Raw genomic sequence first — 72,089 nt, forward strand, 5'->3', positions numbered from 1 at the left:
CCTTATGAAGTATGGACAGTTTCATTAAGTAACTAGAATATTCATGTTACAGCCTGAAACTCAGAAGGCTCAGAGAAACTAGGTGGCTTAACCGAAGACACTTGGATATAAGTGATGGAGGTAAGACTCACTCTTCTGCTTTTCAGGATGTAAGCGTTTGATGATGAGTGCCCTGGTGACAATTACCTTACTGCTTCCTGTGGTCTTCCGGCTTCCACTCTAGCCACATCACTACCACCAAAAATGATCCTTTTGCATGTATATCAAATCACTTCACTCACATCTTAAGACATGACAATGGCTTCTCACTGTCCTTCAACTAAAATGCCAAATCCTTACCCTGACCCTCCCGACACCGCAATGGTCTAGCCTTACCCACATCTCTGGCCACATATGGCTTAAGTCTCACCTCGTTTCCTTAGCTCTAGCCTCACTGACATGTCTCATCTGGATTACCACACTTACCCCTATATCTGGAAGGAAGGCTCTGACTGCACCTCGGGAATGGGTAGTGTTCTCAGCATTCTACTGTCTGATCAGAAGTCACTTTTTTCAGAAAGCCCTTCCCTAAGAAGCTCAGCTAAAGGATCCCTTCTTAGCCACACACCATCACCCATAACTTGTGTTATGGACTTCAACTCTCTTATCACTCTCTGAAATTGGCTTATCACCATCGGAAGAGTTTATTTCTAGGTTTACTCCATTACTTCCTCCCCAACCTGACTGTAAGCTTCAGACATGTGGGGACTATTTTTTTGTCTCTATCAGGGGTACAGTGTCTGCCATCTACTACGTACCAAGTAAATACTTGTTGGATAAATGAATGATAAGTTACTTTTCTTGTACTGAAACAGATTTTCTTTCCTCGTTTTGTTAATGGGTTCCCTCCAGCTGATATTAAATAACTTTACTCCCATCTTGAGAGTAATGTTCACCTAAAGATGCTTTTTCAAGCTAAGCCCTTTATAGGCAAAGTTTTATTCCAGGAAGTACTTCTCTCTTGCTGGCTAGTTTCTCTGAAAACTATCTCATCAAAACCTGTTTCTAAGGGCTTGTTTTAGTTAAAGGAGGGGAGTTTCCCAGGTAAACCTGCCTAATTGGCTATTAACTAAAGACTTCTAAGGGTTCTTATCTATTATATTTTCATTAGCCAGGTGCAAATTGTATGGGGGTTGGGAGAAGGGGAGAGTCTTTGAATTGATACTAGAAATGACCAAATTACCTGAAGGATTTTTGAAGAGGAACTCTGAATGAGCAGGCAGTATACTCTCACACCCTTCTGACATCAACTTTTATTTGTTCAGAAACCTCCAGGTGAGTGGTTGTTTAGGACATGCATCCCTATTTAATTAAGGAACCGATTTCTTGGGACTGAATAGGCACCAGATGGGTATCTGATTTTCAGGAAACCCGGTTGAAGTGACTAGAGCGATTGGTAGGCAAGGTCAAAGTGTTTATAAGCAGGGAGTGATGTCTCTGCCTCTGGCTATAGAGAACAACAGAAACTCTGTTATGGTCTATTGAGATTGTTGTTTCTTTTTCCCAGCTTCCCGGCACCCAGAGGTATCATGAACTTGACATAGTCCTTGATAGAAATTCCGAAGAGAAAACTGTGATGTGTGTTACACGTAAAGAAAGGTTTGACCTGTTTCCTTTTGTTCAAGTGGGCAGGGTACACTATGCTATTTAACGGAATTGAACTCTTCCATTAAAACATTTCCTCAAAGAATGAACAAGAATTCCTTTCTGCTTGTAGCCTGCCAACCTCACATAGTCAGAGAAGTAGAATCTACAAATGGGTGATGCGTTTTAGAAGGCAATGTAGGCATACATTTTCGCTGCCTGAACTATGGAGACTATTTTATCAGATTGAGGAGGGGAAAGAGAGTCCAGAAAAAGATGAACAAAGAAATCTGAGGAACATACAAAGAGGCACATTGCAATTCTATACACTTAACGTTTCTTGAGCATTATGTAGCAAGGATTTCAAAAGCCAACATCCCCTTGAAAATGAAGCATGAGGTTATGAGTCCTAAAAGGGGAGGGTAGAATTTTGTTACTATGGATGGAGTTGCTCCCTGCCCCAAATCCAAATGTGGAAATCCTAACCCCTACTGTGACTATATGTGGACACAAGACTTTTAGGAGATTACAGTTAATGAGATCATAAGGCTGCAGTCCTAAATGCAATAGGATTGCTTGCCTTATAAGAAGACGGAGAGAGAGAGATCTCTAAACACACACACAGAAGAGGTCATGAGGTTGTGAGCACATCTGCTTACAAGCCAGAAAGAGACGACTCACCAGAAGTTGGCACCCTAATCTCAGACTTTCAGCCTCTAAAACTGTGAGAAAATAATGTCTGTGGTTTAAGCCATCCAGTCAATGGTATTTTGATATGGCAGCCCCAGCTGACTAAGACATATTTCCACCCTCCCCTTCTCTTGATGGGCTGATAGCAGTTGCTAAGCCCTGAATTATGAATGAGGCAGCTCTCTTTATAGATCTCAGTTTGAAAGACCAGACTTCCCACTTAGAGAACACAGTGCTTCTTCCCGTGTCATGTGCCATGGGTTGCAGGGAGTAGCATTAACTTACTTTAGTAGTAGCATTTGTCAAGGCGCAGTGGGGGCCTGATGTGAAATGCAGATTGACCCTCCATAGTTCACATAATTATACTATTTTTGAATTTTTTGCTATAGGCAGGCATTAAAAAAAATTTTTTTAAACCTACTTAAGCTAATGAAAATACTTTGCAATTTATGCTGTGATTCTTAGCTGAAGAGGGCTTTCTCTTGCATGTGTATGTTTGGACCTACGACCCTGAGAGGTTGGCAGGCTGATGGTGTGAGAATTTCTACTCCACAGAAGCGAAAATGATCACGTCACCATCATGCATAAAGCCCTCCAGTGCGGCCCCCACTATCTTCTCATCACTAGTTAACATACTAATTTTACAGAGGTCTGGTTTAGAATCATCCTGGGTCAGGTACTCCTAACTGTAACTTATTTCTTTCCGTAATTATATGTAATTGCATATTCATTATATAAATATAAACCTTGACAAAGATTGATAATTATATATTTGTGCGATTATTTGATCTATACACTTAACATTTCTTGAGCAGGCTTTTCTTGAAAGGCTTACTGTAGTGGGTGAGTGACAACGCGACAGTCATACTACCATCATGGGGGGAGCCATAACTAGCACCCACTGACCCCCGGTCCCACACTTTCAAGCAGATCCTTAAGCAGTTGGTGACTTACTCAGAAAGTGCTTCGGCTGTACAACCTCGTCTTCCTGTATGTTCTATTGTTTTTTAAAGCGAGTCCACATCCATTTCTGCACATAGTTCACCACATGTCCAAAGTCAAATAGCTTTTGTCTGGAATATTAACACAATCAAAACTGGGTTTTTAATGAAGAAACTGGCAAACATGAATACAATAAGGGAAAAATCAGTAGGCTCGCTACATGGTATTTCTCCTGCCGTCCTTTTGTTCCTCTCCCTATGAAATCAGAAGAAGCTTCATTTGACTAACAGTGTAACAACAAGGGATATGTTCTTGTTCTTCATAAACATAGCCTCAGAACGTGTATTTCCCATTTTCAGGTGAGGGAGCTTAAACGTAGGATGTTCTAGACATTTGATCAATCACATCAGAGCCCACTGTCTCCCAAATGACCTAAATGGATCCCTGTCCTGAATTTCAGGCATTTCCATTATGACGATGATTGTAAATGCCTTTCTGCATCAGGGGTACCGCTACTGTGCTAAAGAGTGAAGTATTCAGGCAACATTTCTTTAAGCCTTTGGAGTGGATGGAATGGGGGCAGGGATGATCAGAAATACGGGCAGTGAACATGTGTTTGACATGGGGTGTGACTCGAAAGAATTCAGGGAAGAGAAGATGAGAAGTATCTGGTGAGATGTCACCTAGAAAGTCAGCATCACACATAGCTGGTGCCCAGAAACATAAAGTTAAATTTATGAGACACTCCATTTAATGTCACTGATGGCCTCTACCAATGAGGGATGTGTCACAGGAAGATGAATGTAGTCTGCAATGTTCGTGTTCAAACGTCCCCCATGGGTTCAGTCATAAGTCCCTGGGTCCATTCCAATTGAAGTTTAAGATGAACTCTCGCTTCAGTGTGTTCAAGGCCTGCTGCCCACAGTGGTGGGTCACATGGGAAGACACAGGGGGGACTGGCCAGATGGCTCCCAGAATATAACAAATGAAATGACCAATAACTCACAGTGTCTGGTTCCTGTCAGTGGGTGATTAATAAACCACCTACAGTCAGGCCCTGAAATACAGGATCAATACACAGTCTAATTTGTGACTCTAGATAAATGGTTTCCCAACTTTTCTGAAGATTACAGCTCATTACACAAACACACACACACACACACACACACACACACACACACACAACCAGCCACCACTAGTATTACTATTAGTATTTGTTGAGTAGTTACAGGGAGCCAGACACTGAGCTAAAAGCTTTAGGAAATACCATAGGAAAATACATGGTTGCTGCCCTTGGGTGTTTATATAATCTAGATTCAACTTGTGCCCACATAAATGTCCCTAAGAGAACCTCAGATAAGAAGAATAATAGCTAGGAGTTAATGGGCACTCACTACGTGGTAGATACTATTTTGAGTACTTTACATGTTTTATATAATTTAATTCTCAAAATAACCTTTCTAATTCATCCTCTGAGGTAGGGATGATTTTTATCCTTAGTATACGGTTAAAGAAACCAAACAAAAATACAAATAGTCAATAAAACTTGCCTGAGGTCACAGAGCTAGGATGTAGTAGATCTGGGGTTCAAATGTATGTGTCTGGCGGCAAAGATCAGTATTTTAGGTACTCCCCCAGAACAATTATAGCTATAATTTAGTGACTATGTCCTATGGGCTAGGAACTATGCTAAGTTACCTTATGTGCTTTACTTTTCTTAATGCTCACAATTAGTGATTAACACCCTTTGACAATGCTGTCATTTGCTCCCTCCCACATTTTTGCAGTATCAGTGTTCTTTTTATCTAACAGATGAGGAAACTGAGACTTAGAGAGACATGAAACTTTTCCAGGGTTAATACTGCAAGAGTCAATCCTTGATCAGTTTCCTCCAAGTTTGACTCCTGCATACGGGCATTATATTGTAGAAGAAAAAGAGGCATCATACTGTACCTGATGAGCTCAGGGGAGGACTGCAGGCCAGGCTTTCCCAACTCAGAGATCGAACGTAACTGCACGGGATGATCTGAACATACAATTTCCTAACTAAAAGCAGGTCATGGGGGTAATTCCGTCCTAGGCCTGTAGCTTCCTTGACAAAGGTCAGTCTTTACCTTGGTGAGCCTGTCTATCGTCTTTTTGCATCTAAGATAATATACCTTAGAAATGTCAGAGTAATCTCCTTTTCCAGACCCCTCAGGGTACAACCACCCACCAGGGCACAAGACCACAGAACCCTCCATTGTTATCTTGTTGCCACATACCATCTGTACAAACTCTAAATGTTAATTATTAACTATCCGGTACCCATCAATGTAAAAGAAGTCTGTGTCTCTGTTTTACTGTTTATCCAATCCCAGAGATTTCCCCATTTTGCTTTCTTCCGCCCCTTTAATCTACCACCAATGGATTTCGCATAACCCTCCTTACATCTCTTCCTTTTATTCTAACGTATAAAATGAGCTGCAAAACTGCCACTCTCTGGAGCAATTTCTCAATCCGCTGAGATTTTGCTTCCCAGCAAGGCAACTGTTGTCAGTCTGGCTCACATAGCCACAGGTTTGGACGTTTCTTACGTCAATAATATTGTGTTTCAAGAAAAATCCCTTCAAATAATATCCTAGACAAACATTATTCTAATAAAAACAATAACACTGCCACTTACATAATGTTTCACCACTAACGTTTGAATTTAGAGTCTCATGAAAGTCTAAGCGTTAATAGGGCAGGTTATACATGTTAAAACTGAAGTCCAAAAGTTATGGGGCAGGTCTGGAGTCATGCACCACTGTAATCTTCACTCACTGACCTTCATTTAGTCCCTCGTTCACTTAAGACATCAGCATGCTGTTACTTTCTGTCATTGGAGATGTACAAATGAATAAGACCCTTTGTCTTTTGTAATTCACGATCACAGCAAAAGAGCTGACATTCTTTTCCTCTATTTTCTACTTGGTCTACGGATCCCCTTGGCACTCCAGATGGAAGCACGTCCCTGTGAAGGGGTAGAAGCCCTGGTCCCTGGGGCCGTACTTGCCCTTCCCTGATGCTCCACATTCCATCCTTAAACTTGGTGAGGAGCAGAAACTGCCCTTTTCACAAGACATGTACCAACACTTGGCCCAAGAGGGCAGTGGCTCTGCAGTGTCATTTCCAGCATCTGCAAGCAGAGAACTAACCTGAGAACTAATTGGTGAATTGCACGACCTTGGAATGGGACTATACTTTAGAAGTCAGTCAGTGGGTCCAAATTTAACACAATCAACTTTTGGGACTGGATGGGGAAGGCAGGACCCCTTTATGAAAGCATCAAATTTCTGTGGTCAGCTTGGGGGCAGTGAAACAACCTTGAAGTTCCGTATGTAGGTCACTAAGGTACCAACAGCCCCCTCTGATATTAAAGTGTTGGTAAACAGAACAGTAGCCAGGGTATGCCACAGTCTGCAAGGGTTTATCTGCCAGAGGCAGGAAGCGTTTTGCTGCTGATTCTCTCTGGCTCTAAGCACCTCAGACAACAAGAAGTGAATGGGGAAAAACCAGACCTAAGTTACAGAAGTTCCCTCTCCACCGTCTATGTATGATAAATGATTGCAAACTCCCGGAACAGTGCTCTGAGATAATGCAGTGCATAAATGAGCAATAAGCCTTCCTTGTCACTGGAATTCTCAGAACTCACAAAGATGGGGTCAGGACAAGAGGGGGATAGAGTGTCTGGGACTCACCCCAGGCTGCGCCGGGATCTTGGCTGAAGGGGTCGCTCTGGGCGGAGGAGCCGGCACAGCGGTTCCCCAGCGGTTTCCAGCCCTCCCTCCGCCGGTCCCGGCTGCCAGGAGGTCAGGCCGCCCGCTGGCGGGAAGGGGCCAGGAAACCTCAGAGCCTCACAGGAGACAGGAGTACCTTGTTCGAAGCCCAAAGGCCTTTTCCCCCTTCCAGGGGCCTGACACCCCCGCCTCCCCACCCCCCCACCCCCCACACTGCCCATCCCTCCCAGCGATTCTTTCCCTCCCGGCTCTGAAAGCGTTAACCCCGGGGCTTTTTTGTATTGTCCACCTCTCCCGCCCAAAGATCCTAAAAAAGGTGCAAACTTTGGTACAGATAGGGAATGGATGATCAAAGCCAAGCCGGTACTTCCTGTTGCCCGGGGGCTATATATAACGTGATGACTGCACAGGCTGCGGAGTCGCCGCCATCCACTGGAGCGCTCGCCCCGCCGCCGCCGCCTCCGAGCGCCTGAGGTTTCCCGGGACCACAATGAACAAGTTGCTGTGCTGCGCGCTCGTGGTAAGTCCCGGGCGAGGGGACACGGGTGCTGGCGCCCCGGACGGCTGGGAGGGCTGCCTGCCGCCTGGCCTCCGGACCTCCCCGCGGATTGATGGGGACGAGAGCTCCACGCGCGCCCTCTCCCAGGAGAGACGTGGGGTCAGGCTGGAACAGGAGAGCTCTTCCAAGCTAAACGTGCGCCTCTCCTGGGGTGTCTGTCCCTTTACTCTGGAAAGTTCCTGTTGGGTTGATGGAGCAGAGAGAGGAGCTCTACACCTTTCGTTGTTGGAATGATTTTTACCCATTTTATTTACTGCCTTTCTACATCTCAGGTTAATCCCCTCATGTAGTTCAGACCATCTTTGCTTAGTTAACTTGGGCATTAGTATTATTAACAATGAAGTGGTCCTTTAGACTCAGAGTAAGATGGGAGGGGATGTCAGACTTTTTGAAACTATTAGAATAAACTTCGTATGCAGTGATACACCATAGAGCATTAGGCTCATTCCCCACTGAAGCAAATGTCCTGGGAAATGTTGAATAATTAGCACAAGAAAAAAGATCTCTCTCTCTCTCTCACACACACACACACACACACTTCCATCACTGTGCAATTTAACATTTTAATAAAAAATTTATTAATAAAATGGCTTCTTCCAGTTCTCAACTTCAGTATAATGCAGAAAATATTGGTGGATTAATGCTGTTCTAAAGTATATTTAAATAATTGAAATTCAGCACTAAATAGGGCTAAAAGTTATTTTTAGCATACTATTTGCAAAAGAAAGTAATCTCTGTGACTAGATTTAGCATTTTTTTTTCAATTTAGATTTTTGACCAATGAAGTTTATAAGATTTGAAGATTATTCTATGACCAGTGACTTATTTCCTTTATGTCACTAAAGTGAGGAATAGATTGAGATATGAATCAGACATTCACAAAAGGATAGAAAAACCCTTATTTAAGCTACCTGTTGTGTTGAAAGCGTTGGAGTAAATGCTTGAATTTCAGCATCCAAAGCACAGTGAATGGAAGGCTTAGAAGTCTTCCAATTAGTTTGTGGGATACACAAACATAAACAAACAGCAAAGTCACCAAAGGAAAGGTAGGTTGGACAGAAGACCACATGTAAGTATGCTAATCTTATCTACCACCATATATATGTGGGAGATATACATGGAGAATTACACAACTCCTAATGCCTAATGCAGTTTTTCACAGTGAACACTCACAAGCTAGCACCCCGATCGAGCACCACTACATTATCAGCTCCCAGAAGCTTCCTGGGCTTCCTCTCCGTCCCTATTATGTTCATGGACAGAGTAACCAATATTCGGACTACTAACACCATAGATGAGTTTTGCTTGTATTTGAACACTATATAAGTGGATTTGAAGCACTTTTTTTGTGTCTGGCTACTTTCCTTTAAAATTCTATTGTGAGGTCATCCCCATCGTTGGGTGTGCAATAATTTGTTTTCATTGCCGTATAGTATTCCAGTGTACAAGCACATCACAATTGATTTAACCACTCCAATTTGGGACTAGTATAAATGATCCTGCTATTAATACGGGGACACTTTTATTTTTCCTAGTCTTTAGCGTTCTGTCAAAGATTTAATTAATGGTATACATATTGTCAGTGACTTTTACATTTCAGAATTTCCACTAAATAGTATATGTACCTAATTAATAAGTTCCTAAATAGTAGGTAGACAAATGGTTTGGTATGTGGTCTGTATGGTAAGCTAGATATGAGGTAAGATAGATAATACCAATTATAGACGACACAGCATTGTCAAAAGGGAAAACTTGGTGTCTTGAACATAGTAAACACTTGGAATAGGAAAAGGTTTCCCTTTCCCTTTCTGCACTTTCTGAGAGTGCTTTTATTTTGTGACTGATTGGAAATGGGCACTCTGTACTCACACAGAAAGAGCCCAAATGCCCTTTTGTATATACTGCAGTTCTAGGTACTGGAAGCATTACAGGTATTTAATACTTTGTACCAGGAATGCCACTGGGCACCAGGGACAGGGTGGAAAGCAAGACGAGTACCATTCCTGCCCCATGGAGAAGGCAGACCTTGGAGGAGGAATTGTACTGAGAACGACAGTAACAAAAGGGGCCGTACTGGGTGACTTGGGACTATAAAGATCCTGCCCCCTAGGAAGCTGCAGTGCCGTGGTTTTCAGTTGGACAAAAATTCAAATGCTAGTAACACCACTTATTTGCTAAATGTCAGTGGGCAAGTTACAGCTCTTTTGAGTTTGAGTGTTTTCTTCTTAAACTGGAGATAATGCTATGGACACATGCTAGATAATCACAGGAAGTTCCTGATTCTTATCCATACCAGCTTCTAGCATTACGTTCACAAATAACTAGGACAATGCAGAAACAAGAGAATTATGTAAACGAAGTGTTGATGATACTCTGAGGAGGGCGAGAGGGCCACGGACTTTTAATTTGAAGGAAGAGTAGAATGTTTCGTTGTTGGAGACAAAACCAAGGTGTCCTGAACCCAAGAAGTGGGAGAAAATGAAATTCTGTGGCAAAGCAGAATTCTAGAGTCTTTTACGAGAGCAAAGATGCTGGTAGGCAAGCAGTGAGGGGGTGTGGTCCCTAAGACTAATGCCAGGGTCCTGGGCTTTCTGGAATGTTCACTGATGGAATTAAGCAGAGACCTGCTCTGCAAGGTACAGGAGTCACATCCCTAAGTTCTCTCTTTCCTGGTTGCCCAGGAGCCACCTGATACACTGGGAACCTCCTGGCCTAGGTCTAGATTTTAACTGGTGGCTGAAACTTTCCGTCATAGAGTGCCAGAACCATCCACTGGCCTTCTCAACACTAAGCTCTGAATTAATGTTATGATGACAGGATTTCCAGCGGGGGTGGAGTGGGGAGGCGGGGCAAGGGGTTCAGGGTAGTAGGTGTTTAATCTCAGGACAATGGCCTGACTGATCGGACTTCCTTTAGGATGATACCTTTCAGGCTTTTGGTTGTTTTGTTGTTGTTTACTTTGGTTTCCTTCCCTTCCCGCAGTGGTTGAGTATTTCTCGAGCCTATTTATTTGTTTATTTAAAGAGAATGATCACTGTGAGTTTCTAGGTGAATCTGACATACACTCAATCCAAAACAGTCCTGCTCCCTGTCCCTAGCAACCTTCCTGGCCTCTGTCACCTAGCAACCCTCAGCACAATTCCTAATTTCAATCTGGCCTTTAATTTTACTTCTTAGGTTTAAACCACCGTTGTCAAATTCCATTGGTTGGGAAGAAGGCATTCTGTGTCAGATGTTTTATTCACTTAGTTCTAGAACGAGAGCTATGGCAATAGCTATCAAAGGGACACTAAGCGCACACTCATACCTTCTTGCTCTCCTATCTACTAACCAGCCTGCTGAGTTTTTCTCTAAGCCACGCTCAGTCCTCCTGTCTGCATGCTTCCTTTTCTGAAAGCTTTCTGAGAAAAGCTTTGTTCTCATCACATTAAGCAATAGCATTTCCTTTAGCTTGAGTTTCTCCTTTGGTGGGGGTGGGGGGAGAGAGAGAGAGAGAGAGAGAGAGAGAGAGAGAGAGAGAGAGAGAGAGAGAGAGAGAGAGAGAGAGAGAGAGAGAACTGGGAAGTAGACTGAAGAGAAACTAATCTTATACAAAAAATTATGTCTGCATTATTCAAGGCTTTAACTGATGATACTTGGCTGCCCCTTAAGTTGCTTCTATAGAATAGGGAAGCCCAAACTATCAGTGTATTTGTATGTTACCCTATAGGGCAGTAATTCTCTACCATATCAGACTTCTCCCATGCACTTTTAAAATAAATCCTTTGTAACAACTCCCTAGCTTTCCTGAAATGTAGAGAGCATATATTTTACCTATATACATAATTTTGAAAAGTCAACATACCAACACAATTATAGTACAAAGGAGAAATAAAGTAATTTATAATAAAATAAGCTTCACTTGAAGACGTAATGAAGTAGTGACATGTTAGGAGCTTCGTGTCCAATGGCCACGAACAGACCATTAGGAATAAAGACCGGAGCACGTGTCACACTGAGGCTCAAAACCATGATCAATGTCAGTATGGTTGCTGTGCTTTTCTGAAATGGTGAACACATCTCACTGAAGTTTTAAGTAAAGTACAACCTTCTACCAAATTTTATGTTGTTGACTTCTTGGAAAATTCAGTATGTATAAAAAGCATGCAAAAGCCACTCTGTGTCCGTAGAAAATGGAATTAGAATCTTGGCTCAGATAATGCTACACAGCTCTTTTCCTCAGATCACTTCTATCCGTTGTCAATGGGACTTATTCTTGTGTGGGCCCTGGGCTTATTCTTGATCATTCAGGACACTTAGCAGCACACAGTCAGCGAGAGTGACGACAGAAATCCCCCACACATTTCCAGAATTTCTAGGGGATAGCACCCCCCTTGTGATAAACAAAGTATGAGCTCTTTGTAAACATAGATTTCCATCTTCACCATATTTGTACTCCCCAAGTCTCGACAGTGCCTGACAGGAACTGTATGTGTGCTGAGTCAAAGGAGCTATGGTGAGATTTGCTAGCATGTTGTGGATTCCACCAGTTTCCATGGATGTTCCAACAGAATTTATTTTACTCGCAGAGATTGAACATTCTAATGTTGGCTTTGATCTCTTTCAAGATATAAATGTAACACTCTACCCACCTGACCAATATTTAAATATTCGTTTGTAGAGTTTTACTGTGAGGCTCATGAAGGCCCATTCTTAAGTGAGCAACAAAGATGAACCGGATTCATACACTGACCTTTGGATGTGCTACCGAAGCTCAGTTGAACCTTGCCTTCTGACCTTCCCATCTGGTTGGTTCGAGCATCAGGTGTTCATTTCTGGTTTGATATATTTTATATGTTTGTAAAATGTGCCAATGGAGATGTCAAGTAGGCATTTAGATTCAAAAAAGTTTGGAGCTCAGGAGAATTCTCGCCTGGGCTAGAGATACAAAATCTGGCTTATCAGCATAGAGCAGGTTTTTAAAGCCTAGGGAAGAATGATTTCACAGAGCAAGAGAGGAGAGAAGGAAGCAGCAGCTCCAGAGCACATTTCTGATACCGATAGTCTGGTAAACAAAATGCAAATATGAACAATAATAGCAGCCATGTTTAGAAAAGAAAACAAAAATCAAAATAAAACTTAGCAACCCACAATAGCAGGAACTAGTGAATCGGAAATCCTAGCAACATCTGTAAACTATCTATGCAAGAAGAAAGAGTGAGGTATGGCCAACTTGAAATAGATACAAGGACGGTATTTTTATGTGACATGTAATTAGTTTTTGGAACTCACTACCACAGAATATTTTGGGGTAACTAGCATAGAAATGTCTAAAAAAAGAATTCTTTTAGACAGTTGTAAGGGATAAGAATAGTGTTACAACACATTAGGTAAGAAGCTGTGTGGTACCCACTCCCTCTCACATTCACCTGGCTTTTCTAAACCAATGTTCCAAAGCCCAGAAGAGTCTACAGACACACTAAAATGGTTTCTCCCAACTACAAGGTGACATAACTTGCCAAGTTTTGGATAGATATATTTTCGCCCCAATTTCGCAGAAGCACCTGAATCCACCTGACCAGGAAGGGACAGAAGATGTAGGAAGAAGTGCAACGTCATTCCTGACGCTCTTCTAAAAAAAGTAACGTGCTCCTAACAGGCTTAATTTATTACTTTCTCATGGTGATTACAAAAAAAAAAAAAAAGTATCTCCCTAAATTATAGTTTTAATACTGTGAAAACATGGTTTAATTTCCTTGAAGCATTTTCTATAACAATGAAACGAATAGCCTGAGGATTTTCACTTCAATTGAGTCTGCACTGTGAAAGTATTTTCTATAAGTGCCTCTTAAATAATCAACTCTAAAATAGGAAAATAGATGTCAAGATGAATTTAGATTTAAAACGAGACAGTAATTTATCTAAGCTTTGTGACTGCCTTTGGTAAATTCAATTTTCTCCTCTGGTCTTTGATCCCAAAACCTCAGTTCTCTTGCCACATAGTAGTAATGTTACTTTCTTGTTCAAAAAAAAAAAAGCTATCTTTTATTCTTAGATGATATGAACAGCAGGACCTTATTCTTTTGAAAGTGCCCCTTACCATGAATTGGCACCAACACCACCAACAACAAAAAGAAATGTAATTTAAGAATTCAATTGTGGGACATAGTAACACTACGACCTCTGCAACAGCAAAGAGATCTAATTTCTCAGTTCTGCCATAGTAGTCAGTGACTGTGGTCTTCCTTTACTCAGCTCTAAAATAGGGGTGTTGGACCAGGTGATATGGTCTGCTGCAGCTTTAAGCTTTAGTCACTGAAAAAATGAATTTAAAAAAAAAAGATTGATTATACGGTATACTATTTAATATCCCAAACGTGCAAAACTCAGACTTATTTAAATAAGTACTTAAATACTTAAATATATATTTAAATTTAACATTAATATTGAAGCTTTCAAATAAGTAGTTAAATCAAACTTACTTATTCCCGAAGGAATGTTTTTGTGTTTTGTTTTTGGTTTTAATCCATTTTGCTGCAGTTATCCAAGTCTCTTCTGCCCAACTGGTTTCATGCATAAGAAATTCTGTTTATATCAATGTGATCACAAAAGAAGCTGCTTAGTACTTTTAAGTGCTAAGATTTGCTTTAGGATCAGAGATTAGTTTTTATAAACCAAAACCTCGTGTCCCATTCTGAAACAAGGACTGTCTTTAGGATGCATAGAAATCATTAATGTGCCTATTTTTTACATTACACCTAGAAGAAGTTCCCAGACATTCCCTCAGGACTTACGGAAGAAGGATGAGCATGGTCACTAGCAATCTCCTTTTTTCATTGAACAGAATTTTCCTTGAATTTGTGTCCACAGGGAAGTATGACAATTGCATACCTCTCTTTGGAATAAATGTCACACCGTGGAGCGGAATAAGCATGATAATGGGTAGGTTGGAGTGGACATTAAACACTACACTTGAATACCTCACCTGGCTGACAGACTGAAACGTCTGCGCCCACACGCTCTGTTTCCTGTCTGTCCTTCTAATACCCTGTAAAAAGAAAGACATCAACTAGATTGTGCTACAAGAAATGTCAACTGAAAACTATGAATGATGTTTAGTGAACGATGACGTAACTGCTAAAGCTGTTTGTAAATTGTGCTCAGCTCTCCTCCCTTCCAGAAACTTGGTAAGATTGTATTCTAGCCTCCTTTCTGGGCAGGGAGGCGGGTGGGATGGTGTGAATAGCTCTGGCCAATAAGGCACTTCCCAATGAGAGCACTTCATAGCCAATATACGACCCCCAACATTTTGTCTCTTTCCTTCCTCCACAACAAGCCAGCCAATTTCCAGACATCAGTTGCTGTATCATCCTAGGTCATGGGCAATGGGCAACGCTAACAGCCCTCAGTGGACCCACTAGGGATGTAGCATGAGTGAGAAATAAACCTTTGTGATTACTGAGCCACTGAGATTGTGAAGTTGGTTGTTGGCACAGCGTAACACGCAGCCACTCCTGACTGATGCAGTAGCCAAACCCCAGTCATAGCTCTGATCACGGAGGGACAATAACTGCAAAGAGCCCTTAAAGATCAAAGGTGATTAAAATCTACAGCTTTTGATGATCAACGTAAACTCCTTTTTCATCAAACGTATTCTAAGAAGGACTCATGAGCAAGGACCTTTTCTGATGGTGAAAATTCAAAATGTATGCAACTGAGAATACTCAAAAGCTTAGCTGGGCTGCAAAATGGGAGGGTGAACAGATACTCAGCAGGGGACTAAATCAAACACCCTATTTTGTGAGAGTACGCAAATAGGGATCTTTTTTTTTTTCATCACTTCCAACTGATCCTTCCTTTGTGGAGGTTCACTCATCTTCATCTTTCATCAGGACAACTTCAACCCATTTAAGCTAAGCCAAAAGGAGGTGATCGTAAAACGCAAAGAAACTATTCTTAGAATTTGTACCCTATATGAAAATCACACAACGTTTCACTTAATTTTCACAAACATCGTATCATGCAGAGATTAGTGTCTATTTTACAGATGAGAAAACTGAGTTTCAGAGAAGTTAAGTAACTTTCCATAAGTTACCTGGCTGAGTTTTTTTCTGCCCTATACAAGCTTAGATCTAGTAACTCAGTCCAGTGAAAAATACTCATGAATCAGAGCTAAGCCTGTGTGGGTGCCTTCGACCCAGTGCTCTCTTCTCTGCTGGGCATAAGAATGCCCCAGGAAGGGATTCAGAAATGCTAAATCCTTGGCAAGGTGATGCCAAAGTGTTTTTCATCCTTTTCCAGCTCCTCCTTCAGCTCCAGGGAGTCACCATGTTTTTGTTGTTGTTTTGATATTAAATGCTTGGGCCTCCTATTAGAGTTGAGTTCTCCGCCCAGATGCCTTAGGGAATAGCGCAGGAGGCAAACACTTGTGTTTTAGTACCTTATTAAACATTGCAATCCTAGGGAAGCAAGAGTGAGCGAAAGAAGAATAAGGCAGAAAAGGAAGGAGAGCCAATTCAAGGGGTGCGTCACTGAGAAGCCACTGCCTCGTGGAAAGTCTAACTCATTGATCAATCTCACAGGACCGTCTTCCAGAGAGGCTGTGTGACCTAACTGCATTTCAGGACAGGAGAAGGAGAAGAATTTATATAGTCAGACAGATAGACAGACAGAGTTAATGAAAGAATGTCTAGCCTACAAAACAGTTTTATAAGAGTTTATTTGAGCCAAAATTTTGAGGACATGCTGGAAGCAAAATCTCAACAGACTGAGTGAGCAAAGTACTCTGGAGAATGGCATTTTGCATTTCCTTTTATGCATTTAGAATCAAAGGAGAAAACTTAGGGAAGGTACATGAAGTCCATTGATGGTTGAGAAAGTAGTTGGGAGAAAACAAAGTTGTGGGGATCTCTAGGACTGGATAAAAAGCAAAATGAAGACACTTTTACATGGGTGAGTACAGGAGAATTAATAATTAACATTTACAGCACATAGAGATGCTATGGGGGGGGGCAAGGTAACAATGAGGGGTTCTGCTCCAACAGTGGTTATGCCCTGAGGAGTCTAGAAAAGAAGATGACTCTGACATTTCAAAGGGATGCTTTCTTAGATGTAAAAAAGACTGTAGACAGGCTCACTTAAGGTCAAGATTGACCTGTACTAAGGAAGCTACCGGCCTGGGATGTGACTACCCAACATGGCCGCCCGATTAGGAATTTATGATCAGACCATCCTGTGTGGTTACTTTTGGTCACTGAGTGTGTCAGGCCTGCCATGTGAGCTTGTCAGGTTTGTTACATAGCCCCTTTTTCATTCACAATAGACAGACAGACAGACAGACAAAAGACAGATCTTACTGAATTTTACATTGTGTTGTAGTTGATCATTTATATGCCTGTCTCCTTCATAAAACTGCAAGTCCCCAGAGGGAAGAGTCAGCTATTAAAGGCTTAGATTCCAACAGGGGGCGATTTGAATCCCAACTTGAATGTGTACCTTTGACCTGTGTACCTGTGACCTTCGACAAGTCACTCAACTTCTCTGAGAATCAGTTTCTTTGTCTATAAATTGAGGATAGTCCTATCTCCTTAGAGGTGGTCAGAGGCGATGGATGATAATAGCATGTGAAGAAAGGGTTTAGTACAGAGCCTACTATATACTAATATTAGGTTGGTGCAACAGTAATTGCGGTTTCTGCAATTATTTTTTACCCTTTAAACAGCAATTACTTTTGCACCAACCTAATATAATATACTAAGCTATTATTCACCACACCACCCAGGGCTGCCGGGATGGTGTTTTCCATGTTTTAGGCACACAATAAATGTCTCCATATTTAAGTCAGACATATGTTTAACATGTTTAACTTTATTCCATTTCTACTCCGAGTTTCTATTCTATCTCCTAACCACCATGGCTTTTCTTTTCTAACTTTCTCTCACCAGCTGTCCTTAATCATATATTGATTGGGCTTCAATCCAGATCATTAGCAACCAAAAGAGATTCCTAAGATGATGTGAGCCATATGTGATCTTCAAAGGAAAGCACTGTAGAAATAACATGGAATTTAAAAATTGATGCTCAAAACTGGCAACATACTAAATGTATTGCCAATTCGGAGCCTAAATGCCAGGGACTACAGACAGAAAATTCTGAAGTAGTGATCCCGCCCTCGGCCTTGTCAAGTGGGCCTGAGTGGACATAATTACAAGGAAAACAGCAACCAGCCCTGCTGTTGAATTGAAGTTTTCAGAATCGATGTCACATCTCAAATCTGGTGACTAACAGAAGCTCAAGAGACGAACTATTAAGATGTGGGAGCCAAATATGGGAGGTTTCTACATACCTTCCTTGGAAAGTTTTAAGTGTTTACCTGCATTACAAAATCTTTTTCTTTTTCTCAGAGATTCCCCCCACTTCTTTTTCTTTTTTTTTTTTTTTTAATTAATCTGTCAAATGTTAACTGTCTGTAACACTCCTTTGAAGTACCCAAAGCATCATAAACAAATACGTCCTGACAATTCTGGTTGATTCCAAACAAACAAGCTACCGCTAATGAATTTAAAAGCCTTCACACAACTAAGGAAAATTCTGAAGGGAACAAAAAAAGAATCACATTTAAAGTTCAGTTTTACTTGGAGACAGTTCTTCAGCCCCAAGGGAAGCAAAATAGTGTAGAATTTTGGCCCAGTGATTCATCTAATAAATCATAATTGCCTGCATTTTCTTTCCCCTGTTTGTCTGGTAAAAGCTGTGGCACCAAATCAAGTCTGTATAGATGAACAGATTTAGTTCGCTTGCTTTTATTCCTACCTAGAGACACAATCCTCAGCTAAACAACTGGCTTGTGAAAATTAGGAAGCAGCGGTAGGCCCTCTGGGGGGAAACTGGCAGCCGCAGATAAACCTCTCAAATGAACAACCTGCTTTTCTCACACGTTCACCTTTAAAATGGAAGCTACATACAAATGGAAGAATGCATGCAAAAGGCCATGCAAAATGAAAGATGCTTTAAAAAAAGAAAATCTTCCTTTAGGCAAATTCTGTCATCACTATCGTTTTACAGATGAGAAAATCGCAGGTTCTGTGCTTGTCCTTGTAAATTGATCCTTTACATGGTGGATATTTATCTGCGTCTTTATAATCATCAATAATTCTAATTGCACATAGTGGATATTCATTATAGCTATTGAATTGGATAAAATTAAATTTGATCTATTGAATTCTTGCTATGTGTAAGACGCCATGCTAAGCATTTACAGATGCTTAGGAGTATGGAGACTAATACTTTTCTATCTGAGACCTCTGAGCAAACCCATGAACTGCCTTGAAGCATTTGATCTAGAGCAAGAAAATAATACCAGTTGGGATGACACTGAAACTGATTTTTAAAAACATGCCAGGGATGCTTTTCCTGGAGACAAGAACAGGGTAGATAATCAATTTACGGCACATTGTAGGTGTGTTGCTTCCTAATGGACTAGAAACTTCAAAATATCTTCAGAAATGAGTTGAATTCAAACTCTCTCCCATTCCCCACATCCTGGGTAATTAGCATATGTAACAATGCCTCATACTTGTCTGGAACCTTATTCTTTTCCAAGTTTGTATCCCTTTACTCATTTGAAATGAACCATTGCAGGGATAAGTAAAATAAGGATTGAGCTCATTTTAGAGGTAAGATAGTGGCCCAGGGTTACTAACCTGGTGGTCTGAGTATAGTCTAAATTCAGGTTCCCAGCTGAAAGTACTCATGTTAATTCACGTTGATCTAATTAATTGCCATGCTGTATACTTTTTAGAACGGATTTTTCATTATTCATTTAGAATTCATCTTGAAACCGTGATATCCCTGTTTTTCAGCCTTCTTTTTATCCCATCTTGTAAATGTTTATTAGTCCCAAAGGTTAACACTTTTGTCCTTTTTTTGTTTGTATACCATATCCTTGGGTAATATCATCTGCCCTGCTTCTAGATCCATTTATGTGCTTATGTCTCTAACAGCTGTGTCCTTATCCGTATTTCTGTCCTGAAGTCCCGGTACATATATCCAATTGTCTACTAGAAACCATCATTTGAGTCTCACGGGTGGAAGATGTTCCAAACTAAATTCATTGTCTTTCTCCATAACTTTCCCCTTCTTCTCTCAGTAATTAATGGCAATGCCACATCACTAATGGGTAGAATTCATGGGCATGTTCTTCAATTATTCTTTTTAGTACCCCTTCCCCATGCAATCAGCCACTATAGCTATCCCTTCCTCTCCTCCATTACCAGTGTCTAACTTCAACCCTTCCTCCTTTTTGATCTGTTTCTCTGTTGACCTGTCCTCATTCTCATTCTCCTCTCTTCTGCCACCAATTATATTACAGTGATTTATGAGTATTTCACATCAGAGTGGGCTTTTAGATGAATGTTCCTATGAAACAGGAACATTAATTTATTCAGCGCCATCACTTAGCAGTATTTCCGGAGCATAGCAATTGTTTCAATAAGCGTTTGTTGAATGAATGAATGAATGAATGAATGAATGATTTAAGGAATGGAAGAAAACGCAAAGGAGCAACTACACTATAAAACTATAGAAAATCAAATAAACTAACTTCCATAAGAAAATAGGTTCTTTTAACAAGATTTATAGTTCGCATTACAAGAGATCTTTAGGAAACTCACCAGGAGATGTATATACTGAATGTTTCCTTTCTTGGCTAAGGTGAACTATAAAATGGCATGATTTCCAAACTGACCACTTTACCTAACTCTGGATAGTCCTCAAATAGTTCTCTGTGGCAAAGATCATGACAAGGGATCACAAAAGGAACTCCCAAACCAAATAGTTATTTCAAGCTTTGTGTGGGCTCCTTTTAATGAATTTTCCATAAACGGAAACCCACTAGGTCACTCATGGTTCTGCATCCCAGAGGGCAAGCGCAGTAGTGTGGGATTGGCTGCGCTGCACAACGCAAAAATAAACTTGCTGGAGGAAGTGTATTCTTTTGCCCTTCAGGAAGAAGCATGCACCAGTAGAATGCTGTAGCCAAGTCACTTATTATCTGAGAAATGTCCATCTCAGTAGCTTTGGACAAGAGCTAGTCTTAGCACAAGGAAAGAAAATTCATCGTCAGTTCATCTGGACTTCGAGAACTCTTTGATTGATCTCCCAACTCTGTGCTCTTGAGTTTGAATGACAAATTAGCACTTCAGAGCTCACCTTTGGACCATTCATGAAGGCTATAACATAAGTGAGAGCATTTGGTAAATGTTAAAGGATTTGCCCCAAAACTAGTATTCTATAGCACATGCTCTGGGTTTGAATTCTGCCTCCACTAATTATTATGATTTGGGATGGTTAATTACTCATTCTAAGACTCATTTTTATAGCTGGCGGAGACTTGATAATGGTAAAACATCCTAAAGTAGGTACAAAAACCAAAATATTATAAAGATTATTTTTTAGTCCACTGCCTGGTACAGAATAGAGATTTAATGTGTATATGTTAGAATGGAATAGACAAAACAGAATTCTATCTATCTTCATATTGCCCACCTTTGCTGCCTGCACATGCAATTACCATATCACTCTACTTTGTAAATATGGGGAATTTTCATTAGAGATTTCGTGTGTTAGGGATTAAGAATTAGATGACTAATTGAAAAATCAATGAAAACTTTTAATAATACAAATTATATATATATATATATATGTGTGTATATATAATTTTTATTAAAATAAAATAATAAGATTATTATATTAAAATAATAAAATTATTTTTAATATTATTAAAGAAATATTATATATATATAATATTTTATTTTGACTTAAAACATTGAAATAAACATTTATTCACCTGTATTTTGAGATTTGACCTGGGCCTTTCTTGGAATCTGTGTTTGCTATCTGGAGTTCCATGCTGCCTTTCTTTCACAACACTTAATCTATAATTTATTGCTCATTCATTTCAGTTTTGGAACTGAAAAACATTTATGAAATAAATTGATTCTATAATTCTTGGAGATGTTTTCCCCATTTTGTTTTTACGATTGACTCAGGTACCCCAAATTTATGATAGGTTATTTGTGTGTGTGTGTGTGGCTTATCTTGATCAACTCACTTCCAGAGCATTCCATTTACTTTTTATACAAAAATAATTCTTTTGTTTTTCACACCCATGTTTATTGGTTTACATAGTAGTTAACTGAATTACCTAATGGTGTTACAACTATAGCATATATAGATACATATATAAAACAAGCAGAAGCGGACTCAGCATCAAACACACAGCTGACTCTTGGTAAGCATGCAACTCCGCTGGTAAGAGCAGATGGGAGATTGCATGCCAGAGGAGAAGGCAGAGCTGAGAATTCAGGCTGCTGGTACATCAGCTGATTTTATAGAAGAAATGGAAGGCATGCGTGAATCTGGAAAGTGGAGATTGGTCAAGAAAGTTCTGCAATAAAAAGGGGTTGCACTAATAAAGCAGTGGATCTAGGAAGAGGAAGGGGGTCAGAGCAAGACATCTGTTTCCAGTTCACTGGCTAATTAAGCTCTGTCAAACCAATGCATACGACAATGGTGGAGCTAGAAAAGGCTTTAGAAAATAACTGATTCAGCCCACCCACCTCCTTCACCCACTACCATCATCTACTAACAGTTGAGAGATGAGGAAAGATGGCTGGATTTGAAACAGAAAGTTCTTTAACACTGTCCAACATTACAAATGGAAGGTGAGGAGAAGAACAAAGCTATTAGAGATGAGGCCTGTCAAGAAAAGAGGCATGGGGGCTTCAGGAAGACTTCCTGGACTGGTGGGAAGCACTAGCTTGGAGGACTTTTGGTTTCCCTTCAAGCACAAGTGTTCTACACCAAAGGATGGACAGATAGGAAATGGGATGAGGGAGAAAGAAAAAATGGAGAGAAAATTCCATTGAATTTTTCTTTAAAAGTCAAGCATCAAATACCGAATGCAGAGTGGCCTCTTCTTCAAACAGCACTTTATGCTTCGGCAGACACCCCTATGCTCATGTCCTACCTTTTGCAGATGTTCATCAGTGGTTACGCATTATACACAGAAAATAATTTTTGAACTCTTATGAGATTTTCAATATGATCAGCTGCCAAAGGAGATAGAGCCAATGTTAAAATGATCTGTCTTCCTGTGGCATCTTTTTCATTGCTTTTCCCGGAAATGCAAAAGAAAGTAAGTGAGAGGACTGATGAAGCGTTCTATTAATCTTGCCCATCTTCTGTACAGTAACTAGTTCAAGAAATTCTATGTGGGAATTGGGGCTAACCAGAGATTGAGATCTAAACGTCCAATTTTGGCCACACCACGTTCTGTCTTTTACCAAAATGGAAATTTTTCAAATCAAACACAGAAGCCCAATGGAACTTGCTGAAAACAAGTCTGCAGTTCCTCAAGGATTTCTGATTTTTTAATATATATATATATATATATATATATATATATATATATATATATATGATAACTCCATGCAGTGGCCGTGGAGAAATTACCTTCACTAATACAATTGCTCTCTCATCCTTAGGTTAACCTTATTTAATTTTTTTCTCTGTGGGTTCCTTTCACCTCAACTTCCCTGTATTTTGAAGAAATGGCAACTAATTTCCATAGCATAGTTTCAGGAAAGCAACAGGGTCGTGTCCAATTGCCTAGAAAAATCCAAATTGATTCAGCCTTCTTGGTCTGATCTTGGATTTGTGTGGCTCCTTCTAGTGAGGAATAGAGGTGCCATCTTGAGGTTTTCCCAGCCCATCTCCACCACTTCTCGGTGAGGGAGAAGACAGTCGGCCGGCACTGGTGAACAAGTACACGCTGCCGACCACACTGAAATGGGGAAGGGGGAATGATGGGAAGCTGGGCTGGAGGAGGCCTCACTGCTAGTCCTACCAGGATGGGTAGCATGCAAGACAAAGGCGTCCCTCTGCACCTCTGGACCAGGCCTCCTGAAAGCAACAGAACCCTCAAAAGTAAACGGCAAGAGAAAAAAAGCATTTCTCGTGGCTTTTCTTATCTTTGCAAGTTGCACCAGGAAAACTCAATTTCCTAGCATTGATGATTTTAGAAATATTTGTGCCAAATCCACACGGGGGGCCTTGGAAGATGCAGCATCATATATTCAAATGACCAAGAAGCAACAAAGTCATTGGATCTTGCTTTGTTTCCTTCAAAACACTGATCGTTATTTATAATTACTTATTTCTTCACTTCTCTGCTGTCTGCCCCCTCACTACACTGTGTGCTCCTTGAAAGAAGGACCATCTTTGTTTTGTGCACTGCCATATGTTAGGTTTCTCCTACAATGCTTGGTATACAGTGGGTACTCAATAAGTGTGTGCTGAGTGAATGAATTGATTCCATCTAGTTCTGAAAGATCCAGAGCTAACCAGAACTTTCACCAAATACTGGTCCATTTCTTTCTCCTAATGCTGACGCACTCCAACTGAGACAATAAGGAACCCCAGGGATATTCAAGTACATCTTCCCCAGAAACCCTCAGGTCTTTATGAAAAGACCAACCGATTTTGCACTGCATTCTATGTTTTGTTGATTAGGAGTCCCTTACATTGCAACACTTTGAAAAACTGCTCTCAGTTAAAAGGTCCATTGCCCTGAGATATTTTGTTCTTTTTTCTGGTTTATCAGCTCATAGCAGGTCCAGTCAGCCCTGACGCTTGTTGTATTCCCATCAGAAGAGAATGAAATTACTTAGATTAAAATGCCCAAATGCTTATGAAAAAGGTCATTCTTTACCTTTGTCACTCCTAATTCCAAAGGGAGTACTGTTTCCCTAGCTTGGCATGCTTTTCCCAGGTCAAGGGGTTTCTGTGAAATTTCCTGAGTTCGGCAAAGAAAGGAGTTTAGAAAAATTTATTGTGCTTGGCCAGCCACCTCCCCAAAGCCTGAAAATAGTCCCTCTACCAAAAACAAATAATACAAACCAAACAAACCGCCTCTACACACATAGGACACTGTTTCTTCTGAGCATGTGTCTCCTGTAATTCGTGTGAAACACTACCTCAAGACCCTTTGAGATTTAGAATACAAGAAGGAATGCCCCATCGGATCTGTCCTCCCAAGCAGGACCCCTGCCCGCAAAATCCTCTATCTCTTGCTGTATAGCAGTTTTCCTGCAGTATGTAGGGAAACTTCTGAAACCCTGCCTGCTCCCTGAAGTTTTTCCCAGTTAACATGAAAAGAGGTGGTCGTTTAATTTTCTAGATATCATTGACATAGGAGTGTCAAGCCTGGGCCCTGTGATGTGTCGGAGGAAACATCAGTCTTAAAATTCTAGGAATCTTTCTGGTGGGTTGCAAGCTCCACGGGGACAGGGAGCGTGTCTTACTCACGAGCATGTTCCGGGTATATCCTGTCTGCATTCAACGCGTATCTGTGGGATGAATGAAGGAGTGATAAGGATGATTGTTATGGAATCATGCAACCTTCCCACATTGCCAACTCTGTTCTTCACTCTATGTTTGGAATCATATACTCTGAGAATGGGTCACCTAAAAAGGAGAGAGCTAGTCCTAAACATGGCTGTTGTGACCGCCCCATTTAAATACTGTAATCTCCCCACCTTCACCTCCATGAGTCCAATCTCTTTTGCTTATTTTTTAAAAAAAATTTTTTACAACACTTTCCTTCTAACATGTAATTTATCTGTAGTTTGCTATTTATTTTTTTACTCCCCCAATTGGACTGTGAACTCCACAAGATCAGGTTTCCTGCCTGTTTCATTCCCTGCTGTCTCCCGATGGCCCAGGACAGAGCTTGGCACATATTAAGGACTCAATAACTATTCGTCAAGTGAATGAACAAAAGGATAATTATTGCTTGTGGACTCTATACATCAGGGTCACTGCAGGAGTTTTCCTTAAATCCCTAACCCCAATTCCATCTCTAGTGAATCAGAATGTTTAAGGCTGTGGATCCGGGAATCTACATTTTTACCAAGGCATCTGGTGTAGCTGTTCTGAAAACCACTAGTTCATCCAACTCAATCACCTAGAGATAATCCCGAAGTCCCAGGAGATAAAGTGTCTCTGAGGCCACGTGGCTTACTTAGTGGTACATCTAACTGCAGTCATCTCTATTCTGATGAGCTTTCTACTCCATTCATTTATGAGCTGGATTTACTTAATAAGTGTGCTGCCATCGCCATCTTGGTCTTTGAGATTGAGCTCACAGAGGCAAGAATTACGACCTCTAAACTTACTCTGTGTGCAGCCCGGTAGGCAGGAAGGTCATGAGGCTTCAGATCATAAACGTCCTGGAGTCTAAAGATGCCTGTGCACAGCACCACCCTATTCCAAGGCTAACATGCCACTCTTTCCCTTTCTTCTTCTAGTTCCTGGACGTTTCCATTAAATGGACCACCCAGGAAACATTTCCTCCCAAGTACCTTCATTATGACCCAGAAACCTCTCGTCAGCTTATGTGTGACAAATGTCCTCCTGGCACCTACCTAAAGCAACACTGTACAGCGAGGTGGAAGACCGTGTGTGCCCCCTGTCCTGACAACTACTACACAGACACTTGGCACACCAGTGACGAGTGTCTGTACTGCAACTCCGTGTGCAAGGAGCTGCAGTATGTCAAGCAGAACTGCAATCGCACCCAGAACCTCGTGTGCGAGTGCGAAGAGGGGCGTTACCTCGAGGTCGAGTTCTGCCTGAAGCACCGGAGCTGTCCCCCTGGATTTGGAGTGCTACAAGCTGGTACGTATCAGCTTTCAACATGCGCCCCAAAGAATTAGAATCTTACCAAGTCTAGTAGGGAATGTTTAAGGGAACACTTTTGTCTGATGACATTACAGGATAGCAAATTGCAAAAGTAATGGAAGCTGCTAGGGACGTGCAATGTGTCTGGACCACTGCCAAAGGACCATTTCTCAGGGGAAGACTCTGTGACTACAGGGCAATTTCATGACAAATCTCAAATGCAGCAAATTGCTCTCTAATGAGATGCATGATGGATTGCTTTTTTTTAAAGGGACACACTCTGAGTTGCACTGTTTATAGTTGACCTGTACATCTATGTTTCACTTCAGCATGGCCAGCTTCAAACTGCAGTGCTTTCTGACAAACATCAGAAATCTTAATTGATACCAAGAGAGTAATTACGCTGATAATAATGAGGCTCTGGAGTGCTAACAATGAGCAGTTATAATTAATTATGCAAAAAATGAGAATGGGTAAAGGAAAGGCATTTCATTATAAAAAATGAAGCTAGTTCTTCCTTTGGCATGGGAGCTCAGTGTCTGGGAGGATAAAAGCTGTAGCAATATCTCGTCAGTGAGCTTATTTTTATCTTTGACAAAACAGATTGTCAAGCCACGTGTCAGTATTTGTCTACGCATCAAGCACTTTTTCGTTTTGCATTTTGAAGAGCATCGGTTAAGGCCAGTGTGCCTTGAACCTTTTAAAAGCTGCAACCCACATTTTTTTTTTTTTTTCTACCACATTGACAAAGGCTCGGTGTCATCTGTATCATCTCATAGCTTGGGAACATAAAGAGTAATTCGCTTACTTTTCTGGAGGAAGTAGTAATCAGTATAGATGCTGGTTAGTCACTTTGAAGCGGTGTTTCTCAACCTCTGCACTATTGAAACTTGGGGCTGGACAATTCTTTTTGTGGGCAGCTGTCCTGTGCGTTGTCAAGTATTTAGCAGCATCTTCGGTCTCATCTAGCAGCCACTAGGTGCTAACACCACCCCTCCCCCAGCTGTGACAACCAAAATTGTCTCCAGACATGACCAATTGTCCCCTAATGGCAAAGCCACCCCTGGCTAACAACCACTGGTTTAGCAGATGCTAAGTATTTGTAACTATTTTAAAACTTGCAGAAGTTGTGATATACAAAGTCTAAATTATTCGATGACAAATACTTTAAGCTTACAGGCATAAAAGGAAATGTTCAAAATTTGAAATCTATTGTTTCCTAAGCTGTGAATCTTGTCATATTAATCACAGATGGTGCAAATTGCACGAGAGTGCCTTAAAATGCCTCTAGTATGAATATTTGAGGGAGCAATTCATGATACTTCCGTGTTTTTGTTGGATGATACTCGGGGACTCAAAAGCTAAGCCAAGTTGTAGGGGGGAAAGCCCATCCAACAAAAACAAATCCATTTAATTCAATTTAGTAAGTTGTATATGTAAAAAAAATAACTAAGGGACTATGCAGCTTGGAAACTAAAGTTTTGAAAAAGTATGGAAATAGCAAGGATTTTTCTCACATAAGCATGGAAATCTGTTTGTAGAGTGAAGTAAGCTGGCAGCCAGAGGACTAAGGACAAAGATACTCATTTTATTTTGTGGCACCACAGTGGAATTTATTTACCTCTCCCTCCTTAAAAGCCCACAGAGAAGTTCCTCATGGAAAAGAAGAGGGTTCCAGCCCAAACAGAAGGAAGACTATGCACTGTTGTTCTAAAAAGTATTTAATAACCATCCCTTTTGGTTGTTGTTTTGAAGTCAGATTGTCTCCCCCTCATGTTTTATTGACTCCATCGTATCTGTTAGTCCTGTAATTACTATGTAATTACTTGGGGCTTGCATGGTGACATTCTCAACTACAAAACAGAACTCTCATCATTATGATATTTTCTATTTTGCCTGCCAGATTATACTTTTTATGGTTTCACTGATATTAACAAGGCAAAAATCATTTACCTAGATGCACACATTTTTCTTTTAAAAAGTTCTATCGATTCTCAAGGAGGGAGGTCCCACTCAGCAAGGTCATTATAGAAAACCTCCAACTACATATATTAAGAAACTTCTATCATTCTTAGATTTCTTTTGTTAAAGGACTTTACAGGCTCAACTACCTGAAAGAATATTTCATACTCATGAATCTCTCATTGGGATGCGCGATAGGACCCAAGCTGTCGACATGTATCTAAGGATGACAAGAGTATTCTTTGTGCAGTCAGCCTTCCAGAACATGTGGCAGTTGGCAAAGGGAGACTTGGACCCAGATGTCCAGGTTCACTTATTTCCAGAATATGAGCAATGAAAGACCATGGAATTCCTGCCCAAACACCTTCACTTATGGTGTTGTAGAAGTTGGTGTAGAGTTGGAAATAAAGAAAGTTCTTTTTTTAAAAAATAAAAATAGACCTCTTTTTAAGTTGGTTCCTAAGATGCTGTCACTGCAACTCTGGAAATGGCTTTTAATATATGAAGGTTTCCTCCTGTGGTTTGCCACCTCCTCTTTCTTTTCTGCCAGCCCTTCATCAGTTTTACTGGTCAATGCGTCATTAATCCCGTTAGAAGAAGCAAGAGATGAAACTGGAACTAAACTATCTTGCTCTTTTTTTGGGGGGTTTGATACAATGAGGTGGGAGGCTCGAATTTTTAATAAATGAAGGTCATTAACTTCCTGTAGCTTTCATTTGTCCCATTTGTCTTGCATAAGCCAGAATTGTCCTATAAAAGCTACATTTGAATACTGAAGTCGAAATCTGTTCAACTAGCTTACACTAGATGGAGGTATTTTCATATGCAAATACACTGTAATGTATGATTTATCCATGAATAAGAGAGTCAAGGGTTTAAAGGTATGTGTTTTTAATAGCATCTTTAGTTGTTGACTGGTTCAAGTTTGCCTACCAATGATTTCTCCAAATTTGTCAAGTATCTTTCCACCGTGAAATAAAATGCCCTTGCAGTCCCCCTTCCCTGAAATTTTAACAACCATACTCTTTTAAATCTCAACGGTTTAAGCAAACGGCATGTCATCGTCCATGTACTGGGTAGTTTAACTGCAGGCTTACGCTTTGAGCCAACAGCCAACTTTATTGCCGTCTTCCAAAGTTTATTATAAGGTTGTAAATTTTTACTTCTCAAGGTTAGCATTCTTATGAGTTGCTTCACAATTAGGATTCAGGAAAGCAAGAACTTTGATAGGAACCGATTGGAATTTAATGACGCGGCATTCGATGGGTACTGATTTCGGAGAATGATATTAGAGCAGTTACACAACAGTTATCTTCATGATTTTCCAGGATAAACGTGTGAAGAATATGGTGGACGACAAGACTTTACTGACACTTCAGCACAGGCGGGACTGATGAACACCCTTCTCCGTGCCTCTCACATTTCACAAGTGTTTTGTAGGCAATAGCAAAACAAACTTGTGTTTGTATTACAATGACAAGGAGGGGAGACCGCCTAAGGGGCTGAGTTTTGTTCTCTCTGTCTAATGAAGTGAAAAATGAGAATGCCTTGATGTGATGTTTTTACATTAATAGTAAAAACATAGCAGTAAAAACCAAGTGTAAAGTCTTTCTGAAACTGTGTGAAAAGAGTTATCTGCTGTGAAAGTATGTGAGAAGAAGGTGCTAAATTGGTATTTTTTTGTAGGAACCCCAGAGCGAAATACAGTTTGCAAAAGATGTCCAGATGGGTTCTTCTCGAATGAGACGTCATCTAAAGCACCCTGTAGAAAACACACCAACTGCAGTGCCTTCGGTCTCCTTCTGACTCAGAAAGGAAATGCAACGCATGACAATGTATGTTCTGGAAACAGTGAACCGACTCACAAATGCGGAATAGGTAATTATAAAATGAAATATCAGCCTTTGTAGCACCTGAGTTGAATACAAGACCCCCTGGCCACCTCCTTTGTCAAACTCATATTTTCCCTTTCTTGAATTTTAACCAGCTAAGACTATAAGGTCTGTGCACCGTCACTAAAGCCACAACTCAAAGTCCTTCAAAGTCCTCAGCTTCTCACAGATCATGCTCCAAATCCTGACTTTCTTCCTTTCACACTGGAATCAACTCTTACCCATGGGGAAAAGGGTGGTGTACAGATTATGTCTGGCGCCAAATTATCAGAGTCCAAATTGCAGACTTTTTTGTTACGTATTTTCGTCACTTTTAATATCCATATCATTAGCCAAAGTATAAACTGGCAACTAAGAAGCAGTGACATAAACTGATGGCAAGTTAGAAACGTGAAATTGACTTTTCTGTGGTATTGCTGCATCGATTACACAGAAGTTCCAAGTTCGTCCTGCTGGCTTAAACTCTACACAGGAAGGGTCACCACCTCCAAGCTGAAGTTATCTGAATGCATTCCATGTGGGTGATGACACTAATCAGATTGGTGTCCTCACACTGCCACTCCTACCACTATGCTAATCTCACACCTTCTACCAAGGACTCATTACACCGAGGATAATCTGCCTTTTAGCATTTAGCCAGAAAACATCACGGACCAGCTGGACTCTCACTAAACATCTATTTGCACAACACAGAAGCAGATGAAGCATAGGAATGTGGATTGGAAGATTTAAGGTTTCAACCCAGTTCTTACATGTTTTTCACCGTGTAATCGAAATCTTAGCCAAGTCATTTAGCCCTTCTGCTTTCTTACCTAAAAAGTGGAATAAGACAAGGCGTGGTAAGGGTAGTGACTTCTAATTGTGATATCCTCTTTATTTAATTCGCTTTTCATTTTACTTTGATCATTCACTGAGCACTTACTCTGTGCCAGGTACTTTGCTAGGGGGTGAATGGCAGAGCCAGGAATTAAACTCAGGCCTGACGAATCCAAAGACAGACTTACTCCCTGGGATATAGTGACCCTACCTAGATACTGAGGATATTGTACCTCTTTTCTAAGTGACATGTTTTTTGTGTGTGGTTTTCTCATTTAATATATGCTCATGGGTCTATATGCATTTTTATTCCCAAACGTAAATGATGTGTTTGTGTATGTGCAGAAAATAATACACTATTCCAGATTACTTTCAAACTCCTTTAAAGGCAAGGATCATGTTTATTTGGACACAGACCTTGAATTACCCGGTGGGCCCTAGGCAAACCTCAACAGAATGTTAATATTTACATTAAGTCATGGAACTCTTCCCGCAATTTATAGTAATGTTACATTCTTATTAAATATTTATTAAAGTTTCTCTCCCAAAATGCCCTAAAAGAACATTAGAAAGGACATAAGTCCAGTTGGATTGGCAACCTCCCACTAAGACCAGCCAACAGAAGGGTGATTTTATTCAAACTATGCATTTTCGCGTATTCTATCTTGGACAACTCAATTGTGTATTTTTTCGTTTATTTGTTTTTAATTTTGATTTTGTCTAATAAGCCTCCAAGAATCCAATTGTTGAGTAAATCGCCTTGGTTTTCCCACCTTCCTTTAGACGTCACCCTGTGTGAGGAGGCGTTCTTCCGGTTTGCTGTTCCTACCAAGTTTACCCCTAACTGGCTCAGTGTCCTGGTGGACAACCTGCCTGGCACCAAAGTAAATGCAGAGAGTCTGGAGAGGATAAAGCGGAGACACAACTCACAAGAACAGACTTTCCAGCTGCTGAAGTTGTGGAAACATCAAAACAAAGACCAAGATATGGTCAAGAAGATAATCCAAGGTATGGTAACCACGTCAACCAGCAAGCAAAGACACCCCTTAATCGTAAAACAGGAAGAAGACTGTATTCCTGTTCTGTTTTGTGCATAACATCCCTCTTTTGGAATTATTGTGAAAGTTTTCACTAAGGGACAATGTAAATGCTGTTCTCAAAGCCGTCCTGCAGGGTTTTAGTCTCACCTCCTTCACATCTCTCCTCTTCTTTTGAAAATGTGCAAAGAAGACACAATGCATGTCAATACCAGGCTAGACCTCAGGAAATCTGAAGCTACATCCCTTTGCACTTTTATGAGCATCCTCTCTGACCTTCCCAGAAGTTTTTTAACCACTTTGAATCTTACCTTGCATTTCTACCCAGAAGCGATGTTGTATTTATTTGGTAGTACTCTCTAGAGAACCCGTAAGTGTCTTAGAGATATCCTCTCATTAATCCTCACAACATAACCTATCTAGAAATTACCATTTTAATAGCATATGTTGTAAGGATTAATGAGATAAGGGCTGTAAAGTGTTTGAGCTTCTTAGAGAAAAGGGCTAGTTAAAACCAAGCATGCTCATGTTTTATCAGAATTTTATAAAGAATCTCCTTTAGAAACAGTGACTGAGTGTGAATGTGTGTGTGTGTGTGTATGTGTGTGTGTGTGTGTAAAGAGAAAAGTAAATTTCATACAGTGTGGACTGTAAACAGTGGAAAGAGTCTTCAATTAACAATCGGAGGATGTGTCAGAAAAAAAAAATGGGGGAAGCTTTTCATAATGCAGACACTGTCACTGAGAAAGCCAATCTCCTCTTCCCCATAGTGAAGTGACTGAAGGGTCCTATACTACCCAAAAGTACCGACACCTGAAACTGAGGCAACATATTTTAGGAGACTGACATCTTTGACAGCTGAATGCTTTCACTTGTGCAAAGAGTAAACTTCTGGTTGTTTTGTTGTTATTATTGTTGTTGTTGTTTTTTGTTTTTGTTGTTTTTGCCAAACAAAATGTATTCTTTGTAAATACAGTTAGCCCTGAGGCAAAAAGAAAGGGAAGTAGAGAATCAGAGACTGTTAGAATGGGAAAGGACCAAATCCCTATTTTATAAATGAGGACATTTCAGCCCAGAAAGATGAACTGACTTGCTTTAGGGCTCACAGATACTAAATGACTCATGTCGTTAATAGAAACATTAGTTACTCCCACTTATGTTTCTATCTTAGCTCATTACTGAAATATTCTCTAGGCTGTGTGTATCATCCTGTTCCTCAGCCTCATATTATTGGGTTTTTGAGCTTCTCCTCTGTTGTTGTGAGCCTCTGGTGCTATTTATTAAAAACCATTTGAAGCAACAAACTTTTCAAATATCACATATGACAGATATCAACTAATGAAAATTTGTATTACAAAATAACTAACTTGAATACTTTGTTTATCTGAAATGTTATAGCTTTAATTTCTCAAACATTTTTTGTATTATAGTTTCAGGTGTACAAAACAATGTAATAGTTAGGCATTTACACCCCTCACAAAGTGATAACCCCCCTTCCCCAATCTACTACCCCTCTGACATCGTATTCTGAAACATTTTTTTTCAGAAAACTGAGAATGATTTGTCTGTAATTTGCTACTGGTAATTTTCAAAATGAAGCCTTTTCACAAAGCTTTGTCAGAATATATATAGCATATGATCTTATTATAACACAAAGTAATATTTATCTCAGTTCTTAGAAATAACTAGCATCACTTAAGCCCTCCCCCCGAAATAAAGGAAAACGGTATCCTCAAAGTTATGGAACTTGGCGAACCATTGCCTCAGTGTAGTTTGCTGGTGTCATTAGAAGAATATACATGATGTGAACGTGTCTTTGTGCTTTTGGTCTATGCAGATATCGACCTCTGTGAAAACAGTGTGCAGAAACACATCGGGCACACAAATCTCACCTTCGAACAGCTCTGCAGCTTGATGGAAAGCTTGCCAGGGAAGAAAGTCATGACAGAAGACATTGAAAAAACAATGAAGGCATGCAAATCAAATGAGCAGTTACTGAAGCTGCTCAGCCTGTGGAGAATAAAAAATGGCGACCAAGACACTCTAAAGGGCCTAATGCACGCACTAAAGCACTTGAAAACATACCACTTTCCCAAAACTGTCACTCAGAGTCTGAAGAAGACCATCAGGTTCCTTCACAGCTTTACGATGTACAAATTGTATCAGAAGCTATTTTTAGAAATGATAGGGAACCAGGTCCAATCAGTAAAAGTAAGCTGCTTATAACCGGAAATGGTCATTGGGCTGTTTCCTCACAATGGACCAGATCCGATGGATGAGTAAACTGTTTCTCAGGCACTTGAGGGGGGTAAAATGATTTCTTTCTCATCACCAAGGACAAGCTTTGGCCCCAGGGCATGGGAAGAAACTATGGTGTGGAGAAAGAACTAACGTCTCCCCCAAAAGTTCAATAAACCCCAAATAGTTTATCCAACTGACAGATCTGGTCCAGTATCTACTGACTTTATTTTCCCTTATTGCTGTTGCAGTAATTCAACTGGAAATAAGAAACTAGACTCTATTGTGCCTTACTAAATATGGGAATGTCTAACTTAAATAGCTTTGAGATTTCAGCTGTCTATAGGCTTTTACTAGAAAGCCATATTTTTTTTTCTGTAAAAGTACTAATATATCTACAACACTATTATAGTATTTGCTATTTATATTCTTTCAGATATAAGGTTTGTACATATTATCATCCTAAAGGGAAACTGTGTAAGACTTAATTTTAGAAAGAAAAAAAAACATATATTCTGTTTATTATTATGACAAATGAAAGAGATAAAATATATTTTTAATGGTAAGTTTGTAGCATTTCCTAATAGGTATTGCCATTCTTGCTGTGTGGAGTGTTTTGGTAATACAATTTTACCTATATAAGCTATAATATCATTTTATAGAAAGTACATTATTTAGTCAATTGTTTAATGTTGGAAACTGTATGAAATATAAATTATCTGAATATTAGATGCGCTGAGAAATTGAATGTACCTTATTTAAAAGATTTTATGTTTTTATTATGTAAACAACATCATTAAAGTTTTCTAATTATTTTTCATTGCTTTCCCTCCTGCTTTTCTTTGAATGGGACATTAATGGGTGCGAGTTTTTACAATTTTCTCTGTTCTTTTATCACCAGGACCATCTGGGAATTGTTAAAAATGCAGACTTCTGGGCCAATTTATTGACAGACTCTGGGGAGGACAGAAACCTGCATTTTTTAACAAGTCCAACGTAATTCATATTACACTAAAACTGGAGAAATTCTGAAGTCAAGTTTAGCATGCAGACGGTGCAAACCACTTATAATTGCTGACACTAGCATCGAGAGACCAAACTATGTGAGTTATTTTGGTAGCAAATTATAGAAACTGGCACTATTTAGTTCAAGCAAAACTTAATTGGAAGGGTGGTATATTGGGTTGAATGACACCCCTTCCCCAAATAGGTTCACATTATAATCCCCAGAACCTGTGAATGTGACCTTATTTAGAAAACGGGTCTTTGTAGATGTAATTAAGTTAAGGATCTTGAGATGATGAAGGCATCCTGGATTATCTAGGTGGGCCCTGAATCCAATGACAGGTGTCTGTATAAGAGACACACAGAGGGCACAGACAGAAGATAATGTGATGACAGAGGCTGAGATGGAAGTGATATAGCCGTAAGCCAAGGGAGCCAGGAGAGGCAAGGAAAAGAGTCTCTCCTAGTGCCTCCTTAGGGAGCAGAGTCTTGCTGGCATCTTGATTTTGGACTTATGGGCTCCAGAACTATGAGAGAATTCATTTCTGTTGTTTTAAGACAGATTGTGGTCATTTGCTACAACAGCCACAGGAAGCTAATTCAGGTTGTACCCAAGCCTTGGGAATGGCAGATTTGAGATAGCTCTGGGCCTGTTGGGGCAGAAGTTCCTATACGTTCTCCTAGTCCTACATTTCTGCATCTTTTAGTTCAAAATTCCAAATTCCTGGGAAAGAGACTCTGGTTGCCCTATATGGGCGTAAAGACACAGCCTGTGAGGGTCTGTGTCAGTCACACTTGCCAAGAAGGGGCTATCACCGTGAGCAGGATCCACTGTATCCCATCCTTTCCCAGTCTGGTTCCTCTTTTCTTTCACTTTACCGTCACTTACAGCATAATGTTGGCACAGACCCACCCTATCTCTGTGAAATCAGATCAGCTATGACCACTCTGACAGAAGGGCAGATCCAGGAAAACATTACACAAAGTCACAAAATGGGGGAAATAAAAAGCAGAGGGGGAGTCAAGAGGCTCAAACCTGGAGAACCAGACAGAGTCCCAATGTTGCAGTCCTTGAAGAAGAAACACTTGTGGGAATTATGTGTTGCAGGTATAATAAGCAAGCAGGAGGGTAGGAGGTAACAAATAGCCTGCATTTTCCCTTCAGAAGCCCCAGTTCTTCCACCAAAGTGCTTATTTACTGATAATGAAATGGCCTATTCCCATCAGCTAAGTTTAAGAAAAGTTTGCAAGTTAACGGCATCAAGTATCAATTATTCCAAGGCTAATTGGATTGGCTTCCCTGGCTGCTCCTTGGGGTCAGGTCTGCCTCAAGCTTCTCCTCCAAGGCAGAGATGATACATAAATTCATGTCAGTGTCTCCTTTTTCAAACTTTGAATTTTGAAATAATTTTAGCTGTACAGAGTCATTGAAAAGATAGTAGAAAGTACCCGTAGGGAGCTGTTTGGTAAAATATGCCTGAATTTCCATTTGTCTGATGCTTTCTCATGAATAGATTGATTATGGATTTGGGGGAGAATATCACATAGGTGATGGCCCTTCTCACATCCTATCAGGGGCATCTGATACCAGTATTGACTAATCACTGCTGATATTAACCTTGACGACTGAGTTCATTTTTATATAAGATGTGAGATACATATTGAAGTCTTTTTTTTGTTTGTTTGTTTGTTTTTGTTTTGTTTTGTTTTTTGTTAACTTAGGATCATCCAGTTGTTCCAAGATGATTTGGTGAAAAGACTAGGATTTCTCCATTTAATTGCCTTTGCATCTTTGTCAAAAATCAGTTGATTATATTTGTGAAGTTATACTTCAAGACTCTCTATTCTGTTCCATTTATTTATACATTTATCCTTTCACCTATACCACACTCTTTAATTATAGTAAACCTTAAAATTATCTCTGATGATTACTCTATCACTTAGGAGCATGCTGTTTTATTCTTTGTTTTGTTTGTTTGTTTGTTTGTATGCCTCCTAATTTTTTGTTAAAAGACAAATTATGGTGTAGGCCTGTAGCAATGGAGGCATGTGGTTTTTTTATACCTGGATGTGGATAGGCCTTTCCTTCTGCTAGAATTGTAACGGAAGGCTTTGCATTAACCCAGTTAGTAATTGAACTCACTTTTTTGGTTGTTGTTGCTGTTGTTTTTGCTATGGTTCTACTCAGTGAATCACAGATTTCCAACTCCTATAGAGAGCTGGTTTCCAGGGTGGTGCACGTGTATTAGATCCATGTCTGTTTGACTCTGAGTTTGTGGTCTTCCCTTTGAGCCGTGCCTCAAAGAGATCCTCTTTGCACTTTCTCATTCTTCTCCCATCCCTCTTCCAGCAGTATTTTGCTGTCACGTGTCATTTGAAGTTTCCTAGCTTCACGGAGTACGGGGAGGGAGATGCGGTCTGTTGTTCTGGTTAAGGCTCTTAGGCCCGCTTGTGTCCCTGGGGTGTGGGGACCTCTCAGTTCTCTTGCCCTTTCTCTAGCTGCAGTTGTGGGGTCCGTATTCAATCCTGTCCCTTGTCCCAAGAACAGACTCTCCTCCCTCTTGTTCCCTTCCCTCAGCTCCAATGAGTATTTACCAATATCTTAAAGCCAGCAGTTTTACACCCCCACCCCCAGATTAGTGATTCTGTTCTTCTAGGTGAGGTGTCTTGCCCTCCCTACAGGGCTACTGCTCCTCCCTCCAATAGCTTATGGTTCCTTTTGATCTATTCAGTGAGTGCTCAGTGGGGTTCATGGAGAGAGAGGCTGCAAAAGTGTTAAAGGAGGTCATCAAGAGGATGTGACCACTGGTGGACACTCAAGCTGGACACAAGCAATCAAGCTCCCACCCCCTCCCCTGTCCTTCAAATGTATGTTATGCCCACCGTTCCCACAGTGGGAGCCATTTAACAGACATTGAGAGAGTAAGGTGTTGTTGAGATCCTATGGACTCTATACGTGACGAAACCCCCTTAAGGCCTCTATGTAAACTTTTTTTTCGTTGTTGCTGTTATCTATTTATTTATTTTTGACCTACAAAAGCTGTACATAACTTGGTGAGTTTGGAGATAAGTATAACCTGTGAAACCATCACCACAGTCTATGCCATAAACATATCCATTCCCTCCCAAAGTTACCTCCTGACCTTTTTTTTAAATTAGTGTCAGGTGCACAAAACAATGTAATAGTTAAACATTTATCATTTATGTCCCTCACACAGTGATAACCCCCCTCCCCCCATCTACTACCCCTCTGACATCACACACAGCCATTACATTTCCACTGTCTCTATTCCTAATGGTGAACTCCACTTCTTGTGTGTATATATATATATATATATATATATATATATATATATATATATATATATATATATAAAATTATAGTTGACATTCATTATTATTCAACTTCAGCTTCAGGTATACAGTGCAGTGGTCAGGCATCTGCATCATCCCTGAGGTGGTCTCCCTAATAAGACAAGTGTCCATCGGATACCCTACAAAATCTTTACAACATTCTTGATTATATTCCCCGACCTGACTTTCGTATTCCCATGGCCATTTTGTGGTTACCGATTGTGCTTTCTAATCCCCTCACTTTCTCCCTCATCCCCACCCCTCCCATCTAGCAATCCTTAGTTTTTCCTCTATATCTCTCAGGCTGTTTGTGATTAGTTCATTCATTTATTCTTTTCTTTTCCTCTATATCTCTCAGGCTGTTTGTGATTAGTTCATTCATTTATTCTTTTCTTTAGAGTCCACATATAAGTAAGGTCATATGGTATTTGTCTTTCTCTGTCTAACTTATTTCACTTAGCATAATGTTCTCTAGATCCATCCATATCGTTGCAAATGGTAAGGTTTCATTCTTCTTTATGGCTGCATAAAAAATGAAGCTGGACTACCTCCTTATACCATACACCAGAACAAATTCAAAATGGATTAAAGACTTCAATGTAAGATCTGAAACCATAAAACTCCAAGAAGAAAATATAGGAAGAAACTTTACAGACATTACTCGGAGTAAGATTTTTACTGATATATCCCCTCGGGCAAGGGAAGGGAGAGAAAAAATAACCATATGGGATTACGTCAAACTAAAAAGTTTTTTCACAGCAAAGGAAACCATCAAAAAAAACAAAAAGGGATCCTACTGAATTGGAGAAGATATTTGTCAATGGTATATCCAATAATGGGTTAATATCAAAAATTTATTTAAAAACTCAACTCCAAAAAACCAAACAACTCAATTAAAAAATGGGCAGAGGACATGAAGAGACATTTTTCTAAAGAGGACATACAGATGGCAAACAGACATATGAAAAAATGCTCAACCTCATTAATCATTAAATAAATGCAAATAAAAACCACAATGAGAAGATACCACCTCACCCCAGTCAAAATGGCATCATCAATAAATCAACAAACAACAAGTGCTGGCGAGGAAGTGGAGAAAAGGGAACCCTAGTGCACTGTTGGTGGGATTGCAGATTGGTGCAGCCACTATGGAAATCAGCATGGAGGTATCTCAAAACACTGAAAATGGAACTACCTTATGATGCAGCAATTTCACTCCTAGGTATCTATCCAGAGAAATCCAAAACTCTAATTCAAAAAAAATTATGCACCCTTACGTTTATTGCAGCACTATACACAATAGCCAAGACATGGAAACAACCGAAGTGCCCATCAGTAGACAACTAGATTAAGAAACTGTGGTACATTTATACAATGGAGTATTATATAAACTTTTAAGATGCGGGCAGGTGCAGAAAACGTGTCTTCTAGCAGCCATGACAAGCCTTGTATGTAAGCGCCCTTGCTTATTAAAACTGCCACCTACCAGTCTGGAGTGGTCTCCCTCTGTTTGGGGTCTCTCCTTGCCCTCGTGTTTGAGGGCCAGTTTCAGATTTTATCTGGGAAGCTCCCAAGGTTGCCAATCAACAGAAAGGGTACAAACTCCCCCAATTTCTGCAGCTCCCAGGAGCTTTGCACAGTTCCACCAGGCTACGCAGAGCCTTCATCAATTTTTCAACTCTCCTAACTGAGCTCGTCTTACAAGGGTCCAGCTGTACCCACCCGAGATCAGCACACGTTTGTATGGTCTCTCTCCCAGGCATCACTATCTCTTCTTAGATTTTTAGGTCACCTCAGGTCACCAATGAGTGTTTGCGTGTTTGTGTGTTTTAAATTAAGACTATTTTTTAAGAGCAGTTTTAGGTTCACAGAACAATTCAGAGGAAGGTACAGAGCTTTCCCATATACCCCTGCCCTCACGCACACACAGCTTCCCTCATTGTCAGTATCTCCTACCAGTGGCACATTTGTTACAACTGACGAACCTACATCAACACACCATAACCACCCAAAGTCCATAGTTTACATTTAAATTTAGGTTTTTTGTCACAAGTTTGAGAACATCGCTAATTTCAGCTCTGTATATCCTCCAGGTTTACACATTCCTTCCAGGAAGACGCCAGAACTCAGTCAATTTTGCTGTTTAAAGATTTGATGTGAAAGATTGATGGGAGTTAAAACTATCCTCCTGAGTCCAGATCTCCTGTTTCCTCTTTTCTATGCCTAAACCTACACATGTTGTAAAGTATTTTTGATGAATTAGTATTTGAGGCTAAAGAATTCAGACTAAACCAATTTTGAGCTGTCATGAAAAATATTCTATGACGTTTTTGTTTATATAACCATGCTTTTGTACTTCACCTATTTTGTTAAGCATCTTATTCAATAGACTATTTTCAATATTTTCTTTATATGTGGAAAATCGAATTTGTTCATTGAAAAACTACTTCTGAGTGCCCCCATCAGAGTCCTCAATTCAAAACACTTCACACCCAGCTCTAAGCAAGAGATACAGCGGCAAACCTTGCTCTCCTCAGGAGCATAATCTCAAGTTGCTTTAATTTGTTCTTTATGAAACCATCCCTGCCAAACACAAAGGTGTATATGTTCAGATGCAGAGATGAAAGAGACAGCTCCAAAGAAGAGCATTCTCTTCTCTTCTTCCCAACGCGAACATCAATAGCCCTGGAAGTAGCTCCTCTCCAAAGACTTAGCATCTTGGAGCTGTTCCCTAAGCTGATGCCCAAACTCAACCTGAGGAAGAAACGTTTACTACTCTCTTCCCTTGATGAAAGTTCATCACTGTAATTAGTTGACATGGAATACAACTATATTCTACTTCCTTGACTTTCTTGCTATTGTTGTGAAAATGTCTCTCTCCTCAAGTCTAGGAAATGATAAAATAGGAATGTAACAGTAACACTGTGTTTCCCCGAAAATAAGACCGGGTCTTATATTAAGGTTTGCTCCAAAAGACGCATGTGGGCTTATGTTCAGGGGATGTCATCCTGAAAAATCATGCTAGGGCTTATTTTCCAGTTAGGTCTTGTTTTCAGGGAAACACGGTAACAGCCTGCAACAATTATCTCTGTAACTGAGTGTAAATACATCTATTCTGAAGATGGTTATAATCTAGTTGGAGAGACAGGATACACACATGAAACAGTAATTGTTAATACAAAACAGTATACACTTAGCACCAACTAAATTGTATAAACATGGCACAATCATCAAATGTCATCTCTGAAGCCCAGAGCAGATCAGGAAGCAGCAACTTTAGCTGGGTCTCATAAAAACAACGAGGCAGAGAGAAACAGGTGGGATATTTTAGACATAAGGAATCACATTGGATAAGCTGTAGAGGCTAAAATGTACATAACATGTTGAGAACAGTGTCTGCACTCATGTAGTTTATATAACAATTCAAAGGGCAGTACCAAATCAGCTTGTAGAAATGCATTACTGACACATTTTGGGTTGTAACAGAAAATAGTTCTACCGAGAACTCATCAGTTTAGTCTGAGACGCTCCTCCTTCATTTAGGGAAGGTGCTTTCTCCCATCTCACCAGCAACTCAACCAGGTTGAGGCTGGTAATGACAGTCTCTCTTTCTGTGTCCTCCAACCCTTCTCCACCACTATCCCAAGGCATCCAGTGAGAGGCCTCCCTGAGGATCTATGCATTTGGAATTACTTGGGATTATTTTCTGTCCAATCAAAACCTATAAAAGCTGCCAGAGGCCACAGCGAAAGCAAGCGACGAATAGTAGAGACAACTAGGAAGAAGAGACAGGCGAAGAATCCTGACGAAGTGCAAGCCCCTGGTTCCAGCCACATCTTTTCCTCCGTGACTCTGTTTTGTGAACCACTGACTCTCCCTTCCCACCCAAGCCCGTCTGTCATTCATAAACAAGGGCCCTGGCTACCATGTGGAGTAAACAGGAGGCTCCTGAATGCCAGACAAAGATGTTTCGATTTGAGGAGCCAACTAACTAACTGTCACGACTGTGAGGTCCTTCCTACCAGAGAATCTTTAATTTTATAATATTTACCTAACACAATGGGAGCCATTGAGGTTTTAAGGAAGGGGTTGATGTTTGTGAAGCAATATTTCAAGAAGAGGATTCTGGCAGGAGCAAACAGAATGGAATGGAGCAGAAATAGGCTGGAGATAATTAAACAGAAGAGTTGACTATTAAACCAGGGCAGCCATGAGGTAAGTTGACAACTCAGACTGGAGGTGGGAGCTTCGAGTGGAAAGAAAAGATCACACTAAATAACCATTAATCTTTCCAGAAGAGGCATCAAAGTCAGAGTGCCATCACTGGGCATTTGGTTATGACTAATGGCTGAAGATTCCTGTCTTTTTCCAAGTATTTAATACAAAATAAATCTCTCATTTCCTTGGGTTTTCTTGAGTCTTTTCCCAGGGAAATCCGCTTCATCTTTTGAGACACAAAAGCTTAAGTCATATTTCCAAAAAAATCATACTAACTAAAACAAAGACGTCTTCCAAATTGACATTTCTATAGCAATTTGGGTTTTTCATGACTCACTGACTTCAGACAAGAGGAGGCACACAGGGAGATCATGCATAAAACCTGTGTCATTCCTAAATCATCCTGGAAGACTGATGACCTCAGATTTAAGCATTAAAAAAAAAATCTTATTGCCATAGTAATTTACACACACACACACACACACACACACACACACACACACACACGGCCAATAGAACCCGATTCCAGGACTTAATAGCTCTCACATTGAAATTGACACCAGGCAAAAATAGTTTTTTGAATAGAAACTCCCACTTTCTCGGGATTGTAGAGCAGGTGGGCCTCTATACATTGCTCTAATCCAGTGTTTATCAAACTGACCGAATCATAGGTGTCAATTGGGATGTTTGTTCCAAGTGCACATTCCTAGCACGCTTTCAGGATGATTCTGATCCTACGGGTCAGGAGCAGGTGGTAAAATTCTTACTGGGCCATTTTGGGAAATATTGTAGCTAATCCTTGGGGATCCAAGTGAGGCTGTGAGAAACTATACTGCACAGCTGGTGGAAGAACCCCGAGCTCCTCCGTCATTGTAAGACTCGCTTAACTGTGTGCTTCTCTGAATGAAGATTGGGGACAACTAGCTGACCCCCTTTGGGTGATTCAATCACACGGTGCGCAGATCTATTACTGCACATATCACGCGACTGTTTAGCCGTCAATCTTGGTGCTAATAGTAAGAACAGCAACGGCAATAAGAATTATCATCACTGTCACTGATTAAATGCTTTACTGTTAGCCCCAGATTCTGGGTCCGCTTAGGTTCCTAGAAACAATGTTCCATAAAGCCAAAAGCCAGTGCTTCTACACCGATCCTTGTACTCAGAGCAAATGCCCTTTGCTGAGAGCCCGCTGGGAGCACAGCCTTACACTTTGAGACCTTCAGGGACATCATCTCATCAAATCCCAAAACCCAGTTACCTGGCTCTCCTGCCCAACTCATTATATCATCGTCATTTTACTAAATCCTAACAGCCTCTGCTGTTTACTTCCCCTGACATCCATCATTCTTTTGTTGGGATCGCTATTATTATCTCCTGCTTGGACTGGGCGCAGTGTTTGCCCGATCCAGTCACAGATATCCCAACTCTTATACATCCTACAGTGAACTATCCTGATGACACCTGTGGATTTAAGCTTATGCCAAATATCACTCCTGAAATAGGATGCCAGCAAGAGTCGAGAGAAAAAGTCCAATTCTGAAAAACAGAAATCCACTAGCCAAGAATCCAAGAGTAATGGTTCTGTATGGAAAATTCCATCTGCTTTTTTGTTGGCTCTGGATGAGATTTTTCCCTCCAGCCAGGAAACTACGCCACTCTAAAGGATCTGCCTTGGATGGTGACAAGATGTGCTCTGCCATTAAGCACTCGTGGCAAGGAAAGCATCCAGGATACACTTACTGAAAAGAGATGGCAAAAGAAGCAAGCTTTGCTAAAGCCTCCAGAATAAATTTCTGCTTACACTCAAACCATGAAGTTGAGAATGGGTATTTTAAAAAATTAAAGCCAGCAGACTTGTACTGGGGTATAACTGGCACTATATATATTTTCCTAATTATTTGAAAATTGGCTCTGTTGACTAAGCCACATTTAAAGAATTAGGAATGTCACAATAAAGTTTCTAGAAAAAAAAAACAAAATTTGATGGGCTCTGGGAATAAAAAGAAAATAAGAGCAGATTCCACCTAGAAATAAGTAGCTGTCATCTCAGACGCAGGCTCACGTAGGCTAATAAAGTTTTAGTAAAGGATAAAGGGCTTTGGAATGAGACACACCTGATTTTCAATCCTGTCTCTTCTCCTACATAGTGTGATGGCTTTGGGGCTCAGACTCCCTGTCTGCATAATCAATAGAATAAAACCAGAAGCTTATTTGGACATCCCATGTTTCTATCCCAGTACTTGGCATCGTAAACAAGTGTTGTGTTTTGAACTTATTCCTTCATGAGAGAGAAATTTACACAAGGGATGGTGCCTAGCCATTTTGTGTGATGATTTTGAGGGAAACGATAAGGGGGAATTCCTCTAGAAAACTATGCTGGTAATTTGGTTCAGCGCTGCAACCACTTCACCGCAAAATGGAAGAGAGGCAAGTCAGGAGAAGGCAATTAAAGAAACAAGGAGGTATCCTCAGGCCTGGCTTTCATTCTGGGTCCCTGGGCCAGTCACGGAAGCTTATGGTGTGCCTGTGACAGTGACGCAATGCAGAGTCTAGACACAGGACACCTACAGCTCAGATTGTTTGTGACAAATGTGGCACCAGGCATTGCAGGGATGTTGTCCCTTCACAAGCATAGCAGAGACTGTGAATTTTCAATTATGGTAAGATCCTCAAGACAAAATTTAACAGCCACTGTCATTTGAAAGGTTGAGCCAGCATGTCCCCCAAAAGTCAGACAGTTCAGGGAGTATTCAGTGCAGCCACATCAATCACTTTGCTTCCTGTTGATGAGTCTGGATAAAAGAAAATCTCTCAGAAAGAACCATTCCAATTGGAAATAATCTTAGAGGACAGAAGATAACTTTCCCTCAGCATCGGTCATGTGCCAAGATCTTACTTTTTTAATGTTCATTCTCTTTAACAGCTTTATAAATTGGGCCCTAATATTCCCATTTTGAAGATAAGTATGATAATGGCCCCAAAACAATAAGTGACATGCCTACTGTTTCATAGCAAGCAGATAACAGACACAGGATTTGAACTCCATTTTGTCTTTAAAACTCCTGATATTTCCTTCTGTCCATTGGCTCAGAGACACTGGGGAAGGCAAGGAGCGGTCAATTAAGAATCAGGAAGTGGGCATTTAAAAGTTGTATTTCATGTTCTCTGCATTTTTTTTTTCCCTACTGTTGAGGGGGAAACTGGTTTCACACACTTTTGAATTTTTCCCACAGATACTTAGGTCCTGTTAGCGTCCACATATTCTGATTCCACCCCAAGTTGGTGAACAGAAATTCAACTTTGACACTAATTAGTCAGTTAGCACAGACCTCTTAGCTTATGGGCGAAGTCCTCCCAAGAGGTCAGCCACCAGTCATCGTCTTAGGGGTCCCCAAGCCATCAACACTGACAGACTGGCTACAAAAACGGGGTTCACCCGACTCCTTCAGGTTTGGTACTTTGCTAGAACGATTCTCAGAACTCAGAAAAGTGCTATACTTAGCATTACTGCTTATTATAAAGGATACTCCTAGGGCTAAGATGTGGGAGGGTCCTGGATTGGGAGCTTCCATATCCTTTCCCCATGGAATCAGATGTATCTCCCTCCCAGCACATCAGTAATGTGTTTACCAACCAGGAAGCGCCACTGTCCAGAGTTTTCACTGGGGTTTCATCACATGATCATGACGGACTGAACTCAATTTCCAGCCCTGTTCCACATCCCAGAAGTCAAGACAACTCAAACTCCCAACTGTGACCACCATGGTTGGTCTTTCTTATGACAAGCCCCATGCTAAATTATCTAGGGGCCTACCACGTGTCATTTCATGAGCTCAACAAAAGATATTACCACTTGGGACAGTCCAAGGATTTAGAGTCTTCCTCTCAGGAACAAAGACCAATCAAATTCTTTATTATACGCCACCAATCTATCCCATACCACTCCCCAAACTTGTTCCCCTTTTCTAGCACCCTCAATTCTGTCAGGGGCACCACCAACCACCCCTAAGTCTATGTCATGCAGGGCCTCAGTTCCCGCTCTCCACACAAGAACACAGGATGTGGTGAGGCCAAAAAGAAACAACCACGGAGCCATAGGTAGGGGAGTCATAGCACTGTATTCTCGCTGTGGTGGGCGAGACACAGGAAGTAGGATCAACACGATCCTTCGCACTTGCCGGCGGCAATCGGCTCTTGCAAACCATGCTTGCTACCCGTGTCACCCGCAATCTGGTTCTCTGCCAACCAACCAACCCTCCAGCATAGCCACGGCAGTTATATTAGTGGCTAATGGCTAACCAGTAACAGCTGATGGCCACCTGATTACAGCTGATGGCCATCTAATAACCAAGCCACCACCTTTCCCCATGAGGCTGAGAGCCTGGAAACTGCTCTCTGGGGCTCTGTCCCCACAGTCTGCCATACCTGAAAACCTGGAGTATTTGACTCTGCCTTTCCTTTGCCCTTCTCAAGTAGGATCATTTCCTCCGGGTTGATTTTCTTCTCCAAGTTTCCTGGGTTCATCCTCTCCTCTCCATTTTCACTCCCACCATGATCACTTCCCTTTAAAACTCAAACCCTCAGGAGCCTAAGTTGTTGGTCCAGCTTCTTAACTGATCCGCCTGCCCCAGCTTCATTTACTTCCATCCATCTTGCTTGCAACTATCAGATCAATCTTCTTTAACCAGCTAAGTAATTAGCTGTAATTTGTTCCTCCAAGCAGTTCGTACGAGAATCCTTTTTCTCTGCATAAGATCCCCCATGACATCATGTTTCCTTGCTGTCTGCTCAAGGGAGAACAGGAAAACCTCGAACAGTCGCGAGGAAAATCACGCAGTATGGTCACTGGAATGAGCACTGATTCTAGAGTCCCGAAGAACTGGGTTTGAATCCTGGCTCACCTTCAAGCCACTGACACCTGTATGGAGGCAGTGCATCGGGCAGAGATGTAAGGCACTCAGCACATAGATAATCACACACAGAAAATCTAATTTGCAGTTTAAAGGGGTATTTCTCACTTGTAGCATACATTTCTCTAAACCCTTCCTTTTTATGGCCCGGTATTAATTTCCTATTGCTGCTGAAACCAACTATCATAAACAGTGCTTTAAAGAACACATATTTATTTCCTTACAGTTCTGGAGCCCAGGAGTCTCACGGGGCTAAAATCTAGGTGTGGGCAGGGCTGTGTTCACTCTGGATGCTCTGGGGTAGAACTCGTTTCCTTGTCTTTCCCGTTTCCCAGAGGCCCCTGCACTCCTGGAGTCCATTCTCCAGCGTCAGAGCCAGCACTATTGGGCTGAGTCGTTCGCATGCTACCACCTTTCTGTGGCTCCTTCTTCTGCCTCCTTTTCCACTGTTAAGAACCCATGTGATTACATTGGGTCCACCTGGAAATCCAAGCTAATTCCCCATTTTAATGTCAGCGGATTAACAGTCTGAATTCCATCTGCACCCTTACTTCCAACTTCTCATCGAAGGCAACGTATTCAGGGGGCCAGAGATTAGGATATGGACATTTCAGGAGGGCAGAGGACATTATTCTATCTCATGCCAAGTTCAGGTAACACATTACGTATAAAGCTTTCCTTGATAATCTCAGCTGTATTGTTCTCTTTCTTCTCGTCCAGGAGTTTTCAATCTTGTCTGTACATTGGAATTCCTATGGCACTTTAAAAACTATTGATGTCTGAGCTCCATTCTTGAGAGATGTGGATTAAAGTGATCTAAGGTGCAACCTGAGCAAAGAACTTTTTACAAAGCCACTCGCCCCCCCGCCCCGCCCGACAATGATTCTAGTATATAGCTAGGATTGAGCAACACTGCTCCAGTAAATATTTGTATTTTCATCTTCTCTGTCGACGGAGAGAGGAGATGTCATCTGATGTTTAAAAGGAAGACTGCAATCCAACCACCTGTATTCAGATCTTGGCCACCCTTCTACCTAGTGGTCAGGTCTTGAGCTATTTAAGCCATCACGCGGTGCCTCTTTCTCTTCATTTGTAAACTGGGAAGAATAATAACACCTCAGAGAGCTGCTGAGAAGACTGAACGCTCTAATGTACATAGAGGTCTTTGGCTCAGAGTACGCGCCCAAACAACAGTGTTCCGTGGTCATTCACCTTTCTTTGAAGCTCACCTACAAGCTTTGCCTACATATCACCAATCCCTCTTTCTGTGGTTCTTAAAAAATGCTTGTTATTTGATGGGTAGAAAACAAGCAAGTGTGGCCAAACCACACAATTGCAGCTCAATGAGCCATAAATCTTATTTATTTTATTTTTGGAAGAGTTTTGTCATATCTTCACTCCCCAAGTATTTTCAACTAGTGTACCCTGGATGCACTTTAGTATCATTTTGGAAACTTTTAAAAAACATCACGTCCAAGGCCTACCATGCCCAGAGATATTAACTCAGCCGGGGCCCAGGCATCAGTATCCTTTAGCTCTCCAGGTAATTACAATGCACAGCAAGGGGTGAGACTCTCGCACCTGGACTACATGTCAACACCTGCTGCTTTCTGAGGACTTCAGAGGAAGTGAATGGCTTATGCGTGGGGATGGCATGGCAGGTCTACTTATTGGGAGAGAGTATAGTGAGGTCAGGAAAAAGAAGGGGTGGGGAAAAAAAGGAGAAACCAGAAACAGAGAAAGACAGTGTCGTACACCTAAAAGGTATCTCTCGACCACTTGTGGGCACTCACTCTCTGTATTCTGTCTCAACTAGGTCTTTGAGGAGACGTGCGGATCCTTGAACACAATCCGATGAGAGGAGTGGAGATTCTGCACCCTTCCCAGAGTATCTGCTCAAAATACCTCTCAGCAAACCTGAATGCAGCAGCAGCACAGATTTGTTCTGTGGCTCCCCAGGTAGATAGTATGGGACGAGGTGTAAAAAAAGACTAAGCTGAAAGTCTGGGGCTGTTCCTTAACTTCAGAGAGGAAATTCCTTGCTCATCCTGGGTGGTACACAGGTCATGATGGGGACCGCAAGGGACATGAGTCAGAGGAGACAATTACTCAAGACAGTTGCCTAATCTCCTGACATCCGGTGGTGGAAAGCGGCTCTAAGTAACCTCAAGGTGACTCCCAGGCACCAAACAGCCGCCAGTCAACAGCGTTAGACAGGACCCAGAACTTTGCCACGTGCTGCGGAAGGACCGGCAGCAAAAATCATGTCAGAACTTGCATTTACATCTCTTTTATAATTTATAAAAACCCTTTCTCATTTATGATCTTATCTGATGGTGTTTTTTTCCAGGGGAAAAATAAAATCTTTATAAGATACATAGGTCCAATATCATCCCCATGCCTGAGAGTCAAGTCTTAGGCAGTGAGTGACTGAGTGATGGAGAAAAAGGCTTCTGATCTTATCCATTTTCTGAATCACTCCTCCCTTAAGAAAAGTAGAATGAATCATGGAATAGATGATTCCAAACTAAACTAGGTATTTATTTTATGAATAAGTATTTTAAAATGACAAAGTGTAAAAGTGATAAAAAATCAGCATCTGTAGGGTACCAGTAAGGCTCCAGCTAAGAAAACTTCCTAGGAAAGGTGAGCTTGGAGAGGGATTTTGATACTGAATCATGGCAAGTTCCACTAGGAAATAGAAATTGAATAGAAACAGTAGCTTTTATAAGAAAAAGGATACACACACACACACACACACACACACACACACACACATATATATATATATATGGAGGGTGCCAAAAAATACATATTTTAAGAAAGGAAATAACTATTAAAATCATAATACTCAATATATACCATTAACAAAAGATGAATACAAGTCCCACTTGACTTCTGCAATTACAAGAGGTGCTCAAAGTGGTTACCATCAGTATAATTTTAATACAGTTTTTTCCTTTCTTAAAATGTGTATACATTTTTTTGGCACCCTCTGTATATATGGACATACCACTACACATATACTGTGTTTCCCCAAAAATAAGACCTAGCCGGACCATCAGCTCTAATGCACTTTTTGGAGTAAAACTTAATATAAGACCCGGTCTTATTTTAATATAACATAAGACCTGGTCTCATATAATATAAGACCGGGTCTGTATTACATAAGACACGGTCTTATATTAATTTTTGCTCTAAAAGATACATTAGAGCTGATGGTCCGGCTAGGTCTTATTTTCTGGGAAACACGGTACTATTTCTGGAGTGAAAATGAAATCTCATTTGCTAAATGTTAGTGGAATAAAAGTCAGACACTGTATTAATACTAGCTACTGATTATTAAATAGCTGGATAGCAGAACAATGCAGGATTCTTGCCATACATTAACAATCTAATCCTAACAACCACCCTATGATATAGGTAAATACTACAAGGTGATTCTTGGTTCACGGACAAGGAGCCTGAGGTCCCCCAGGCCGTGCCCCACAGCTGGTGGAGGGCAGAGCCATGATTCAGACCCAGGCCTCTCTGACTCCGAGCTCAGGCTTTTTCCGCTGCTTTATGCCATCTCCTCAAAGCCCATAATTAAGCAAAATAATATACTCTTCACAAATGAAAAGATCTCATGCATGAAAGTGACGAGACGACTTTCAGTTGATGGGCTTCCAAGTATGCGACGGATCCTTTTTCTGGAAACCGCATTTGGCACACGGGGCCTCAAGTCCAGACAGTGTTGATGACAGAACTCAAGGGCTCCGTGGATGTTGGCCTTGAGTCTGAAATAGCTCTGAGCCCTCCCCTCCTGGCATTCTCCTGCGCCCCCTTCAGCCAAGCTCAGACGGCCCACAGGACTTGCAAGTGGGTGAGGTGACAACGCTTGTGGGGTTGGAAACAAGGTACATTGTGATCTGCTTCTCCATCCCAAGAACTATTTCCACTGCTCTCACTCTCCCTGGAGCTTATTCTCGGCTCTGTAAAACTTCACGCTTGTTTGTTTTGCTTTTAGCTTTAAAAAGGACTCCTAGCAGTTGTTCGAGTCTTTTATGCAATTATTCGTCACCACTTGGAATCGTCCAAAGGGCTGCTGGGAAGTAGTGACTCTCTGCAAGGTGGTGCCTGAGACCAGATTTTAGGTAGATCTGTCTTTTCTCCCTCCCCATCCCTATTCCAACCCACATTGTTTTAGACAAGGAGCATCTTCCTCAAGTCTAACAGCCAGTCAACACTACGCCCTGGGTTCTCATCACACCCAACGGGTTTACCTGGGAGTCCTGGGGGTCGTGCAGCTGTGGTTTGTTTCTCTGTGTGTCACCATCTCCCCTCAGTTTTCCTTTGCCCATGTCTCATCTTCCTTGAGATCTTATCCTTTTCCTACCAGGGTTTAGCTTCTGTCAAAAGGAAGCAACGCAAAGTAGAGAAAGGGGGTGTTGGAATTAAAGTCCAAAGAACTCAGTCTGAGTTTACTTCCCTCTTCTCTTACTCAGCTGATGGGGTGACTACGGACTGGTCACCTGGCTGTCAGACCGTCCTTTTCTCATATATAAATTGGAGATCATATAATACTTGCCCTATTTATCTCAAAGACCTAGAGGAAGGATCAGGGGGAAAAAAATAAAGTAGGTGAAAAAGAACTCAGAAAAATGCAAGGTACATATTAGTTCATTCATGGGCCACTATGGGACTAAAGACTGAGCTCTCACCCAGATCCCTGTCAAAGGGGGGAGGCAGAAGTGGACGCAAATAGTTCATTGTGTTGCAATGCGATGGAGAAATGTGCACAGAGTCATGGGAGCCTGGCTGACGTCTGGTGATATGGTTCTAGAAAGAATCCACAGAGGAAGTCAGATTTGAGCTAGACCATAAAGGTGGAATGGGCATTTCTAAGAAAACAAAGGAGAGAGAGAGGGAATCGTAGGAAGAAAGACCAGCACCTATAAAGAGCCTCCTATAAAGAGCCTCTTGTGCTAATAAAAATTTTGTCTCCAAAGTGCTTGGGGTGGGGAGCAGCAATTGCTTTAAGCAGGGAGTGAAATAAGAAGAAGTATATTTTAGAAAGATCACTTTAGAGATAGTGAGGCAAAGAAAACAAGAGAAAAAATATTTATTGTTGTTGTTGTTATTGTTATGAGAGGTTATCACTCATGTGAGCCTAAGTAGAGACTGAGTATGAACTGAGACAAGAGTTCAGGTATCCTCTGCACAAAGGAAAGCGAGGGAATCCTGGAGCAAGACTGGGAAGGAGACAGAGATATGGGCTTACATTCCAAGGGAAGGTGACACCCCGAGTAGGATAAAGGCTCTTTGAAGGGAGTGGAGATTCCTACCATCAACAACCCTATGAAGGAGTTGATACTGGAAAACAAAATGGAACCCATGATAACAAAACGTATCTCTGAGTCTGGACTCAAAGGCGTCAAGATAAGTTCAAGAACATTCCTGTGATGCATGGGGAAAATGTCTTCTGACACAGAAAGTCCTGTAGACATGCACCTCAGGAGAATACCCTTGGGCCAATTATGGCTGAGAGTCCCCACATTGAATAGGAGTTTGAATTCCCTTCTCTTATCCCTGAGTCATCAGCCATGTCCTGGAAACCTTATTAACTAACTGGTCTCTGATGTGCTGCAGTGAAATAAAAATGAAGCTTGCCCAGGCTAGGACCATCACAATAGAGAAAAGCAGTGAGAACAATGGTTAACATTTATTGAGCATTTTTTTGGGCCAGGAATGAAGTGTTAGGAGTTTAAGTGGTTATCTCATTTTCTCAACAATTTGGAGACTACCGAAGTTTCCTTAACCTCACATAGGTAAGGAATCTAAGGTATAGGGTATTTAAGGGACTTGCCCAATTCACACGGCTAATAGGTGGCATTCTCTCTCCAGAGGTAATTCTCTTAGCTGCTCCCTGGACTAGCTCCTCGCTTAGGCTCTCAAGGAGGGGGCAGCTTTGGCTGCAGTGGTCACACCCGTGCAGGAGTGGATGCCAAGGAGACTGGCAGTGTCCTGGGGAGCTGTCTGAGATGAAGTCATTGTGGGATCCATTGCTGAACGGTGGAAGAAATGAGAACAAAAACCCCACACAAACATTGGGAATGATGGGAGATGTGGCCTGCGCTCCTCTGAGGGCCACTAGAGAAGTCAGGGGACCTCAGAAGGAAGACCAAGCTCCTGCTCGCAGTCATAAGTGGCATCATGTCAGCGGACTTTAGTCGGACCCACGTGTCTGTCTTTATGCCTGCAAGGGGGGCCCTAGGGACATCCAGATTGCCATCATATGACAACGAGTATGTGAAAGGGAACAGAGAGAATGAAGAAAATATCAAGACGTTACAAACTGGCCCATCATCAAATTTCAAACTTGAAACTTTCTGAGAAAAGACTCCATTCTATGTAGGCCTAAACTAATTACAGGCTGCTAGCATGCTGTCTTTAGAGCCCTCAGACTTTTATTTCTTTGTTGTTCTATTATCCACTCCACTGTTACTAATGGATTTTCTTGTGGAATTCAGTCCTTGGCAGCACAGGGGAGCACCTGGCAGCAGCATCAGAAATTCCCTTAAAGTCAAATTACATCAATGTCCACTCAAGGGGCCTCAAAGATCTGCCTTTAAAACCAGCACCAAAGGAGCGACATTGCGTCTCAACCAAGAGATAGCAGTCTCTCATGGTGAGGCCTCTACGTTCCCTACATCCCTGCAGAAAGTCCTACAGTTCATGGATGCTTTCATCACCACCAGAACTTTTCCAAATAAGACAAACAATTGTTAAGATCCTGGCCCACGCAAAATGTATCATCGTGAACAGCAGCAGCAGCGTCTGGATGCTCGTGAGAAATGCAGAATCTCAGGCCCCACTCAGGACGTGATGAATCAGAATCTCCATGTAATAAGCCCCCTCGGGTGATCTGAGTGCCTGTTAAAATGATGAAGCCCAGCTGACGAGTGCTTGAGATCTCTGAGCTCAGGCATTGCATACGTTTAGTAGCCATATTGCAACGTTACCTCGAGGATGGTTTGTGCCTCTCAGTTAATTAATGAATCCATTAACAGCTGACCTCGCAACATGTGTGCTTTACTCTGCTAAACATTACTGGTGATATATTTTTAAAAGGTCAAGATATGATCCCCATTGGCAGCATGCTTACAATTCTGTTGGAGAAAGAGAATATACATATGCTCAGAATGACCTTTCAGAAAAGTAAATCAGACACCCTCACTGCCCAGCATAAAATGACCAGCGCTCCCCAATGATGGCTGGGTAAAGTCTAGGCTTCCGCAGAGCAGATGGAGCCTTTCAGCAGCTTGGCACACACCTGCCTTCCAGCCTTACCCACAGCCACCCTTTCTCCCACAATGCTTTGCTCCCACCACACTGAATTGGAAGGTCCTTGACGGTGCAGAGCTTGCGGTCATCTCCATGCCTTGTACTTGAAGAACTACTGCCCCTTTCTGCCCTTCTCCCTTTGTATGATAACTCCATTTAATTCTTCAGACTTAACCTCAGCATCACCTTTCTCAGGCAGCTTTTCTTTGGCTTCAAATGCGAGAGAATTATTGTCTTTCTAGTGTTTTCCCATTGCAAGTTCTGTTTATCACTATCTCCCAGGGACAAAGAAACACAGTAAATGGTTAAAAGAAATAAAAATGGTGTATGAAGCAGCTATTAATCAGTGATGCAATCAATGAGTGTCACAGTCTCCATGTCACACACACCTAAGAGCTCTGCCCCGGAATAGAAATGCCCTGATCTTTCTCACTCAGGCTTTTCTCACAGACCATCTGAGATGCCTGCTAAGCCCTGTGCCATCTGGAGGCTCAGTCCTATGCTTGGGAGGTCCTCTCGCACCCCCTTCATTTAGGAGACTCCTGTGCATCCTTCAGATTTCATCTCAAATGCAACAGCCTCTAAAAAGCTTCCTTCCCTCTCCAAGAGTGAGTCGGACATTCCCGTTCTGTGTTCCAAGGTCACTTTGTCCTTTCTCTATCAAAGATCTTATCTGAGTCATTGTGTCTCTTTGCTGGACTGTCTATCCCACCTGACTGACTCTCAGCGTTACCAGGACAGAGACCTGTCTTCTAAGGCAGGGTTAGAGCTGCTTCTGTTTTATTCATGTCTGTCTCAGTGTTCTGCAAATGTCTGGCACAAAACAGACAAGCGCTTCCCAACTCCTGGCTAATTAACCATCAGAACCAATCACATGTCACTTAAAAATCCATATGCCTGTGCATCATCCCAAAACATCCTGTTTCTCTAAGTCTAGGGTAGAGTCCAAGTATTTGTCATTTGCAGATGCTGCCCAGATCTTGCTGATGAGCAACCAAGACTCAGAAATGCTGCACAGGTCCTTAGTAAAGTATGTTAGTGATGGAAATATCCATCTTCTACCCCTGCACACGACCCACTGCTTTCTGAGATAAACCTCAGGTACCCCCTTGACCTATTGTGTTTGACTGGATTGTGTTGGTCCTTTTGGGCTCGATGCACCTTCTACCTACCTACCTCCTGACGTCACTGCAATGATAGGAAGCAGTATATACACTTATGGGCTCAACTGTGTGCGCAACCATCTCCATAGACGTAATATAATAGGAGGCAGAGAGGAGCATGATGGATGTGTGATTGGGGTAGAATAATGGCAGCGATTTTTCAGGCAGACCTAGTCTCCCCTTGCTCACTGTTCCCACGATATCATGCCCATACCTCTACCACATTAATTACCCCCTAACTTTCTTGGAGTGAGCATATCTGTGCTCTAACTTGACAGTGCCCCCGGCTAGACTCTGTGAAGGCAGGGCCATGCTGTAATCTCAAATCCTATCCCAGTGCCAGCCACATAATATGTGCTCAATAAGTGTGTACAATCAAATGATTCCATTCAGTCAGACGGAATGAATAAATGAGTGAATGAGGGGATGTAGATAGGTGAAAAGGAGGAAGAAATCTATTCCTACAGGTGTAGTGATTAGGAATTAAGGTGTTCACAGGTCTAGAGAAGGGAATAAGCCTGGTACATGCACAACATAAGAGAAGGATGTGAGGATATTTGCTCCATTTGGGAGAAAGTTGGAGGCCCACAGTCTTTTCTCATGGAATTTCTAAGAATGGGTTGACGCAGGAGGAAGCTGTCTTGGAAATCAAGGTAGCGTGATTCCTAACTGGGCCACAGAATTACTATATTACTGTTAATAAAGGGAAGAAGGAAAGTGACAGGGAATATTCATTTAGTACCAATTTTGTGCCTGGTGTCTATATACACTATCTCTCTGAATCACGACGGCCGCTTCTTGTATTATTACTGCCTGTCATGCAGGGTGGCATGCAGGGTCTCAGCTCTGGCTCCCCACATAAGAACGCAGGATGTGGTGAGACCAAAAAGGAACACCCACGGAGCCATAGATAGGGGAGCCATACCACTATGCTCTCGCTGGCGACTGGGTTGGAGAAACAGGAAGCAGGATCCACATGACCTGCAACCTGCTGTCCACTTCTCTGCCAGCCCACCTTACTTGCTAACTGCAATCCGCTGTGCTAACTGTAATCCGCGCTTGCAGGCTCAGCCACCATCTTCTTGCTAGCCCCCATTTTCTGCTAGCGTAGCCACGGCAGTTACATTAGTGGCCAATGGCTCACTGGTTACAGCTGACGGCCAACTAGCTATAGCTGATGGCCATCCAGTCACAGTTGATGGCCATTTACTACCTGAGCCAGCACTTTCCATGTGAGGCTGAGAACCTGGAAACTGCACTCCTGGCTCTGTCCCCACACTCCCACTTTTCAGATGATGGAAATTAAAGTAGGAGAGTTTAAATGACTCTTACCACTTGCGCTTTTCCCTGCATGCTTTGCTGCTTTCATTCACTGGAACTCTCTGGGCCTCCGTTTCTGTACTTGAAAATGAATGGATAGTGCTCAATTATGTTTTAGGCCTGTTTGGTTCTAAAATCAATGGGTTTATCTTGGTAGTGGGGTTTCTCAACCTTGAGGCAATTTCCCTTGAAGCCTATCTGTTATTACTTAGTACAGTACTATGCACAGTTCAATAATTGCTTACTGAATGTAAGAATTGAGTTTAATTGTCTGGGAAGCTCTGGGAGATGAAGACAATAGAACATTTTGTGTTCGTTAAAAAGGTTTGCTCGCAGGTCCTGAACACACTTGGCATATTCCTGTTTCATGAGTGAAAAGCACTTTCGCCTGTGATGTGCTCTCCACTTATCAAAATTCCACTCTGTGTTCAAAGCCCAGCTCCATCCTTCTCCTCCATTCAGGCCTCTCTGGCTGCCAACGGCAATGAGAAGGGGATTTTTCCAGGTGATTTAGAGGGAAGAGTGCAATGGATGATGGGAGGTAACCTCTGTGTACGATATATTTCCTCATGGAGATTTAAAGAAAGAACAGTCCCAAATTGCTCTTCCCTAGAATCTCTAGGACTCAAAGGACCCCATTATTGCCTTAGAAATAAAACGAATAAATCTATAGTACCTCGAGCTTTTATGATTCTTCACAGATTTTTTTGTAACCAGCTTCTGCTCTGCTGTCACATACCATTAAACCTTCATACACCCAGTTAGGAATCACTCTACCTTGATTCCCAAGAGAGCTCCCTCCTAAATGGCATGGCAACCCGTTGTTAGACATCCCATGAGAAGAGACCCCCACGGACTCCCTCACAGACAATGCCCCTCTGCCTGGGACGGCAGTGGAAGATTACTGGAGAGTGACCTTCTTCATGACACCTTTGCCTGAGGAGACTCTGAAGAGGGCCGGTCACCATCCATGCAAGCAGAGCCAACTGCCTTATGTAAACATTTCTTCTTTTTAATGAACCTTTGTTCGTTCTTAGCAAAACAAGATGGACTTAGCATTAGGTAGCCAAAACCACAAAATTAAAGGGCTTACTTCCGTGTATACACACATATTGTGATCTCTCACACGCAACGCAGATGACTGAGGAATAAGTTATACATACCCGATCGCTGTGCTATCTGAATTATAGTGAACTACTGCTCCCTGGGGGGGTTGGGGAGGGGTTAAATTCATACAATAAGTTGTACCCTTTGATGGTTATCATTAAACAGTTGCTCACTTTTGTATCCCTGACACCTGGCCCAGTGACCAAACGAGTCATTCAGTAAATATTGGTTGACGGAATCCAACAATCAATCAATTCATCTCTATTTTTTCCTTTCTTTCTCCCCAAATATGTCTTTGAAAATGTGTCACTGATAGAATAAACACATTAATTTAACGCTGGAAAATCTGAGTCATCAAATGGAAGAAACCTGTGTCCCCTGTGCGTGGCTAATGTTTCTGCAGTTACATTTGCAATTCATTTGTTTTTACATGCCTCTCTCCTTCCCTGCACATGTGTTTTCTAAGGGAGGTGACTGTCTTACTCATCTTGTATCACCAACATTTATTATCGTGCCCAGTACATCGTAAGTGTAGCAGATGTTTATTAAATAATGGCTGTGCCTACGCTGGCTTCCTGATTCCTCCTCATCCCTAGTCTATTTGCTGTTGAATTTTTAGCTACTTCTCTGTTCTATTCAGACAGGTAGTTTGTGGGGAAATTAAAAGTAGATCCCTCTTGCAAAAAGTAGAGACTCCTGAAAGAAATCATCGTTTAAAAAAAAAAATGCTTTTAACATCACAAAATTGTAATGCGTAGAGGAACCTCACAGATAGTATTTCAAACATAAATAATATATTGAGAAGCCTGCCTGGCAATAATATGAAATTGGTATATCGTTTTTAGAAATAATATAAATGCTATATTAAGAAAAGGAAGACAGAAAAAATCCAGGAACACTAATTACACAGGAGAAATTAGAACACAAGGAACCCACAGACAGAAAAATGTTCACACAAGTATTGGTAGAGATTATGGGAGTGTAAGTGCTGTCACGCTCTGTCAAAAAGACTGTAAAACTGGTGACACCATTCTGAAGAGCCATCTGGCATATACTTGGTAAATACATTTACCCAAGTATATTCACTGCTGCCCTATTTGTAAGAGCAAAAGACTGTAAACAATATTGTTTCCAATTCTCCATTGAAAGTTTTCTCTTCCTTTATTGCCTTGGGCCTTTTCAAGTTGGTCTCTGAACACCTCTTTTCTATTGTTTCTATTCATTTTTCTTCAGGTTGTCACGCCTCCTTATGTGTCTGTTGTTTGGTTGGTTTGGGTAGTTAGGACTTAGGTTCCTAAACATGATGTGAAGACGAGTGTGTTGTTGTCTTTTCCAAAGAAGATTTATTTTTGCTTCCACCAAGAGCTATTAGCAATCTTGGGTCATCTCAACGCAATTTCAGAAATTAAGAGAATGTGACCTATCTCTTTGGAGAGCTCATCATGTGGGATTCCTTTGTACTCCTAGGATTCAGACCTTTGGAGTTTCAGCCCAAAGTTGAGGGGGTCCCCAGGGCTTCCCTTCCTTGAAGGGTCCATGATTCCTCTTAACTCCCTGAGGCTGTCACAAAGTCCTTCTCAGCCTTTTCACTACCCAGGTAGAAAGTAGCCTTAAATTCTGGGCTCATAGTCCTGGGTTTCCACTCCCCTCCCCTCCTGGCCAAGTAATTCCTAACTCTTTTTAGCTCTCTATCTTAGGGCAGGCATTTTTTTAAAATTGGGGAACAGTGTGTTTCTCCAGGGCCCATCAGTTCCAAGTCATTGTCTTTCAATCTAGTTGTGGAGGGTGCAGCTCAGCTGCAAGGCCAGTAGCCATTTTCAAACTTTAGTTTCAGAGGGTGCAGCCCAACATCCCACGTGGGAATTGAACCAGCAACCTTGTTGTTAAGAGCTCGCGCTCTAACCAACTGAGCCATCTGGCCGCCCCCAGGCAGCCACTTTTTTAAAAAAAACATTCATCTAGCTTGTCTGGTTGTCTAATGGGAATTTGTTCCACACTGTCTTGTCCATTACGACCGGGTACAAAATTCTAAAAAACCCTCCATGCCATCAATCCATAAATCATGGTGCATTTATACAATAGAACATTATTCAGCCATAGAGATATTTTTTAAGTGCTAATGTAGAACAATCTTTAAGATACATTGTTTAGTGAAAAAGCAAGACACAGAGCAGTGGACATGCTGTCATTTAGGCATAAGATATCTCTAGAAGGATTCAAAATGATTCTGACTGTTTGGGGCTTGGGAAAGTGTATAGCCAAAGCGTAGACGTGAGAAGAAAATGCTCCACCATTCATCATTTTGTACATTCGGATTTTGAACCACGTAGTCTATTATTTGTTCAATATAAAAACAAAGGAGCAATAAATTACTTTTAAAAATGAAACAAACAACAAATTACTTTTGAAAATGGGTAAAGCTGTGAGCATGACCATGGTCATCACTGCAGTATTTATAATAGCATATCATTGAAAGCAACATAAATGTTCAACTGACAGGAAATGGTTAATTAAGTCAGCTGCACACGATGGCATAGCCTGTGATGACGTTACACATAAAAATGAATGTTATGTAGAAACATGGATTCACGACTTTCCCATGGCTGTATAATAAATTACCACAAACTTAGCAGGTTAAAACATCATTATCCCCACATAGTTCTTTAGATCAGAAGTCCCACATGGTGTACCTGGGTTCCCCGCTCAAGCTCTCACAAGGCTGAAATAAAGTTGTCAGCTGGGCTGAATTCTCAGCATAGAATTCTGCCTCAGTGAAAAATGTGCATATTAAAGAAAGAAAATAACAATGAACCTGAAACATATGCAGAGATATTCAATCTTACTACCAACAGAAATTACACTAAGGTAACTTTTTCCTTATTAGACAGAAAAAAGTTTTAAAAATTTGGTAATATCCTGGATTGTCAAGGTGTATAGAGATAGACTCTTACATTATTCAAACGTACATGAAAGTATCACGTATAGCAATTTGTATACACTGTGATAACAACCACGCAAAAGTATGTGTACCTAAAAGATTAGAAGGGAAAGTACAAAAATCTTAACAGTAACATAAAAGAATTTTTATGTCACTTAATTTTTCCTTAATTTTGAGATTTTTAAGTAAGGTTACTATTTTCTTGCATCGTTAAAATTATGTTTATTAAAAGAGGAAGAAAAGCCACTTTTTCTACCTCTTTTCTTGTATCATCACACAAAGAAATGGGTAGATTTATTGCCATGCCCCAAATCATTGCTATGTGCTGGTATTGCTAAAATCAGGACACAGGTCCCCGAGTCCCAGGTCCTTTGTGTACTGTGCTGTGCAGCCTCTTGTTGGGAAACTCCAGGCATGTGAGAGCATGACAGCTATGTAATACCTGTTACCTTCTCCGTACTTGCTAAGTACGTTTAATGTGTCTTAATCCTCACAACAGTCCTATAGGATAAGCATTGTTTCCCAGTCTCCCTGGGTTTTTAGTCCCAGCTCTGCTTCAGACAAACTGAGAGACGCGACAAGGAAGCCACAACTCCTTGCTCAGTTCCTTCCCTTGTAAAATGGAACAAGAGCTGCACCTAAGACATGGCAGACACCACTGATATCCTGCCTAGATCCTGTCGGCACTTAACCACATCCTGGCATGTGCAGCCCAACTTCCAACTACCAGCACCTTTGACTTAACCGCCTGAGGTTTTCCTCTGAGCAGGAAACCCCTTCTGTCCATCTGTGGGAAAGACTGGAAGTTCTGGGGAAAGGAATGCCCCCAAGGCTTCCTCCATCCGCCCTCAATCAGTGAGTAACTGGGGAATGCGAGCATAATCGCTGAGCTCCTGATCCCCTGGACGAAATAACAAAGGTGTGTTTCTCTACAGTCTCCAGTTGTTCCCTAGCAGGATTAAGTTCCATTTCCCCTTGACATATAAGTATCCTTTTTTTTTTTTTTTTTAAATAGAAACATTTAACATGAGCTCTATCCCTTTCACAAATTTTGAAATGTACAAGACAGCACTGTTAACTGTAGGCACAGTGTTATACAACAGAGCTTGAGAACTTACTCATCTTGTGTAGCTGAAGCTTTGCACCCATTGATCAACTCAACTCCCCGTTTCTTCCTCCCTTCAACCCTGATGATCATCATTCTCTCTGTGCTTCTATGAGCTCGGCTATTGCAGATACCCCATATCAGTAGAATCCTAAAGTATTTGTCCTCTGTGTGGGGCTTATTGCACTTAGCATAAAGTCCTCTAGGTTCTCCCATGTTGTCACGTGTTGCAGAATTCTCTTCCTTTTTAAGGCTCGATGATGTTTCATTTTATAAATATTCTTTATGCACTCATCTGTCAGTGAATATTTAGCTGGCTTCCACATCTTGACAATTGTGACTAGTGCTGAACATGGGAGTGCAAATATGTCTTCAAGATGTTGCTTACAATTCCTTTGGATAAAGAACTGGAAGTGGGATTGTTGTATCAGATGGTAGCTGTATTTCTGACTTTTTGAGGAACCTCCATAGTTGCTGTACCAAATGACATTTCCACCAACAGTGCATTAGGATTCCCTTTCCTCCACATCCTCTCCAACACTGTTATCACTTGTCTTTTTGATAAAAGTCATTCTAACAGGTGTGAGGTGATCTTATTGTGGCTTTGATTTGCATTTCCCTTATGATTGGTGATATTGAGCATTTTTCACATACTTGTTGGCCATTTGTATGTCTTCTCTGAAAAAAAAAAATGTCTATTCAGGTCCGCTGCTCATTTTTTTGGATTTTTGTTATTGACTTGTATGAGTTCCTTTTATATTTTGGATGTTGATTCATATATATATATATATATATATATATATATATATATACATATATACATATATATACATATATATATGTATAATTTGCAAATATTTTTCCCCATTCTGTAGGTTGGCTTTTCATTTTGTTGTTTCTTTTGCCATGCAGAATCTTTGTAGTTTGATGTAGTCTCGCTGCTTGATTTTGGGTTTTATTGTTTATACTTTTTGTGTCATACCCCTGAAAATCATTGCCAAGACCAATGTCATAGGCTTACACCCTATGTTTTATTCTAGTGTTATGTTCTCAGGTCTTACGTTTAAGTCCTTAATCCATCTGGAGTTAATTTTTGTGAATAGTGTAAGATAGGGGCCCAATTTCATTCTTTTGCATGTGACTATCCAGTTTTCCTACCACCATTTGTTCAAGACTCTATCCTTTCCCCATTGTGTATTCTTAGCACCCTAGTCAACGATTGATTGTGAGTTTATTTATGGATTCTCTATTCTATTCCATTAGTCTATATGTCTATCTTTATATTAGTGATATACTATTTTAATTACTGTAGCTTTTTAATATATTTTGAAATCAGTAAGTATGAAGCTTCCAGCTTTTTCTTTCTCAGGATTGTTTTGGATATATGAGGTCTTTTGTGGTTCCATATGAATTTTAGAATTCTGTACTTTTAATTTCTGTGAAAAATACATTGGCATTTGGATAGAAATTGCATTAATCTCTAGATTGCTCTGGGTAGTAAGGACATTTTAACACTATAAAGTTTTCCAATCCATGAACATGAGATGTCTTTCCATTTTTTTGTGTCTCCTTTAATTTCTTTCATATTTTTTAGTATATAAGTCTTTCACGTCCTCAATTAAGTTTATTGCACAATATTTTTTATGCTCTTATAAGTAGGATTGTTTTCTTTTCTTTTTAGATAGTTCATTGTTAGTGTTTAGAAATGTAATTAATTTTTGTATACTGATTTTGGTATCCTACAACTTTACTAAATTTGTTCATTAGTACTAACAGATTTTTGTTAAGTCTCTAGGGTTTGCTAATAATAAGGTCACGTCATCTGCAAACAGATCATTTTACTATTTCTTACTTGATTTGGATGCATTTATTTACTTTTCTTGCCTAATTGCTCTGGCTTGGATTCCAGTACTAAACAATAAAAGTGTCAAGAGTGGGCATCCTTTCCTTGTTTCTAATCTTAGACAAATAGCTTTTGGTCTGACCTTGGCAATGCTGGCCTCATAAAATAAGTTTGGAAGTGTTCGCCCCTCTTCAATTTTTTTGGAAGATATTTGGGAAGGATTGACAGTAATTCTTCTTTAAATATTTGGTAGAATTCACCCATGAAGCCATCTGGTCCTGGGATTGTATTCGTTTGGAGGTTTTGATTATTGCTTCAATTTCTTTGCTAGTTATAGGTCTGTTCAGATTTTTTATTTCTTCGGGATTTGGTCTAGTAGACTGCGTGTTTCTAGGAATTTATCCGTTTCTTAAAAGTTATCCAATTTTTTGGTGCATATTGTTCACAATAGCCTGGGATCTTGGGTTCATTTGCCCTCTTCTGACCTGGGTAGAAGGGTTATGGTAGCTGCTAGTTCAAACCACCATCTTTGTTATCACTGGCCCTAGGCTGCAATAGTTATGCTGGACCTGTTAGTGCCCCAAGACAGGGATTATGGTGAGAGAGTGTCCAGAATTTCCCTACTGACTTCAATGTGGCCAGTTTCACATTTGTCCAGGGTACAGGAGGCTCTCAACTAGTTTCTGAATTTCTGACAAAGGAAATTTTTCCATGTTTTGTTGTTGAATTGGTGTGTTTCTAAGGGGTGGAGAATCCTGAGCTTTCCATTCTGACATCTTACTAATATCACTCTGATAATCAACTTTTTATTGTTTTTGTCCTTGAATCTTTATCTCAGAAATTCTGGGAATGCAAATTGAGATTTATTGTGATGGTTAAAGTTGATGAAGAATATAAAGCACTCAATACAGGATAGACCTCAACAGAAGTTAGCCATTTGTATTATTTTCATTTCTTTTTTTTTTCCTTTGATGTACTCTTGGAATCTTAACAGGAGATTTCCCTCCAAAATTAGCTTTTACGTAAGCAAATATATTCCAAGAATATAAGATGGCTCTAAAATTTTATGGGTAACAATAAGAAGACAAGAAGAAAATCAAAGTTATCCATGACTAGTTGAACTGCATAAAACTGCATGAAATTGGGAAGTTCTATCCCATGTTTTGGGGCCAATCTGAATGATGGATATTGACACACTTAATTCAACATATATGCATTGAGCATACTCTTTTGCATATAATAGGGGCTTAATACCTACTTGGAAAAAAATCAAGTAGAATTAGATTTAAATGTGTAGATTTCAATTATCCTTGCTGGAATTGTTCCTACCTTAACTTTTACCAAGAACCATTCTGTCTCTGCTTACAGATGTAATAAAAAAGAATTTGTTCCTTAAAGTAGAAATAAAATTGACCATAAAAAATCAGAGTCCATGCGATTATTACTCACTCGAAACAGAGCTGTGCTTTTATAAACTGCAAAGGCTGCCTTCTCTCTAATTTGAGGGGCTATTCTGGCCCCCCAAATGGAAAATAAAACCATATTCAACAGCAGCCAAGGAGTTAAGAAATTGAGTATGAAATTGTGCCTCCCTCATTACCTGCAACGCATGGCTTAGATCATTTGAAATCTTCTACTAAAACAATCACAAGGTGGGCTGGGAATTTATGCCTTTTGACCAGATCCACAACCCACATCTGCCACAGTGAATTTTAATTGAATATTATTCTAGAGAGGAGTTCCTTGGCTAGCATTAAATCAGACAAAAAGCAATTTCACACCGCATTATTCATCATTCCAGCATAAATGAAAATAGAATAGAGTTAGAGTAGAAAACTACTTTTCAGCAAGGAGAGGGCTTACATATAACCAGATTATCAACCACAAAGTTTGGATCCAAAATTATGAAAATATATGTGACAAATGAATACAAAATTTTATTTCTAAATCAATATTTACATAGTACAAATAAGGCAAGGTTTTTCCCTTGTACCATCTATGGTTCCAAAGCATTGTTTTTGTTTTTATAAGATTAGGGAAATATTAATTAAGCCCCTGTGGGTATACATATAGCTCATCTTACCTAAAGTCTTGATTAGTTCCATTATACACTATGTCTTTGTGATCTGCCTCCTGCTTTGTCTCTAATTTCTACTGAATCTTTTCATGTAAAACGTAGAGCTATAATTAATCCTAAGTTGAGAATGTAATTACTCAGATATGCAGGATTTTTTTCATCTTCAAATTTATCAGAGAAATACTTTTGCCAATTAAGATACAAATCCATTTACATTTTTAAGACTGGAACAGAAAAAGCAGGGGGATTTGAATTTATTGAGCATCTACTAAATGTCAACCATTTTTTGACATATATTCTCTCACTGAAAGATCAGTTCTATGAGTAAGGATTGTTATCCCAATTTGATAAATGAAAAAACTGAAACTGAGAAGCCACAGAAGGGCTCATCTGTTGAGCAACTGAACACAAATGTAAGGTGTACTTCATATTTAAAATTCATTTAAATTTTACATATCCATCCCCCTGTTACAGTTAAAGAAACTTAGGCTCAGAGATACTAAATAATTTGACAATATCATATACCTAGTAAGTAGTTAAGTTGAATTAGAACCTAAGTGCATCTGATTCCTTGTATTTTTCCCAGTTATATACATCACAGTCCTTCAGCTTAAAATCCTTTAAATGTAGCCTCTAGCAGAGGCACTTTAAGAATTTAGATGGCTTCCTGACAGCTTAAGAGGGAAAGGTTACTATTTATAGAATGCTTTTTGTTCTCCAGCAAGGAAAGACATCTGGAACATTTCCAAAATTAAATTTATCCATTGTTCAATAAATAATATTATTAAGAGTAAACATGAGAGCTGTCTTCCTTGGCTTGACTATATGTTCCAATACCAGTCACCAAATCTATTATAATTTCTTTGTTTTCTTTTTACTAAAATTGTTTACTATAATTAAAGCACTTATTGCTTCATTATAATTTATCTTTAACTCATCTAGATCCTTTTCTAGGTTAGGAGTTCCCTGAGAGCAAATACCTTGATATATTCTAAACGCATAATACCTGGCACTTAGCAGATGCTCAATATAAATTGAAAGGATGAATGCAGGATGAATGAACACGAGACAACGGGGTACCAAGCCAGACTCATGACTTAGTTCTAGCCGACTTCAGAATACTCTAGAATGTGGTGCTCATAGTGAAGGTGATGTCATGACCCCAGGCTGCCTCAAATTATCGATTCAGCTTGGCTGGTATTTAGCCAGGATTCGTCTTAGTTGAATGTTACCCACCTCTGCCCCTCTAATCTTGATCTCCAATAGCTGAATGACTAAGGTCCCTGTGATTCTGTGATCCTCTGTCTCATATTTTCCCCCACTTCTCCTTCATTCTTCTGTCCCAAACATACATTTGATTTTGATGTTGTAAAAGTATTCAACGTAGGCTGTCCTTCTGCTCAGTAGAACACCTAGAGACAATGTGCAAGTAGTCAAGAGCACAAGTTTCAGGTCAGACAAGTAAGTTAAAGCCATATTACTATTTATTTATTAGCATATGCCCTTCAGAAAACTACTTACTCTGTCTAAGTCTCAGTTTCTCATGTGTAAATGGGAATAATACAAGTGCCTGCCTCATACACTTACCGTGGAAATTATGTTAGATGATGAACTAAATGTAGTGAGCAGAGCCCCTGACCTGTTATTTTATTTAATAATAGAATAGAGAAAACATCTTTTCATTTGGCTATTCAGTTTATAACTATTTACGAATTACAACCAAGAGAAAAGAGTTTTATCCTTCTAAGAAAGTGTTAATTGAATAGTCTGGTTGCAAGAAGAGGAACATCTAGGGTCTGATGGCCCAGCTTAGATCTTGTGCCTCTCCTGGCAATAGGATGAGGTGTTTTGGGTGTGGACCTGGGTCAGTGACCTCCTCAAGGGGCTGAGATGGGTGACGGGTTTGGGAGGGAAGTGCTATCGAACCCAAACCACATGGACTGAGAGTGAAACAGACACCCACGAAAGGAAAATCAGAGTGTTGCCACCAGAAACAGCTTTAAAAGCTGTTCTGCATCCTTCAAGGACTAAACCAACCAGAGACAAGCACCTGTAGTATGACATTAGTAACCAAGAGAAATGAAAGTACCTCCAAATGCCTGCCTTCTCTTCAAAGCCCAAATACGGAGCTACAAAAGAGAAGCAGGCTGGCCAATTCAAAGTCTATTCTGATTTAATTTTATTGGAACTACAAAGGAATTATTGCTCTAGAGGCCACAAATTTGGGTCTAAGTATTATCAGGGGAATGGACAGATATCCAAATTGGTTAATATAGGGTTTTCTTTAATAGTCAATTGGCTAAGAGAGAATCTCTTCTTAAGGGGTCTTTCTATCCTCGCTCTACTCAGATGCTCACTTTAAACTTTCCACTTTGCCTATAGAGACATACCCTTGAAAGACATAGCTCCCCAAATTTAAACTATTCACCTACCTCAAGGGGAAGTATGTGATAAAAGGACAGAAGTTATGCAAATGCAAGGATCCATTTCCCTCATCTGTCTGCCCTTGTTATATTTGAATAAGAACTCACGTATTCCCTTGTCTCAGGAAAAAATACGTAAGAATTATAAAATTCAGAGAGATATAAATTGCCAATACCTCCTTTGCTCCAGAAGCCTTTATGAAAGTAAAAATCCTATTGATTGCAAGTTCCAAATATTACTTAAGTCAGGCCGTTTCGTCCTAGTCATTTATTTACCCATGAGTGTGCATGTGTGTGTGTGTGTGTGTGTGTGTATCTGTGTGTGTGTGTGTGTGGTCATCCACCACTGAAGCCATCAATCATGGAGGAATGAACACAACACTGACACAATGTAACTTCGTTTCTTAAGTGGGATATCAGATATACAAGCAATTTTTTTCTAAATGTTCACATGAGAAGAAAAATAAGCAAATGTAGAATGTAATTATGGAGGTCACAAAAAGTTTCTTCTCTCTTCTTTTGTTTTTAAATGAAACATACATTTTCAGATTACACATTAAAAGAAAATACTGGGAAGATCGTTAAAAAAAAGAATAGGAAATATGAAAATCTCAAGTAATAAATAATGAACAAAATTAAATAAATGGTCTGCCAGTTTCTCAACCTCTAAGCCAAGTACTATATTCCAGGGTTTACAATGAAGAAGGAATCCATAGAAACTGATGCTAAGGCACACATACAAAGAAATTTCACTTAATGCTATTGTGTTCTTAAAACGTGGATATTTGACTGGGCAGTGCATCAGATAAGTATACTGAAACAAAACGTTTATTTATTACCACCAGAACTAAATAAACTCTGGAGAAGTACATGACAAGAAATGCAAACCTGGAACTAATTAGAGATGTTCCCAGTTTTGAGTTAGGAGTGTTTTCCCTGGAGGTTCTACAAGCCTACAGCCAACATTATTTCCAAGATATATCAGGTCAAACAATGTATCATTAAATGAAAATATCACTGGATATTGTAGACTACCTTTGGCAAAATGTTCTATGAAAACATGCCTCAATCATTTAACTTGACAGGCCAAGTCCATTATTAAACAAAAAATGTACCTACATCTTTCAACAAATCTTGACTCATACTGGTAGCATTAGACTCATGTTTATAGCTTCCCTCCAGTTCCAAAAGAGAATATTATCATGTGCTTACTATGGAAAAAGGCTTTTTATCATTGGATTATACACGCCTACTTCCTTAAAATTGGATCTTATTTCTGACTTAAAGTCTCAATATAATGTATATAATATTATATAGTATATAAAACATACTATATGAAGTCTGACAATTAAGTTTGCGAACTCATTCTAGAAAAAGTGCTACATACCTCATTGCTGAATATCACTACGGTCTCCTTTGAAGTACTCGCTTTAGGAAGCTATGCATCGACTCCAGTACCTAGTCTACCCTTCAAAGCAATTTTGGAACTCTTTCTGGAATGGCCACCAGAGCTGTTGTCGTATTACACTTGATGTCCTGAATGTCATCAAAATGTCTTCCTTTCAATATTTCCTTTCTCTTCGGGTAAAGAAAGAAGTTATTGGGGGCCAGATCAGGTGAGTAGGAAGTGTGTTCCAATACAGTTATTTGTTTACTGGGCAAAAAACTCCCTCATAGACAGTGCTGTGTGAGCTGGTGCATTGTTGTGATGCAAGAGCCATGAACTGGCGAAAAGTTCACGTCGTTTTCTATCTAACTTTTTCACACAACCTTTTCAGCACTTCCAAATAGTAAACTTGGTGAACTGTTTGTCCAATTTGTACAAATTCATAATGAATAATCCCTCTGATATCAAAAAAGGTTAGCAACATCATTGCAACAAGTTGGCGAACTTAAATTGTCAGACCTCGTATGCTTATATAATTATATATTCTAACATACTATATTATTATCTATATATAAATGCTTAATTATGCCATTATGGGATAGAATCTCAACAGGGTTGAAAAAGAGTTCCCACTGAGATTTAATTCACGGTCATGGATTAGACACTGCACTCTTAATAATTCCCCATTGACCAATATTACAAAGCCAATTTCTTATAAACGTGCCTCAGTTATCAACTTCTCTGAAGATACTTCCATGACCATACTCTTTACCACCAGGAAGATAAAGCTATTTCAAAAACTACCTCCAGTATTCAGTACAATGAGATAAAGTACCAAGGAACATATAACTGGGTCATCACTCTTGAGTGTGCCACCTTGTACAAACTCTTCCGGTTATACCCGTCACACTGTGTTGTAGCTCCTTGTTTAATGTGAGTCTACTACCTCATTGTAAAGCCATGTTGCATCCATTTCTGTACCAAAGAGCAGGCACTGCCAGACCCTAACCACGTTTACTGAGCAATGGACGCATTTCCAAGCTGTTGTGAGTCTGGGCTGCTGATGGCCTCCAGAGAACTGTCAGTGGCCAATAGGATCACAGAAATGCCTTGTTGGAGAGCCGCCGTCCTATGATTGGATGATTCCAGGCCGCAGAGTCCCAGCCTCTCGACTCAAGGTGAGACAAGTCTGTGGGGTTCCTCATCCTCCAGAGCTCCCTGGAGAGCAGGCTAAGGCTGCACTTAGCTGAACCCACACCTTTGCTGAGTTTCTTCCCCTGCCCTAATATGCTGCCCTCACTTCCTTACAAGTTTCTCCTGAAAACACTCTATCAGTCAATCACTGGCACGAGAACCCTCACCTCAGGCTGCACTTTTATGAAACCTGACCTAAGACGTAGCTCTAAGTGCATTGATTTCAGTGACACATTGTCTCTTTCTCCTGTTGAACGCTGAGATTTCGAAGAACACAAATGATTTATTTCTGTGCATCTCCTCATATCCGGTACTTAATTCAGTGCCTGACAGATAGAAAACACTAAAAGAAAAAAGTTTGTAAATTTGAATTCATATGTGAGTGTATTGACCTCGCTCCTATTCACATCTTGTTCTACGGGAACAGATACATCCTAGGGAAAAAGAGAGACAGATGGGCCTGAGGGTTATCATCG

The 72,089-nt window shown here is 40.6% G+C and overlaps 1 protein-coding gene across 1 annotated transcript; it reads left to right on the forward strand.

Annotated features, from left to right (window-relative positions):
* The first annotated feature begins 7,291 nt into the window (after window positions 1-7,291).
* On the forward strand, window positions 7,292-35,060 carry TNFRSF11B (TNF receptor superfamily member 11b). Its single transcript, XM_019714746.2, has 5 exons — window positions 7,292-7,536; window positions 25,923-26,292; window positions 29,944-30,135; window positions 31,749-31,973; window positions 33,840-35,060. The coding sequence occupies exons 1-5, from the start codon at window positions 7,507-7,509 to the stop codon at window positions 34,226-34,228; spliced, it is 1,206 nt and encodes a 401-aa protein (XP_019570305.2). The 5' UTR covers window positions 7,292-7,506; the 3' UTR covers window positions 34,229-35,060.
* Window positions 35,061-72,089: the final 37,029 nt, after the last annotated feature.

This window comes from Rhinolophus sinicus, linkage group LG12 (assembly GCF_036562045.2).
Source record: "Rhinolophus sinicus isolate RSC01 linkage group LG12, ASM3656204v1, whole genome shotgun sequence".
NCBI classification, from domain to species: Eukaryota; Metazoa; Chordata; class Mammalia; order Chiroptera; family Rhinolophidae; genus Rhinolophus; species Rhinolophus sinicus.

Coding starts and splice junctions, on each gene's coding strand:
- TNFRSF11B (XM_019714746.2), top strand. CDS start 7,507: ATGAACAAGTTGCTGTGCTGCGCGCTCGTG. Junction 26,293..29,943: donor ATTTGGAGTGCTACAAGCTG/GTACGTATCAGC, acceptor ATTTTTTTGTAG/GAACCCCAGAGCGAAATACA. Junction 30,136..31,748: donor GACTCACAAATGCGGAATAG/GTAATTATAAAA, acceptor ACCTTCCTTTAG/ACGTCACCCTGTGTGAGGAG.